Raw genomic sequence first — 72,089 nt, 5'->3', positions numbered from 1 at the left:
GGAATTATAATACATGTTACAATGAAAGCAAAAACTATTGATCAGTTTGAGACTCATACTAAAGTGCATGAAAATGTATTAGTAATGTCTCCCCTATTGCTCAACAGTGAGCACTCTGATTCTGACGATGAAGAGAAACGACAACAACTGGAAATGGATACGGAATATATTCTTTTCCAACGAGATAGGGATATAGAAATGTAAAATTGAAGCAATTTGATTTTATTAATGTCCACAAGTCTAAGGTCATTCCTGCAAGGCTGCTACAGGGTTGCCATATCACTCCTCTCATTTGAGGTTTAGCAAGTCTCTTATTTGACTTTTAATGCATTTGAGCTTGCATTCAAAAATATATTTAGTCAGGTTTACGGAATATCTGTTTAATAGATTTCGATAATTAGATTAGTAGAGATCAGTTTTAGACATTTGAAGAAATATATTTTATTTTATAAATGAAATGACAGCATGGATATTTTAGCAACCCTGCATTCCTATATATATATATATATATATATATATATATATATATATATATATATATATATATATATATATATATATATATATATATATATATATATATATATATATATATATATATATATATATATATATATATATATATATATATATATATATATATATATATATATATATATATATATATATATATATATATATATATATATATATATATATATATATATATATATATATATATATATATATATATATATATATATATATATATATATATATACTATATATTATATATATATATATATATATATATATATATATATATATATATATATATATATATATATATATATATATATATATATATATATATATATATATATATATATATATATATATATATATATATATATATATATTTTTATATATATATATATATATATATATATATATATATATATATATATATATATATATATATATATATATATATATATATATATATATATATATATATATATATATATATATATATATATATATATATATATATATATATATATATATATAGTTACTCCTAATGTTGTCTCAAATGGCAAGAAGGCAAGAATCTTTGACCAGATTCGTGACCTGCCTACAATTTTATCATCGATGGGATCTGATATAGAAGAACTTCGGTTAATTTGTTTTAATGTAAAAGTTTATGAATACACTAGTACACCACTAAAGGTATTATCAGTTGAAACTGGGTATCTTAATATGAACGCTAAGGGTTCTACTGTCCACTTAATTGAGCTATTTTCTCCTCCAAAGGTAGAACCTTGTCAACCTGGCTTGGGTGGCCTAAGTGGAGGAACTGTTTTGACAAGAGTTCATTATTCTGTCAAAGGTGGCGTGATGAAAATCATTGGACATGGAGGTGATGATGGAGACGGCGGAGATAGTGCGCCTGGTTTACAGGGAGAAGATGGGAAGGATGGGTCTATTTCTGCCAGGCTTTATGACAAATCGTATTATGATGCATATTATGATACTAATCATTTAACCCAATAACATTATGCCGAGGAAAAGTGTTCAGAAATGTGTTTTATTTTGGAAAGGTACGGAGTTTGGAGAAAGATATCGTTCTTAACAGGAAAAAGTATTGATGACGTGGTGGACATTTAGGACAAAATGGAGGACAAAACACACGGGGGAATAAATGAAGGAAATTTGCAAAAAAAACTTGGAGCTACGCACAAATTATTGCACAATCATCATATGGTGCTACGCCTGGAGCAACAGGTTTTTCTTGCAATCCAGGTCGACCCGGGGGTGACGGAGGTGAGCCAGGGGAGCTAAAACTTAACAGTGATGTAAGTTTCAGGAAACATTTTACGCTAGTCACCCAAGGCGGAAAAGGAGGAAACGGTGAGATTGGAGGACCCGGAGGTAGAGGTAGACAGAACAAGATTTTGAAAGTAACATACACTCGGATTCGAGAATGGAAGTATTTTTGCAATGAATCATTTCCGTCCTGTGATTGTAATTCCCACGATAAAATCCTGAATAGCACTATAAGGTCCGGTGAAAAACTTAATGGAAGACAAGATGATGGTTGTCTTGGAGAAGATGGACGTTTGATGCAACTGAATCATTAAGTGATTACATGGAAAATTTTATCAAGGATCTAGATGATATTGGAATAAAAAGTCAAATAGAACTTGGCATTGAAGTTTCTGATCTAATGAAAGCCTATACCCCAGCTTCTTTTGCAAGTAGGGACGTCAGTACTAGATTCAAACGCCATGAAGTCCGTCAGCTAGTGTCTCGATTGAAGTTAGTTTTATTTGAAGTTTCAAGCGAATTAGGGGCCCAAAATGTAGCTGACATTGAATCAATGATATCAGCTATTGATATGAAAGTTGAGCTTGGGGAATAGCTGATTAAGGCCAGCTCAGATATTTCTGATATACACTTGAAGATTGATGGGCTCAAAAGGCGTAAAGACAGCTTTTTTCAAACGTCTAAAACTACAGTAACCAATTTGGCCTCTGCCCAGAATGCACTCGATAGCATAGTGGCCAACTCGATACTAAATCTACTCTTAACAGGAAAACAGATTTATTCCAGTTTATCTGACCTTACGAACATTGCTGCACATATTCGACAGAACAATAATTTTTTATCCAAAATGCAGCCATTTTCACCCATGTCATCCCCTATAAAATTTAGAACAGCTTTGAATCTTCTTAAAAATGAACTAAATGGATGGAACAGCATGCAGGAAGGTAAAATAGAGATAGTGCTAGATGAAATCGATTTCCCTTTTGAATTTGTGCTGCTTAGAACAGAACGACGTGCTGTTTTTCCTATTTTCGTCAAAGGAAAAAGTAATATCTGGATTGAAAGCGTTCATGCAACTCTGACTAATATTTCAACTAATGCTGCATACTATACAATATTATTGGAGCATAGTGGCTCACAACTGTTTGATTTTGGCGATGATCTAAGGCTTAAGCCGACGGTATTTGAGAGCACTTATCAAACTCCAGGACCTCGATGGAAAAGTGTACTAATGTCAGCTTATAATAGCGTTAAACTTACAAATCACCCTTTATCATCTAACTACAAAGTTGAATTAACGGAAAACTATAAAACCTTGAACATTATCAGCAATTCTAATATAAATATGTCCTTAGTTCATCAATTAGTGTTGGTTTTTAAAGAATGGTATGAAAAATAAGAAAGTAATGTATTTATTTTTACTCACATTTGCGATACAAAACTGGAGCAGGAATATCAGATAATCTGCACTTCAATTTACTGTCATAGGCACATTGATAAAATCAAACACTGACATATATATTCCAACGCGGGTCTTATTTAGTAAAGGACTCGCATAACATTGTCAAAATTGTCAATGGGCTGATAATAAATTCACTTTAAACTTACTGAAATGTCGTAACTCCTGATGTATATATTTTATGTGTTATTCAATTATTTATAAACTTTTATAAATAATAGAATCTCCTTAATTTAATAAGATTTCAGGTTGGATCAAAACATACTTCTGTCTTTAATTAAAGTTTAAGGTTGAGAAAAAAAAAATTCAAATTAAGATTGTTAACACCACTACCTCAATTGCCACGAGTCTGATACTTTCAGAAATAATAAAATTTTCCATTGATCTAAGTGACCAATAAGCTTTTCCTTTAAGGTTTTCGTTTATATAGGATGAAGGAATATGACTTTTTGTAAAGCTCAATTTGAAATACTGTGAAAGTGCTTTTATTTTATCATTATATTTAATATTATTGTTTCCTGTTGTTTTATTTACGAATGTGATGAAAAAATCATTACAAAAAAGGTGTGTTTTAAATAAGAAATTCTAAATCAAAATCTTCCTTAGAACAAATTCTAACAATTCTAATAACAAATGATATCACAACTCCTCTTTTCAATGAAACTAGGTGGCACGAATGACTGTTTAGATACCGGTTGCTATGTTTAGGTTTTCTATATATTGAGGGAAGCAAAATATTATTTCATTGAGTAAGCAAAATTTCAAGAAATGGTCTAAGCTATTTAAATGGTCAAGAAAAGGATTTAAGGACTCAAACCCTTAGTTTCAAATACAAACAACGTCATCCAGGAATCCACCCCAAAAGCCAAGTGGAAATATCTAAAACTCTGATTAGCAGAAGTCACAGCAAAATACATGAAAAGTTTTGCCAGCAGAGAACTAACAGGAGTTCTCATCGGTAAAACAAACACCTTTTTATAAGACTCTCGTCTAAAGCAGAAGAAAAAAAAGCCTATCTTTAACCAACGCAGCCAATCTGATTAGAACATTAACATCCATGCTAGAAAAGATTATATCCTGTAACAAATCAAAATAAATATTGGGTGTGGAAAAACCTCTTAGATAGAATTTCTTGTAAGTATTTGAGATTGTATGTAACCTTTTTTAATGCGTCCAAATCATTTCTTATTGTCATTAGGAATATGTCAGTAGGGTATAAGCCCAGTTTTTATAAATAGTGCTCTCTGAAAAAGTGGTTTCATTTTCTCTTCAGATTCACAATCTTCCATTTTTGCAATGGTATTATCTTTGTCAGTTCTAGTATTGATGAAGTCTTTAGCCTTTTTTAAATGTGATAGTATTTGTATGTAATTTTTGCGATTTCATTTTCAAATTTTCTCTTATTAAAAGTATTTAGCTTCTTAGAAATCTCTGCTCTAAGTTCTTGTGAAGCTTCAACTTAATCCAGAGAAGCCATAAAACAAGCTTTTAACTTATATATTTTTTTAGAGTATTAAACCTATTAAGAAAACCACAATTTAGACCTTTTCGACAATAGCAATCACTTATGCTTAGCTAGAGGTTTTGATGAAACATATTTAATAGCACTAACTGAAAAAAATCGAGGAGAGAAAATATCTGAATCCTGGAACTTCAAAAATAAAATTATGTTGAGTTTATCTACTAACCAATTCTCTAAAATCTGGACACCATGGTTAGTATACTTAATGTTCATGTCCTTAATTCTGAGAAAAATTACAGATGGAACGTTATTCCTTAATAAAATTCATGATTACTGCTGTGTTTCCTTTGTCCGCTTTTGTGATTACTGTGTTTTTATCTTTTTAAGTTTCGAAAGATTTTAACTTCTTCCTTTGATTGATTTGAAAGCGACGATGATGGCCTATAATCAAGAATACTCTTTAAAATTTCTCCTCTGAGTAGGTCTTGTATTTACGTGTGTTTTAGCTATTGCAAATTTTGGTCTTTTTGAAAGAATACTTAGCTCTTTGGATGTGAGAACCATGAAGGATAGGTTTTCCAACAGAGGGCCAGGACAAAATCTAGGAAGGAAAATCCGTGTTTGTTGAAACTGTTCAAATTCAAATTTTGAGAATTTTTTCGATAAGCAAATTTTTGCTAAATAGAAAACATGTCGGAAAGACCTTTATGAGACATGTAAAATTTTGTGAAAATCTTGAACGGATAAAGTCTGATATAATAAAGATTTGAAATTAAATATTTTGTTACTAAGGACGTATATTTTGAATATCTGGTCTTTCAAAATACGTGTTAAAGATTTGAAACCAACTCTCTGGACAAACGGACCTTCAGATTTTGTGCCTAAATGTAGATAGAAACCTAAAGAAGGTGGAAGAATTCGATGTTTTTTCCAAGTTTCTAAAAAATTGAACTGGTAGATAAGATTTACATGTTTTTTAACACAATTTAAGAAATCTGAACTAATATTGGTCCAATGCTCCCCGTAAGGATGACATAAATACATTCTAGGGCCACACTGGCTATAAATAACGTATGAAACTAAGAGAGGAAGGGGAATAATAAATGAAAAATTAAAATCAAAATGGTGTGAAAACAAGTACTTTGTCAGCCAGTGGAAAAATATGAAGACGAAGAACAAGCAAATATTTCAACAAGGGCCTCTACCAACTCGTCCTCAGTGCTAAAAAAAAATCTAACCTTTTTAAGTGTACTTGACAAAGAGAGAACAGATACTGAATGAAAACCAGCTAGGAATCAATGAAAGAGGATTTACCAAAATGATTGACCAAGAATATTTTGCCTTCCAATAGTTTCAGCTTGTCTGCAATTTCGGTTTTCATTACATATGCGGATAGATTTTCTTATATTAGACTGGGCGAAAATATTGATTGAGTCTTTTAATATTAAATTGTTATAAATTGGGCTTAATGAAATATCTCCCGTGTCTCTAGTTATAGCCAAATTTCTGTTTATATTTTTTTTTATCTCAACTACCTCTGTAAAAGATTGTGGTAGGCCATTTACAGTAGATATTAAAGTTGCCTCCTCAAAATGAAACCAAATGTGTAGATTTTTAAAAGATATACAGGGTCAAAGCAAAATCAGAGGTGTGTATTTGATCAACAATCAAAAACTGCAAATTACTTTGTGAACTTCTTTACCTTTCAATTTAAAAGTGCGTATGTAAAACAGAACCGATTAAAATATTAACCTAAAATCATGAAACCCACAGACGTCAATTAAATAATGCCCGGTGATTCGAATTAAAAGTAGCGAACAAATGTATCTCGATTGAATAAACTTTGTAGAATCTTTTCCCAAAACAAATGTTGGTGGCAATAAATAAATCAGTCTTGAAGCAAAGAAAAACTGTCACAAAGGTATGAGATAAATATCAGTATGAGTAAATGTTGCACGACAGGCGATGAACAATACTGTTTATTTTTAGGAACATTAATCACCAAACTGTCAATCAAAGGTAGAATTTATTAGACAAGAAATAGCGACATGATATACAAAGTTTTTAAATGTATTCAATTTGTACTGTCCAAAACAATGTTTTTATAAGCTATCTTGAAACTTATTGAAAGGTCGTGAGCAATGAATATTAAATTAATACGTTGTTTGACAGGAAAAATTCCGAGATGTCAGAATCATAGTAATTAATTACGCGGAATTTACGGTTGTCGAATTATGTATTTCTCAGTCCAACAGGAATAGGGGTGACATATCTCAAGTGACGCCTTAATGTAACCCTAGGGAAACTCAAAAAGTATAGTAGCTAGGATTTGCAGCAAAGGAGTCCGGTTGGAGTTCATTCTTGGTGTATGGAAAATCTATTGTCAATTTTTATGCAGTTAATTCTATTATGAGACTAGTTTCGGACTTGATTCAATAACAATTGTGCTCTGTAACCATTGTGCCCATACCAGTGTAAAAAGTGCCCTTATTTTTGACCTTCTTGTACACAGTCCTGTTTCTCGCATGTGAGTAAAAATAAATCAATTACTTTTTTATTTGTGTCTCTTCATGTTAGTATTTCTCAGAATATTAGTCTTTTGTGTCTCGAAATCACTCCCTAAGGAATCTGATCCTTATGACCTGACAAACCAGTGTTAGAAGCAAACCTAGAAGCACAACGACCCTAGATGTTATGGCTATGCTTTGTGATAGGGTTCTTTAACAGTAGAATTAAGGGTCAATCGATAAGAATTCATATGATAACAACTGTTGAAATTTCCCCCCATTAAACCCCCCCCCCCGTTAGAATTGGCGCGGCCGGTAGGATACGAACCTAAGCTCCCAAAGGGAATCTGATTTCAAAACAGGAGCTATACCCTGGTAGGCCGAAATTGTATTAAAAATACTACTGGAAATTTTGAACACATTTGTGGAGGAGCCATACTCAACAGAAGATGGATTATAACTGCCAAATATTGTATAGAACAATATGGAGTATTTGATTATAGAATTTGACTTGGTAAATTCAACATAAGGACTCCAAACCGTATACCAAGGGAAGAATTTGAAATTGACAGAATTGTGAATCAGCCAACAGATGTTGACATTGCCCTTGTCTGGTTAACTCAAGAACAATATTTGCACTTTACTGAAAACAATATAAATTTTTTTAATTTTATAACTTTAATAAATCAAATAAGATTAACATTTTGATTACTAAATATCAGTATATGTATATTAAACTGACAATGCAAATTCATTTGTATTTTTTTCAGTAAAGTACAAATTTTGTTCTGGCCTTGGGAAGGCATAAGGGTTTTTAACGCAACTTATGTTAATTTCTGCTCGTTTTGAGTTTGACTCGGTTATTTATTGTAATTTCTCTTCATTTTGGGTTTAATTTATTTATTGATGCTGATTTGTGGTAGTTTCATGTTTGGTCGATTATTTGATTTTAGTTTTGCTCATTTTTTGTTTAATGGAGTTCTTTACGTTTCTTTGAAAAACTTATTTTGTGGAAAAAGTTTTTAAATTAATTTTTTGTTCGTTTTATATTGACATAGTTTTTTGAGGGGAAAAGAAAATTGTGCTTTAAATCTTTTCTTTCTTTAAGACTTTACAGTTTGGCCTGCTATTTGCATGCTGGAGAAAAGTTTTCAGTAATTTTGAAGAACATAAACGCTTTTAAAAATCTGGACACAAATAGTAGTGTTTAATTTAGTTTCATACCTCCTCTAGTTGACCTGAAATAGAAAACTTGATACCTTTCGCGAAAAAATATGTTTACTTTCTTTGATGGCTTGGATACATTTACGCTATTTTAATTTGGTTAATATTTAAGAGCAGAAGTAGCCCCGAAAGTCTAAACATAATACCCTCAGTCGTTCTTGGGATACAGCTGAGATGCCTTATTGGGAATTAGCATTAACGCATTGCATTTTGATTTAATCTTAAGGCAACATTTAGTTTTTAAACATAGTGGGCAAATGGGAGGGTGGGCGTGGGAGGGGAATTAATTGCCCACGAATCACTTTTGACTATTAATAGGGTACTAGCCCTTTAAATTTTCAATTGAATGATCCTTCAATTGAGTGAGCCCTTGCCCTGAGGGTTGTGGGGGGATGGTTTGTCATCCTTAAAGACCTAATTTCCAAAACTTTTAACTACGATGAATAAAATGGCTATCTAAAAATTTTGATTGGATGTGTTTGGGCAAAAGGTGGGCGTGAGAGGGGGGCTTGTTGCCCTCAAATCACTTTCGACTATTAAAAAGGGCACTAGCTATTTGAATTTCCAAGTGAATGAGCCCTTTTTCAAGTTTCTACGATAAAGACTTCAATAAAAACCGTACATGCCCCAAGGGCGTAACTTATAACCCTTGCCCTGAAGACTGTAGGGGAGTTTCCTGCTCAAAGGTATAATTTACTGAACTTTAAAGTGCGTGGAAGAAAATGACTATCTCAAAATTTTGACTGGATATGTTTGGGGAAATGGTGGGCGTGGAAAGGGTCGTTAGTTGCCTTCCAATCACTGTCAACTATTAAAAAGGGCACTAGCCATTTCACTTTCAAATTGAATCAGCCTTTTTTGAAGTTTCAACGACAACGCATTTCTATAAAAAAAAACAACTTATATGCCCCCGGGGCATAACTTATAACCCTTACCCTGAGGGCTGTGGGGGAGTGTCCTCCTCAAAAACATAATTTATATCTGTAAAGCAACAACGCTGAACAAAATTGCTGTCTAGAAATTTTGATTGGACTTGTTTGGGGAAAAGATGGGCAAGAGGGGGGTTAGTTACCCTCAAATCACTTTCGACTATTAACAAGGGCACTAGACCTTTGAATTTCCAATCGAATTTGCCCCTTTTCAAGTTTCTATGATAAAGCTTTCAATAAAAACTTATATGCCCCCAGGGTATAACTTATAACCATTGCCCTGAAGACTGTGGGGGGAGTGTCCTGCTCAAAGGTATATTTTCCTTAACTTTAAACAGCGTGGAATAAAATGGTTACCAAAAATTTATGAGTCGATGTGTTTGGGGAAATGGTGGTCGTGGAAGGGGTGTTAGTTGCCTTCCAATTACTTTCTACTATTAAAAAGGGCACTAGCCATTTCAATTTCTAATCGAATTAGCCCTTTTTGAAGTATCTACGATAACGCGTTCTACAAAAACATTATATGCCCCCAGGGAATAACTTAAAACCCTTGCCCTGAGGGCTGTGAGGGGGGTATCGTCCTCAAAGACCTAAATTACAGAAATTAAAACTAAGTTGAATAAAATGGCTATCTAAAAATTCTGATTCGATGTGTTTGGGGAAAAGGTGGGCCTGAGAGGGGGGTTTGTTGCCCTCCAATTACTTTCGACTGTAAAAAGGGTACTAGCCCTTCGAAATTCCAATCGAATGAGCCTTTTTTGAAGTCTCTACGACAACGCCTTCTTTAAAAACCTTATATGCCCCCAGGGCATAACTTACAACCCTTGGCCTGAAGGCTGTGGGGGAATGTCCTCGTCAAAAACATAATTTCTATCTGGAAATCAACTAAGCTGAACAAAATGGCTATCTTAAAATTTTGATTGGATGTATTTCGGGAAATGGTGGGCGTGGAAGGGGTGTTGGTTGCTTTCCAATCACTTTTGACTATTAAAAAGGGCACAAGCCACTCCAGTTTCTAATTGAATTAGCCCTTTTCGAAGTTTCTACGACAACTTCTTCGATACGAAGTGTCCTGCTCTAAAGGAAAAAAAACAATAAATAATACACTGTTCCAACATCGTTCTTATATGCCCCCAGGGAATAACTTAAAACCCTTGCCGTGAGGGCTGTGAGGGGGGGGTGTCATCCTCAAAGACCTAAATTACAGAAATGAAAACTAAGTTGAATAAAATGTCTATCTCAAAATTTTGATTAGATATGTTTGGGGAAAAGGTGGGCGTGATAGGGGGGTTTGTTGCCCTCCAATCACTTTCGACTGTTAAAAAGGGCACTAGCCCTTCGAAATTCCAATTGAATGAGCCTTTTTTGAAGTCTCTACGACAACGCCTTCTTTAAAAACCTTATATGCCCCCAGGGCACAACTTACAACCCTTGCCCTGAAGGCTGTGGGGGAGTGTCCTCGTCAAAAACATAATTTCTATCTGGAAATCAGCTAAGCTGAACACAATGACTATCTCAAAATTTTGATTGGATGTATTTGGGGAAATGGTGGGCGTGGAAGGGGTGTTAGTCGCCATCCAATCACTTTCGCCTATTAAAAAGGGCACAAGCTACTCCAATTTTCAATTGAATGAGCCATTTTCGAAGTTTCTACGACAACTTCTTCGATACGAAGTGTCCTGCTCTAAAGGAAAAAACAATAAATAATACACTGTTCCAACATCGTTCTTATATGACCTCAGGGCATAACTTAAAGCCCTTGCCCCGAGGGTTGTGGGGGAGTATCCTGCTCTAAAACATATTTTCTATCTGGAAATCAACTACGCTGAACAAAACGGCTAAACCCAAACTTTTGATTGGATGGGTTTGGAGGAATGATGGGCTTGGAGGATTGGGTTAGTTTCCCTCCAATCACTTTCGACTATTAAAAAGGGCACTAGCTACTTCAATTTCCAATCGAATGTGTCCTTTTCGAAGTTTCTACGACAACTCCTTTGATACAAAGTGCCCGGGTATGAAAAAAAATAGATTGTGCCAACATCGTTCTTTACTTAGGCAGCGCCTATTGCGCTGCCTACGATATATTGTAAAGAGAAACCCAACAAGAAGAAATTCCTAATTCTTGTTAAGTTTTAATAGGGAGTACCACACGAAAGATATTCATACATCTTAGAAATGATCTATGGTAACAAGTGACATTTTTTCAGTGCTACTCCCAGTTATTAAGTTAACACCTTTTAATAGTGTGTTAATTCTGTTGTTCCTTTACCTGTAAAGAACTGTCCAACAAAATAAAATTATCACCAGTCCCCGAGAACCACTTTGAGGAATGTACGTACGTAATCGTTGGGCCTCCAGGAAGCATCATACAATTGGAGTTCAATGAGCTCAACTTGAGCCTATGGGGAGCCAGGACCGCATGTGGGACAGAGTTGAAATCTATGATAATGCCAGTCTTTCAGCGGGACCGGGAAGGATTGGAAGGTTCTGCGGAGATACAATACCTCCGGTCATGACAACGTACGACAAGAGGATAATTATTAACGCAACAAAGAAGTCGATGACTATAGGGTGAGGATTTATATTAAACTACAAAATATTTAACCTTACAGAAGAATGTGGCCAAAGCCATCGCAAAACAACTAAATTAATATTCGGGGGACACCAGTCAAAGGGAGCTGTACCCTGGCAGGCCAAAATTTTATTAAAAAATCCTACTGGAAATTTCGAACACTATTGCGGAGGAGCCATACTCAACAGAAAATGGATTGTAACTGCCAAATATTATATGGAATAATATGGAGTATTTGATTATAGAATTCGATTTGGTGATTTCTACATAAGGAATCCAAACCGTATACCAAGGGAAGAATTTGCAATCGTCAGAATTGTGAATCAGCCAACAGGTGTTGACATTGCCCTCGTCTGGTTAACTCAAGTTATTAAATACGGTGACAGGATTGGTCCCGTGTGCCTGCCATTCAAAAATTCTACTCCCATTCTCTACGGTACGATGCTCACAGTGAGTGGTTGGGGAAGAACAGAATCAGGGCATCCGAATATTCTGCAAGAAGTTGAAGTCAAATTGGTGGGAAAAAGTACAAGCAAGGACATATTTCCCGGGAAGAGAAAAAACACCCAATCATAATTAAGATTACATATGTGCTGGACTCGGTTGTAAAAGAAGAAGCCCTTGTTATGGAGATTCAGGAAGTCCCCTGACAGGAAACGTATTTGAAAGAAAATGCTTGTAGGGATAGTGTATTATCGTTATAGACATGCTTTTTATGCTGACGTGTCAATTCAAATTGACTGGATAGGTTCAGTGATTTTCAAGTGACTTTACTATGTATTTACTATACAGCGTTCAAGCTATTCACTTACTTTTACTATTTAGTTGACAAAATAAAACTATTTGTAATATATAGCCTATAGAGAAATCATAGTACTGAAAATCTATTTGCATTTTTTTCTGTGATATTGTTTTAGTTTTCTGGTTAGATTTTAACTTTTTTGTTTATTGCTATTTTAAACCTGCGTTTTTAAGGTTTTTTGGTCTTTAGCAGAGGAAAGGGATGTCTAGTGGAAAAAGTTAGGGATCAGAAAATATTGCTAATTCTTTGAAAACCATTAAAATATTCTTTAAAAAATAGTTACTTCTAAAATACCAAGAAAATCAATGCGCGATAAAAAATATCAAAAATTATTTTCTAGTTTGCAGTTCATTTTTAATGTAGAAGAACGCATGTCTCTTGCCTGTTCTGTACGGCCTTAAACTTATTTAAAACGTAGACGGGGTCCATTTTTAAACTAACATATAGGATTTGGGTATATATCCTGGAATGTTAAACATACATATTGTAAACTTTTTGTATTTTGCTATATTGCATAGATACTTCAGCCAATGTATGTTGTCACATATCTCTAATTAAATTGCCACAATGTATTTCCATAAATACGTTCTTCAAATGAAAAGAGGTTAGGAGGTGGGCAGAGTCAATTCGTAGAATAAACTAAACGAAAACTAATTAAAAAAGGCTAGATGGATTTTTCAAAAGAAAATACATGATGTAGGAAAAAAATAAACCTTTGTCAGATGGAAATTGATTTTACTGCTTTAGGTATTTGAAAATTAAACTTTTTATATGAAATGCTTGGAATTTTTAGTACACCTCTTTTATAGAATATGTAAAAGTATATGCAATTATACTTAGATAAAGACAATATAAAAATTTAGTGATAAGCGAAAGGCTATTGGTTATACGACTTGCACAGTCCCGCGTAGAAACTCTCCAACTAAATACTGGAATTATTTTAAGGAAAATTATTCTATATCAGAAGTTAAGTAGTTTAAACCAGATTTAGATAGTTGCATTATATTGGATTTACAATATTAATCCGTCTTTCATTTTAAAATTGTGCTATGTGTTTTTTTGGTAGCGTTACCTCTTTTCTTTCTTAATATTTGCAGTGACCCCAAAGCTTGTCAGGGAGCTTATCTTACAGCGGAACTGTAGACAAAGAAGAAGGGAGCATATTTCCCCGTCCTTAGAATTTTGAGATGTCTTTATATGAATCTCGGAAAATTTTCTATCTTCCAAAAACTTACCGGTTTCTACCTTTCCAGCTAATATAGGGAAGACTTATTCATTCGTGACTATTGCGCCTGAAGAAGAATACTTGCTAGTTTATCAAGACAGAAGTAAATATGCTTTGGCTAACCCAAAGGACCTAAAAGAGTGCATGTTGTTCAAAAACTTAGTATGTCGGCTAACTTTGCCCATATACGATGTCAAATCCGTATCTTTTATGTTAGAAATGTTCTTCAGAGAAACCTAGCAAGAAAAATTCCTAATTATTGTGAAGACTTAATAGGGAGTACCAAACGAGGGAATTTCGTACACTTTAGAAATGATCTATGGCGATTTTCTGTTCCAAAAGAAACCGTCGGAACCATATCATGTTATAATAACACGGAAAGAATTGATCCGAGTTACAGGACTGCAAATAGCGACGAAGACCACACTGTCTTTCCATCATAAACAAATATGAAGAACAACAGGGAAATTTTTTTTTTTATACAAGACAGTGGAACGCAACTTAAATGAATATTTCGACCCTATATCCAAGGGCCGTCCTCAGCAAAACAGATGAAGAGAATAAAAACACTAAAAAAGACACTTATATTAAAATTTAATCATTAAAACTGTTTAAAAAAGTTTTAAAACAGCCCTAATATGATTAATTCAAGGACGTTCAACCAGGACTGGTACTCGAAACGAAATGGACAGAGAATAACTCATTCAGATGGAATTAAAATGCTTACAGACAAGCTTTTAAAGCTAATATCGCCTTCTTGGCAGCCAGCCTAGAAGGTCTATTCGTAATAGGTTGAGTGGAGTTATTTACTGGTTTTTTAATATAATTAGTTAAATCATTTTTAATTAAGTTTGTGTATAGGGCATTAAGCGAATATTCTCCCAAATCTCTATTTAAAGAAATATTACTATTTATTTTGGTTTTAATTTCAATTGCCTCTCAAACAACCTATTTTATGCTTAAATCAATGCTAATAAGGCAAGTTTCTTCAAAAATCATGTTATTAATAGGGTTATCATATATGTGACTGCTTAAAGCAGAATCAAAGGAAATGTTTGTATTATTAGAATTTAAAGCTTTAGTTTTGTCATCTTTGTGTTGTTGCAGGTGTTTTTCTAAATTTCGATGGGTTCTATCAACATAAAAATGGCCAAAGTCACATGGTATTTTATAAACCCCTCTCTGGCGAGTAACTGGGGTTATATTTTTATCAGAATTTAAGAAATTCATGATATTAAAATTATTTGTAAATACGACATAAAAATTATTTTGTCTGCAAACATTTTTTTAAACTTGTAGTGACTTTTGGAATATATGGAAGGTAAATTATATTTGAGGGCTTAACGGGAACTTCACATTGCAAAAGACCCTTAATTTTACGGGAGTGTCTTGCCAATCTTCGGCTAATTGTATTGTTAATAAAGACAATAGGATAACCGTTTCCAAAAAGTATGTCTCTAATAAAATTTATTTCATTTGTGATGTAAGATTCAGAGCAAATGTTTAGGGTACGATCGACAAGAGATCTAACAACACATCTTTTAACATATGGGGGGTTATTAGATTTCAAATGTAGATATCTGTTATATTATGTGGGCTTCCTGTAAATTGTAAAATTTAGTTTATTAGTTTCAAGAATGATTAATACATCCAAAAATGGTAATTTATTTGCAATTTCAATTTCTAAGGTAAATAGTAGATTTTGGTCATATGTATTAAGGTGATCTAGAAAGCCCCTAAGTTCGTTTTCCCCATAATTCCAGAGCGATATTACATCATCCATATAACGCCCCCAATATACATGTTTTAAAAAATATAAATTTAAGGCCCAATTTTCGAGGTGTTCTAAATAAATATTCGCTAATAACCCGGATAGCGGCGCCCCCATAGGGAGACCATTTTTTTATTGATAAAAAGAATTACGGAACTGAAAATACATTGAATACTTATTACAAATTCTGACTAGGGACATTAAAACCTCACAATCTATTCCTGTTGTTGAATCTTCAATTAAATGATAGTTTTCTTCTATATCTGAGCAGTTATTAAAAAATAAAATAGAAGAAAACTATCATTTAATTGAAGATTCAACAACAGGAATAGATTGTGAGGTTTTAATCTCCCTAGTCAAAATTTGTAATAAGTATTTAATGTATTTTCAGTTCCGTAATTCTTTTTATCAACAAAAAAACGGTCTCCCTATGGGGGCGCCAGTATCCGGGTTATTATTGAACATTTATGTAGAACACCTTGAAAATTGGGTCTTAAATTCATATTTTTTAAAACATGTATATTGGGGGCGTTATATGGATGATGTAATATCGCTCTGGAAATATGGGGAAAATGAACTTAGGGGCTATCTAGATCACCTTAATACATATGACCGAAATTTACAATTTACCTTAGAAATTGAAAATGCAAATAAATTACCGTTTCTGGATTTTTTAATTATTCGTAACATTGATAAACTGGATTTTACAATTTACAGGAAGCCCACACAAAATAAAAAATATCTGCATTTTAAATCCAATCACCCCCCACAAGTTAAAAGAGCTGTTTTTACATCTCTTGTTGACCGTGCCCTAAATATTTGCTCTTAATCTTACATCACAGATGAACTAAATTTTATTAGAGACATACTTTTTGGAAACGGTTATCCTATTGTCTTTATTAACAATACAATTATCCGAAGATTGGCAAGACACTCCCGTAAAATTAAGGGTCTTTTGCAATGTGAAGTTCCCGTCAAGTCCTCGAATATAATTTACCTTCCATATATTCCAAAATTCACTACAAGTTTAAAAAAAGTTTGCACACAAAATAATTTTTATGTCGTATTTACAAATAATTTTAGAATCACGAATTTCTTAAATTCTGGTAAAGATATAACCCCAGTTACTCGCCAGAGAGGGTTTTATCAAATACCATGTGACTGTGGCCATTTTTATGTTGATAGAACCCATCGAAATTTAGAAAAACGCCTGGAACAACACAAAGATGACATAACTATAGCTTTAAATTCTAATAGTACAAACATTTCCTTTGATTCTGCTTTAAGCAGTCACATATATGATAACCCTAGTCATAAAATGCTTTTTGAAGAAACTTGCCTTATTAACAATGATTTAGGCATAAAACAGGTTGTTCGAGAGGCAATTGAAATTAAAATCAAAATAAATAGTAATATTTCTTTAAATAGAGATTTGGGGGAATATTCGCTTAATTCCCTATACACAAATTTAATTAAAAATGATTTGACTAATTATATTAAAAAACCAGTAAATAACTCCACTCAACCTATTACAAATAGACCTTCTAGGCTGGCTGCCAATAAGGCAAGATTAGCTTTAAAATCTTGTCTGTAAGTATGTTAATTCCATCTGAATGAATTGTTCTCTGTCCATTTCGTTTGGAGTACCAGTCCTGGTTGAACTTCCTTGAAGTAATGATATTAGGGCTGTTTTAAAACTTTTTCAAACAGTTTTAATGATTGAATTTTAATGTAAGTTTCTTTTATAGTGTTTTTATTCTCTTCGTCTGTTTTGCTGAGGACGGCCCTTGGATATAGGGTCGAAATATTCATTTAAAGTTGCGTTCCACTGTCTTGTATAAAAAAATTTCCCTGTTGTTCTTCTTATTTGTTTCTTATTTGTTTAGGACTGAATTACTATTACAAGATGTAGGAAGGATAACCATAAAACAAGAGTGTGGCTCATTCGATTGGAAATTGGAGAGGCTAGTGCCCTTTTTAATAGTCGAAAGTGATTGGAGGGCAACTAGCCACACATCCCCCCCCCTAGCCAATCATTCCCCGAAACACATCCAACCAAAATTTTGAGATAGCCATTTTTTTCAGCGTAGTTGATTTCCAGATAGAAAATATGTTTTTGAGGAGGACAATCCCCCAAACCCTCGGGGCAAGGATTTTAAGTTCTGCCCTGAGGGCATATAAGAACGATGTTGGAACAATGTGCTATTTATTATTTTTTTCTTTAGAGCAGGGCACTTCATATGAAAGGGGTCGTCGTAGAAACTTCAAAAGAGGAATAATTCGATTGGAAATTCAGAGTTCTAGTGCCCTTTTTAATAGTCAAAAGTGATTGGAGGGCAACTGGCCCCCCCCCCCCCCCCAAACCCATCATTCCCCCAAACACATCCAATCAAAATTTTGAGATAGCCTTTTTGTTCAACTTAGTTGATTACCATATAGAAAATATGTTTTTGAGGAGGACACTCCCCGACAACCCTCAGGGCAAGCGTTTTAAGTTATGCCCTTGGGGCATAACTTAAAACCCTGCCCTGAGGGTTGTGGGGAGTGTCCTCCTCAAAACATATTTTCTATATGGAAATCAACTACGTTCGTTCAGCGTAGTTGATTTCTAGATGGAAAATACTTTTCTGAGGAGGACACTCCCCCACAACCCTCAGGGCAAGGGTTTTAAGTTATGCCCTGGGGCCATATAAGGTTTTTATAGAACGTGTTGTCTTAGAAACTTCAAAAAATGCTCATTCAATTGAAAATTCAAAAAGCTAGTGCCCTTTTTAATAGTCGAAAAAGATTGGAGGGCAACTAGTTCCCCCCCACACCCATCATTCCCCCAAACACATCCAATCAAAATTTTGAGATAGCCATTTTGTTCAGTGTAGTTGATTGCCACATAGAAAATATGTTTTTGAGGAAGACGCTCTGCCACAGCCCTCAGGGCAAGGGTTTTAAGTTATGCCCTGGGGGCATATAAGGTTTTTAAAAAAGGTGTTTTCTTAAAAACTTCAAAAAAGACTCATTCGGGTGAAAATTCAAAAGGCTAGTGCCATTTTTAATAGTCGAAAGCGATTGGAGGGCAACTAGCCCCCCCCCACGCCCATCATTACCCCAAACATATCCAATAAAAATTTTGAGATAGCCATTTTGTTCAGCGTAGTTGATTTCCGGATAGAAAATATATTTTTGAGGAAGACACTCCCCCACAACCCTCAGGGCAAGGATTATAAGTTATGCCCTGGGAGCATATAAGCTTTTTATTGAAATTCTTCGTCGTACAAACTTGAAAAAGGGCTCATTTGATTTGAAATTCAAAGGGCTAGTACTCTTTAAATAGTCGAAAGTGATTTGAGGGCAGCTAATCCCCCTCTCACGCCCACCTTTTCCCCAAACACATCCAATAAAATTTTTTAGATAGGCATTTTATTCAACGTAGTTGAAAGTTTTGGAACTTAGGTCTTTAAGGATGACAACCCCTCCCATCACAGCCCTCAGGGGAAGGTTTGTTAGTTATTCCCTGGGGGCATTTAAAGTTTTTATTGAAAGCTTTGTCGTAAAAACTTCAAAAGGGCTTATTCAATTCGAAATTGAAAGGGCTATTGCCTTTTTTAATAGTTGAAAGTGATTGAATAGTGACTAACGCCCCACTCACGCCCACCATTTTCCCAAACACATCCAATCAAAATTTTGAGATATCCATTTTGTTCAACGTAGTTGAACATTCTGGAAATTAAGTCTTTTAGATGATACCCCCTCAGAGCCCTAATTGCAAGGGATGTAAGTTATGCCCTGGGGGCATATAAGGCTCATATAGAAAGTTGTTGTATAAATCAGAGGCAGCAAGATCGCGCTGCCTAAGTAAAGAACGGGGACACTCGAGAACGAGACAAGAAACGGGGACTAAGTAAAGAGGTTGACATTCCCCCACAGCCCTCAGGGCAAGGGTTTTAAGTTATGCCCTAGGGGCATATAAGAACTATGTTGGCACAATGTATTATTTATTAATTTTTTCCCTTAGAGCAGGGCACTTTGCATTGAAGAATTTGTTGTAGAAACTTCGAAAAGGGCTCATTCAATTTGAAATTGGAGTGGCTTGTGCCGTTTTTGATAGTCGAAAGTGATTGGAAGGCGACTAATACCCCTTCCACGCCCACCATTCCCCAAAACACATTCAATCAAAATTTTGATACAGCCATTTTGTTCAGCATAGTTGATTCCCAGATAGAAATTATGTTTTTGAGGACAGTTCCCCACAGCCCTTAGGGCAAGGGTCTTAAGTTTTGCCCTTGGGGCATATATGGTTTTTTATAGAAGGAGTTTTTGTAGAAATTCAAAGGGCTAGTGCCTTTTTTAATAGTCGAAAGTGATTAGAGGGCAAATAACCTGCCTCTCACACCCACCTTTTCCCCAAACACATGTAATCAAAACTTTGAGATAGCCATTTTATTCAACATAGTTTTAAGTTCTGGAAATTAGGTCTTTGAGGATGACACCCCCCCCCCCATAACCCTCAGGAAAAGGGTTGTAAATTATGCCCCAGGGGCATATAAGGTTTTTATATAACGTGTAGTTGTAGAAACTTTAAAAAGGGCTCATTCGATTGGAAATTGAAATGGCTAGTGCCCTTTATAATAGTCGAAAGTGATTGGAAAGCAACTAACACCCCTTCCAAGCCCACCATTTCCCCAAACACATCCAATCAGGATTTTGAGATAGCCATTTTGTCCCACGCAGTTCAAAGTTCAGGAAATTGTATCTTTGAGCAGGAGACTCCCCCCACAGTCTTCAGGGCAAGGATTATGCAAGTTATGCCCTGGGGGCATATAAAGTTTTTATTGAAATCTTTGTCGTAGAAACTTGAAAAAGGACTGATTCGATTGGAAATTCAAAGGGCTAGTGCCCTTTTTAAAAGTCGAAAGTGATTATAAGGCAAACAACCCCCCTCTCAGGCCCATCTTTTCTCCAAACACATCCAATCAATATTTTAGATAGCCATTTTATTCAACGTATTTGAAAGCTTTGGAGATTAGGTCTTTAAGGAAGACAACCTCTCCCCCCCCCACAGCCCTCAGGGCAAGGGTTGTAAGTTATGCCCTGAGGGCATATAAAGTTTTTTATTGAAAGCGTAGAAACTTCAAAAGGGCTCATTCAATTGGAAATTAAAAGGGATAGTGTATTTTTTAATAGTTGAAAGTGGTTGGAAAGTGACTAACACCCCTCTCACACCCACCATTTTCCCGAACACATCTGATCAAAATTTTGAGATTTTCATTTTGTTCAACGTAGTTGAAAGTTCTTGAAATTAGGTCTTTTAGGATGATAACCCCCTCAGATCCCTCAGTGCAATGGTTGTAAGTTATGCCCTGGGGGCAAATAAAGTTTATATAGAAATTTGTTATAGAAATTTCAAAAAGGGCTCATTCAATTGGAAATTGAAATTGCCCTTTTTAATAGTAGAAAGTGAGTGGAGAGTAATTAACCCGCCTCTTACGCCCACCATTTCCCCAAAAACATTCAATCAAGTTGATAGATAGCCATTTTGTTCAACGTAGTCGAAAGTTCTGGGAATTGTGTATTTAAGGATGACAACCCCCGTGAGCCCCATGGGCAAAGGTTGTAAGTTCTGCTCTAAGGGCCTTTAAGGTTTTTATAGATACAGTTGTCGTAAAACTTCAAAAGGGGCTTATTCAATTCGAAACTGAGAGGGCTATTGCCCTTTGTAATAGTCGAAAGTAATTGGAAGGTAACTAACCCCCCTCTCACGCCCACCACTCTTCCAAATACATCCAATCAAAATTGTCAGATACTAATTTTGTTCCACGTACTAGCCAGTTCTGGAAATTAGGTCTTTGAAAATGAACCCCCCCCCAAGCAATCAGGGCAAGGGCTGTAATTTATGCCCTGGGGACATATAAGATTTTTATTGAAAGTTTTGTCGTAGACACTTCAAAAGGGCTCATTTGATTGAAAAATTGAAAGGGCTAGGGCCATTTTTAATAGTTGAATATTTAACGAACAGAAATTACAATAAATAACCGAGTCAAACTCAAAACGAGCAGAAATTAACATAATTTGGGTGCAAAACCCCTATGCCTTCCCAAGGCCAGAACAAAATTTGCAGTTTACTGAAAAAATACAACTGAATATGCATTGTCAGTTTAATATGCATATACTTATATTTAGTAATCGAAATGTTAATATTATTTGATGTATTAAGGTTATAAAAGTAAAAAAATTTATATTTTTCAGTAAAGTACAAATTTGTTTTGGCCTTAGGAAGGCATAGGGGTTTAGCGCCCAACTTATGTTAATTTTTGCCCTTTTTTAGTATGACTCGGTTATTTATTGTATATTCTGTTCGTTTTGGGTTTCATTTCTTTATCGATACTGATTTGTGGTATTTTCACGCTTGGTAGATTATTTGATTTTATTTTTGCTCATTTTTTGTTTAATGGAGTTCTTTACTTTTCTTTGAATAACTTATTTTGTGGAAAAAGTTTTTTAATTAATACCAATGAAGACCAAAGATTAATGTATGTAGAAGGTATATACGGACTATTCTCTACCAATTTTTGGTGGAGCATACTTTTAACTATATGTTTTGTATTCATTATTTCCCTGACTATAAGGATGTTGTTAATTCTGAATTATCGAAAAATTCTGAGACCCATTAGACAAAACCCAAAAGAAGATCATATTGAACCAATTAAAATACAGAAGCTAAACCCAGAACATCCAGAAAACGCTTAAGCCAAGAAAAACGGGAGGACGTTTTCAAGCGAGTGGGTAAAGAGGTCCTCACTCGTTCATGCCATGTCCAGTCTAGTCTCTCTAAATATCGTTTACGTACAACCATGCGGCTATGACGATGAAGTATTTTTTTTCTTAAACAGCATGGACTTGCGTTGACAATAAAGGAATGAAAATGTATAGTAAATTAAGACCTCATGTTAAACCACGTAAGCTACCTCATGTTCAACTAGATAGTTTAAACTTCAATGTAGAGTTAGAGAAGCGTTAAAAAACGCATAAAATAAAATATATGCATCAATGCACGCTAAAGTGTATATTAAGACTTTTACCCAAATTTAATATTGTATTAGTTCTTTTTACTTTGTTATTTTTCTAACGATTACTGAACTCTAACAGTAATCCAATATTTTTGCAATATGTACAGACAAAAAATACCAAGATATATGTAAAGATTTCTCTTGAGCTTATATCGTTTAGTTGATCTAATAGTCCCAAAGTCATCAGTTACAACTATTGCATCAAAAATTAATTACCGTTAAGTATATTTAATTATGTCATATACTATCGTTTCATGTAATGTATTATAACCGTTATAGAGAACATGTGATTCTGCCTAGGTATTTGTATTCTAGGAGTTGGAGTAATCTAATAGAAATCAATCATTGCATATATGCAACTCAGCAGAGATACAACCTAGTAGCATCTACTTTTATCATTCTTCAACCAACGAAGAGTACTCACAAAAACCATCCCAGAAGACAATTTTGTGATGGTAATCGTCGTTACCACAACCTACTAGCAAGTGACACTGCCCCAAATGATAACATCAATCAACACATCCGTAACCACCTAATGCCAATTATCTCGAAAACCCCATTGACCAGCATGTCGTAAAACTGCATAATATCCGTCGACTCTCTTTAGACGAGAAGGTCCCAAACATTAAATCCTGAGGACCGAAATTAACCCCGAAGATTAATCCCTCAACAATTTTGTATCTTAATCACGGATCAAAGACAATATATTTAAACAGACCCCAAGATCAAGTTTCCACCCATCCGTAAATATTATTGTATGTTGCAAAACCAGCTCATCGTCCATAACAAGAAGAGCTAAACCTGAACAATTTTTACCGGAAAAATAGACTCTAAGTGTTTTATATTTTTTTCGAGGATGAAGTATCCAGAAGAAAAACCCAAACCAACTATTAACATAATAAGAAACAAGAAAAGAATATTTAAGTCATGTAGAAATGTTAGCATATCAGGTGAAGGTATTTATAGTAATAGGTGGAGGAAAACAATATTTATATATTCAATCATATAATCAATACTATCATAATCAGGATAAAACTCTATTTGGTGAAGGGACTTTAAGTAATGTTTCAAAATATAAACATAATAAAGTAGTCAGGAATATATAAAATTTATAACAGACATAAAATTAAATTGTGGAATCAATAAAATCCATAATAACGAAACTTGGGTCAAAATTTCAAAAAGTAAAAGGAGAACTAGTGGGCAGAACGATGGGGACATGGTTAAACAATGGAAAGGGTAATATGCAACATGATCAAAATTCAAAAAGCGCAAATTACTTTGTAAACTTCTTTTCCTTTCAATTTAAAAGTACGTATGTAAAACAGAACCAATTGAAATAATAACCTAAATTCATGAAACCCTGGGACGTTAATTAAATAATGCCCGGTCATGCAAATTAAAAGTAGTGAACAAATGTCTCTCGATTGAATAAACTTTATAGAATCTTTTCCCACGACAAATGTTGGTGGCAATAAATAAATCAGTCTTGAAGCAAAAAGATAAACTGTCACAAAGGTTTGAGATATATATCAGTGTGACTAAATGTTGCGCGACAGGTGATCAACAATACAGTTTATTTTTAGGAACCTTAATCACTAAATTGTCAAGCAAAGGTAAAATTATTATATAAAATTACTTTTCTACCGCACCTCGTATGTCATCGTACCCAAAACATGTCCGTAAGTTAAGATCAAAGACAAAAGCACATAATTTTATGTACTATACACTAAAATAAAGCTATACCTTGAATCTCTATAAAGTGATGCGGTATTGTAAAGAACGGACGACTTTCCTGATCGTTGTTTTTTTTTTTTTTTGGGAACGACAAGCTCAACCGGAAAATCATGCTGATTATTATTTTTTTTAAAGAAGTTTTTTAAGAGATTATTAGTTTTTAAAGAACCTTTTCTGGGACTTTGTTTCCTTGCAGGATTGTCATGCAGCTAAATCAATATGTCCAGGTGAGAACAAGTTTTTTTGTGCAGATCTATGGACGTGCATACCGCATATAGAAAGGTGCAATGGAAAAACCAATTGTCCTAATTAAGAATAGAAAAAAAACAATAAATAATGTTTATTATTTATAAAACAGTAACTGTTTTACTGTTGTGAGATAGTTTAGGTGTTTCCGCATGTCAATCGCTTTTACTGCCTTATTTTGAATAAATAAATTGACGAGGTGTTTAGGGATAATTTCATTATTTTGATTAATTGGCCGAATTTTGCAAGAACAGCTAGAAGTCTTACTTAAATCATGAATGTTTGAAAGCTTGTGCGATTCAAATCAAGCTCAACCCTTTCATGTTTATCTTTCATATGACACTAGCCTGGTTTGGAAACATATGTTGTGAGGGGTACTGAGTTTGTCTAATATTTTTTCTGGTTTGGTTTCAAATATATATTTAGAATTTGATTTAATTTATTGGATTGTCCTACATCTTTTTTTTCGGGGGGGGGGGTCTCATAAAATCACTTTTTGTTTGGGTTTTTTAATTATTGTTTTTTCTCTTCTTTTTTTGTGTGTGTGTGTGTGTGTGTGTTGCGTCTTTGAATGGTTGAAATGCAATGCATTATATTTAAAATACTTACTTTCTTTTTTTTTGTACTTATGCCATTTTTGTTTTTCTTCTGTTTTTTCCTGGCCATAGAAGCTTATGAGGGCTTCTACATTGATGTTTTTTTGTCGTAATTTTATTGGCTGAATACAATTATTGATTTATTGATCATAGGGTGCTCCACGCTGAACAAATTGATTGCTTGGTATTCCCCTTCTTGGTTTTTTATTCTTGGATTTTTTTTTGCCTCTTTATTTTTATGTGAATCATTGTATTTTATGATTTTCTTTAATTTATTGATTTTTTTTTCTTGTGTTGAGTCTCTTAAACGTGTGAATGTATGATGTTGAAAATGTTTTTTTTTTTTATGTATGAAATGTTTTTGTTTTTTTATGTAGTTTATGTGTTTCCGCTCTGCCATAAACTTCTTCCTCTGCTCCTAATCCTGGAGGGGAAATCCTGGCTGCGTGGCCTCAGAATGAGGCAGGAGTGGACTTATTACGTGTTTGCCTAGCGAAAGCCGTGACTACAAATGGCGCTGCAGGGTGACCTTCAGGAGTGGCACCATTCGAAGAAATTACAGCCTAGTAAACGACACTGCGTTTCATTCAATTATGATTGATGGATAACTCTGCGGGGTTTTGTTTGTTTTGTTGGGCTTTTTGGGGCTGAATCACTTCATCCTAGCTTTTCAATTTATTGTGGGTTATTCTCCCATTTTAGCACTGTTAGCAGGAATGAATGGGTAGAGTTGGAGGCAAGAAGGCTTAAGATTGCTTATGCAGGACGTCAACTCTTGTTGAAAGAAGAGCTTTGTAAAGCGCAGAAATCTTGTACCGACAAAGATAGACCCAGGATTGGACAAAGCTTCCGTTCAACTGGAAGTCCCGGGAACTTATTGCTGTCCGGCTCTGAGCACTTTTTCTAGACTTGCAAAGAAACTATTAGGACCCAGACATGCAGTGGGGGGACCCATTGCTTGACTTGATGCATTAATAATTTCACTGACTTCGATAATAGGGAGACTGTGAGATGGAATGTTATGACATTGAAAGACAGCTATCGTATTGACATAAAGACTGACAAGCTCAGACGTTTTGAACTAAAGTTTTTAGAAGTCTTGAAAACTCATCTTTCACGATAGGCAAACATGAAATTATGTGAAGTGGAATATATTTATGGAGGTGGGAAGGATGGGGTACATAAGCTGGTAGTAGGGCTAATGACAAATAAGAAGTTGCTAAGCCTTGCTTAGGTGGGGAAGGTGTTAATAATATCATTCTAGTTACTCATTTTACAACAGAAAGTGCAAAGTATCAGTCATAGTAGTATATGCCCTTGAAGAACGGACTGACGGAGGCAGTAATAGCCCAGATGGATTTTGAATAGAGTTGCAAGGACAAATAGACAGGATTTCAAGTAGAAATATGGTAATTTTAATAGATGCCCTTGGAAAGTTTAAAAAGGATGCGAATATGAAGGGAATTATCCAAGAACAGCTGGATATGAAACTATATAGCTTAGAAATCGACTATGTTGAAAATGGATGAATAATTCAGGAAAATATTTAATAGAAGAGAGAATGGGATCTGTACAAGAGGTTTTGAATGATTTATCTAATGAGAATGAGAGGAAATTAAGGAAAGTAGAGAGGCCATTAACCTGTGAATTAAGGAGATGTGAAATAGAAACCAAGGATAAAAATACCGAGGATCTGAGAGGTTCGGCCAGGTAGCGTAATCGTAAGATCCTTAGTATGTTAAATTTTTGATAAAAAGTAGTCAGTATGAACTTGTCCCAGTTAAAAATAGAAAGGGGCTGTAATTGATGACAATGTTGAACTGTTGAAGAGGGATTTTGCAAAATTTGGAAACAAACGAGTGCCCCTCCGGCAATATTCCTGAAAGATTCCTAATTTTACAACAATGATAAAATGATTTGGACCTAAATTTCCAAAAATAACTCAGATGAGAATCAATTCTAACACTGATGAGTAAAAATAGGTTGATGAAATTCATAGCTTATAAACTGTTAAAATGTTTGGCTTGCGTTGACTATTAGAATGGTCTCTCCTGAATTCAGTTTCCACAAGAAATTCAAGTAGGTTCTGCTGACTATTTAATCTTCTGTGCAGAACCTTTTGGTTTTGAAAATAAAGTTTGAAAATAAATTTTAAAAGTATAGTCGACATTGAAATCAATCATCACGAGAATCCCACTTTGTTTGTAGAACATTTTGAGAGAGTGTTAAAATGTTAATGTTAAAATGTTAGAAAGTTGTAGGAAATGATTTAGAGAAGAATAAAAAAAGTTGTATAGTTGTAATTGAAGTAGGATTTATTTTGCGATGAGTTAAAGACACTACTTAAAGAATTAAGAAGTAACAAGGCCTCATGTGCTGATATTATTATAAATGCCTTCTGGAAATGTGGCAAATTAGAGATATTTTACTGAAGATTGTGGTTATGATTTAAAAAAAAGACAAAAAAAATAGACACAAAAAAAAATTAGTTGGGTTGACGCCTCCTCTCTCTTTCCTAAAATCACACTGTTTTCTTTTAAATACTTTATCTACACTATCTCTTAATCTAATAAATATCATCATGCTAATTACCTTGCTTCCTACAGAAATCAAACTAATAAATCTATAATTATCAAACTCCCTCTTACAGTCTTTCCCAGAAAGGAGTTTAATTAAAGTTTTCCTAAAACACTATATACTTTGAAGCACTAGACAAAATTTTTGGGGATTAAAAAATCATTTACCAGACCTATTCCACGTAACTAAAATTAATCTCTGCCAAACTTCTAGCTGAATAATATTCAAAATATTTTTTATTTGATATTTCTTATGAAATATTTTTTTCTTTTTGTATGTGATTTTTTCTTCTTTTGTTCAGGCATTATTATTACACTAGCAGCAATTGTCATTAAAGAGGTGCTTGGTATCGACGTACTGAGGAAAAGTTTTGGGATTATTTCCATTTCCCGTGGTCTTGGGTTTTCAAATACATAAATAAATATGAAAAAATTAACATCGTAAAATTTCTATTTTCGGCTTTTACGGAGCTGCCATTAGCTTTCAACTTTCAAGAGCATTTTGCCGTAAACTTGAAAAGAGTATAAAACTTTTTATAATTAGATGGAAAGAATTTGCTTAGACTCTGGCTGATCTAACTGTTGAGTTGGAAATAAAAGCTTTCATATTAGAGCTATGTCATGCTCTGCTCTTCTGCATCAGAACCCTGCCCACAGAATGTAAATTTGCCAAAGGAATTCAATAGTTCTCTTAATGCTTGTTCCAATACCTTTTACTACTTTTTATCCACTTTTAATAGCTTTCGTTTTGTTGCTGATTTCTATAAAAATTGAAAATACACCTCACAAAAACATTTTTTTTAAACTGTTTTTTAAACCTGAAAAAAAAACAGTTTTTCCTATCTTAAGAATACTGAAAATACACCTTAGATATTTGTGGGAGAGATTCAGGTGAAATAACTCACAAATAGAAATATGTTCAGTGAAATTTCTAGTGATTATTTGCCCTGTTGAGCATGGTTGCCAAGCCTTGGTCCCAAACTATTTCTATTTAAATTTGGCTAAATTTGGCATAATCAAAGCTTGGCACTTCCCCTCTGTTGAGAATTTCTATGTGACCTTTAAAATATAAAGAAGGAGAAATAGTGAATCCGCTTTGCTATTTCAGCTTGTTTCTCAGTTTAATCTGAATCTTTTTTCAGATAGTTGGATTTGTCCTCGCATATAAATTGAAACTGACGCAAGGTGATTCTAGGTCACCTACTACAAACGTGGAACTGACACCTATGTTTGCTTAACAAGTTTTTATTAGTTTATGTTTTATTATTTCTTTATTTTTGTTTTTATGATAATTATTATACTATACATAATTGTGTATTGCATGTATATGAATTATTATTATTTTTAAGTTTTTATAACTTTATTACTTTGTTTTTTCATAAATTAAAGTCTGCATTTATTTTTCATTTTTGAGTTGCTCTAAAAACAACTTAGCAGCGTACTTGTTTCGCATAGAAAACATAGTTAATTACCGTTTTCATGCAATTTAGTTCAATAAATTCTGAAATACAGGCTTGTCTTGAATACCAAGTAAAAATTAATAATTCGTAAAAATCGAAAACCCCAAATTTTTTGGCCTCTTTTAAAAGTTTATAATGTTGAACATATATCTTCTTGAATCATCGGAGGCTAGAAGATACCTGACTGTTGAGCAATATTGTTAATGTATTGATCTACTTTTAGACTGTTCTTTGGGTTTCTATTAGTATATACACTTTTTAAAATGGGTAGACCTGTAAGTTTTCTAACTTTTCGGGTTGGAGGCCTTTACATACCTGCGACCAGTTGATGTAGTTCTAGTTATATAGTTGTTTATTCTTTATTTTTAATTCTAACTGGCCTTACTTACTGGCTATTTTATGCATTCCACCTGATTTGGAGCTTATTTCATGTTTTGTGGTAACAAATCGAGGTAAACTTCTAGCTAATGTGCTTTCCATGTCTTAGTTTTGATTAATTACCTACCCTTCTTCTTTTCCCAGGGCGGAGCTCTGAATAGTGTAGGTCTATAAGCAATTTTATTCATTTATTATACTAGCTGTAAGCACGTCCTTAGAAAGGTATCAAGTTTTTCTGCTAGATGAGGGCGTGTGTTGGTCACAGAAACACAAAAAAGGTACTGTCAGAGCACCCTTGATCCTGCACTAATGACGTTAGTGTGATGAACCATAAGGTTTTAGAGACATAGTTGCGAATTTAAAGGTTAATTTGTTAATCAATTCAAATTTGGTAAATTAAAAGATATTGTCGACAGTTCAGAAAGATAAGTTCAGAGACAAACTTTTAGCAGATGCACAAAGTGGTTTAGATGATGGTATTCAAAAAGTAGAGGAGGCAAAACAACAAATAATTAGAGCTTTTTTTCCAAAGTATTCGCTTTGGTGAATATAATTTTAGGCTTTTATGATAAACCCGGGGCCATTACTGGGATCTTGGCCTGTTCGATTCAACAAAGGATTTATTTTCATTAGTCAAGAAGAGTGACCTTGAGGGGTGAAAAAACTTTGTTCCCCCCCCCCCCCTCCAAGGATTTTGACCTTACGCCACTAGTGCCAATGGGCTCAAAATCCAGTTTTTCTTAAGTGGTGCTGTCCTAAATAATGGTTTTCATTTTTTTGTTCACATTTTCTGTTCTTTATTACAATTGTTTTACTTTTATCAGTTTTATTCATAATGAAGTCTTTGTCCTTTTTAAATTGTGATAGTACTCTTATATTGTATTTTATGTTTTGGCTTTCAAGTTTGTTCTTATTAAAAGTGTTTAACTGCTTTACAATATCGGCATCGATTTCTTATTCAACTTCAACTTGATCAAAAGAAGTAATTAGCTTAGAAATTATTTTCGAGAATGAAGTCGATGAAGAAAACAGACTTTAGACCCTTCTTGAAATAATTAATTCCTGTTGATTAGTCTGTGGTTTTCATGAAACAGTTTTAATAGCAGGACCTTGAAAAACAAGGATATAAATTATCTAAATCCCGGAACCTCTCAAGAAAACATCTAGTTTATTTATTAACAACACATCTCTTTGAAAAATGGAAAGGATGATTCATAGACTTAAGAGCCAAGTCGTTAATTGAGCGAAAAACATAACATAAAATGCTGTTCCTTCATATACTTTATAAATGATTCTATGCTTTCGTTAACTTGACACGTCTCTGTTTCTTTTGTAAAACTAAACAATTGAAAGCCGTGACACCACTATATCAACTGCCAGGAGTCTGATCGGATTCAAAGTATGGACTCAAAGTATGAATCAATGCAATATATGTGTAAAATTCGTTTAAATTTTTTATCTAGGCTAGATACATAAGATAGAAATATATAACTTTTGGTCAAAATTCAATTCCGAAGACTATGACACGGAAGACTATGACCGTTACAAAAAACATTTATTAACCAAAATTAACAAATCTCACTATAACATTAACATCCTAGTTAGCTATGAGTACATCCTCTAAAGAAAACCAAAGGTTTTGTATTTTATTTCTCATATATATTAGCAAATCTTACCATCACAGCTGAAAAATCTGGAAATAATAGCAATACTTTAGCAAATCTAATTATTCTACGATGCAGAGTTATTTATTTTTACTGAGGTCAGTGGAATTTAACAAATAAGATTTTTAGTTCCCAATTATTAAAAGAACGTCGCTGACAACCATTTTTCTAATTTTGAAACCTCTTACAACGGAAAAAATCTCTTTGTTCGTCTCTTCTTATGGAAGGCTAGGCTACTAAGAAAACAAAAGCTCTTTTGTCGGTTCACTTTTAATTGGGATGGCATTACTCAGGTCTCCAATAGCAGGAATACTCATTGATCTCGTTGGTGCTAAAATCACAGCCATTATGGGAGGGATGATGCCTGTCATCGGAATAGCAACATCTGCGTATACACTGAATAAGATCGAAATGTAATATCAAATATAATATCGAAATGTAATCGAAATAGTAGTGAGCCTTGTTTATAGCCTACTCTGGTTGTGCTGGGCTATTAGTTGACCACTACCACGGATTGGTTAATGAGTAAAGGTGACCATGTTTTGTTTAGCCTGAGATGCCCAGTTCTCAAAGCAACCCTGTCCAAGAACCAAAAATGAGCAGCCAATTATTGAAGTTAGCATCATTAAATATAAATGCTATCGAAGACAAAGATAAGCAAATAAATGACTTACTTGAAAATTATGTGGTTCTTACGCAAGAAGATTTTCTAGCAAAAGCAAATTTACTTAGTCTCAAACGCTCTTCGTCTCACCATCTCTTCACTATAGAGGCGACTAAAACCAGTTGACGACCATCAGGCGGCCTACGTGTATTTATACGGTCTAGCTCAATTGTGCCAACCCAGTTTGTGTCAAGCCAAAGTATCTTAGCGGTTAAACTTGGAAACGCTTTCCTTATAAATCTGTATTTGCCGTGCGATAGAAAAACGGCAAAATCGCTGTCCTCATTCGCAAAGGCCTGTTTACACTTTGAAAATACTTCTAAGAGACATGAGTTCCAAGTCTCTTCTTTGGTTATTAGCGGGTGATTTCAATACCAACCCTCTTGTGTACTCTGAAAGAGCATCGCTGCTTTTAGATACTCTACCAGATGGATATTACATAGCTACCTTGGATCTCTCTTAAACTTGTGTCCATAACAAAGGTTCTGGAGTTTCTAACTTAAACCATGTGATAGTATCTTGCGATTCAGTTGTACGTTCAGATATTCATGTTGACGTAGACAAAGTCGGTGGATGACAATATTCATGTATCCAGTAGCTGGAATATTCATCGATCTCGTTGGTGCCAAATTTCACAGCCAAGCTGGGTGGAGTGGTGGCTGTCAGCGGAATAGCTTGTCTGCAATTTTGGTTTTCATTACATATGCTGATAGATACTCTTAAATTAAACTCGGCAAAAATATTGATTGGGTCTTTTAATTTTAAATTGTTATAAGTTGGGCTTAACGAAATATCACGGGTGTCTCTATTTCTAGCAGAATCTCTGTTTATATATTTTTTATAATCTCAATTACCTATTTAAAAAACTGCAGTAGGCCATTTACAGTAGATATTAAAATTGCCTCCTCAAAAAGAACCAAATATTTAGGATCTTCAAAGATATGCAGGGCCAAGGCAGAATCGAAGTTGTCATTTTTATTTTCAAATGTCAGGGACTCATCTATTGAATTTTTGTGTTCATTCAAACGTTCACCAAGTTGTTGATGGGTCCTACCAATGTAAAATTTCCCGAATGAACACAGGACTCTGTAGACACTACTACCCAGTATAGGGTCAGTTTCATCTTTTTCTGAGTTGAAAAAATGTTCGACTTTGTATTTACTTTTGAAAGATACAGAGAGATTATGTTTTTTTTTTAAATTTTTCCAAGTTTATTGCGAAGTTTCGAGATGTATGGTAAAGTGGTGAAAGTTTTGTTCTCAATTGCCGGAATAACTGAATCAAGGGAGACGGGCTCCCTATTTTGTTGTTTTTTCTTTTTTAACTATCAATCCATAATATTTTCAATAAGGTTTATTGGGTAGCCCTTGGAGAATAGAATATCTTTGACATACTTTAATTCAGAATTTACATGATTACGTGAACAGAATATTAGAACTCTATCGACTAGAGATTATTTCCCCTCTTTTCAGAGAAGGGAGGGGGTTGATTTGAGGAGAATTGTAGATACCGGTGATTATGGGTTGGCTTTCTGTATATAGGAAATTCAAGGCTAGGAGTATTTTTTGTAATTAAAACATCCAAGAAACTCAGTTTTCCCGAATCTTACAGTTCCATTGTGAATTGAAGATTCAAATTAAAAGAGTTCAAATGTCCTAAAAAATCTCTTAGAGAGTCCTGTCCGTGCTCCCAAACAGAAAGAATATCATCAAAGAAACGAAACCAGAGAGAGTGTTTTAAGTGGAAACTATTCAAAGTAGATTGTTCTATGAGACCCATGTAGAGATTTGTCAAATAAGGAAACAAAACAGTGCCCATGGATAGGCCCATGATTTGAAGGAAAAAATTTTCTCGGAACTTAAGATATGAAAAGAATTTGTTGCAATGACGTTTTTGCTGATGACGTCAGACTTGGCACTTCGGGGAACTGCGAATCAGAGCTTCAATAAAATTTGGAAAGTTTGTCTGAGAGAGTAATTTTGTGGTATGATGGTAATTATCTTACCCTATATTTTTCTAAGTACAGTTTTTTTTATTTTTTCGTGTGTTTCTCGGGCTTATCCCCAGTTATCAGGAATTCACCAGCCAAATGGCATAATTCACAGATCTGAAGACCGATATGTTCGTTTCGGTTGTTGATGTTGATGAAAACCTATCTTTGAAACATCACATTGATTTTATTACAATGAAGATATGCAAGAGTCTCGGTATTTTAAGGAAACTTAAATATACTTTTCCTGAATCAATTTTGAAAATCTTTTTTCACTGCTTGATCCAATCTTACGTCTCTTACTGTCCAATAGTGTGGATTTCAACCTTTCCTTCACTGTTAAAACCACTTTTTAAGGTTTACAATAAAGCTAGAAACCTCATTCAGGAAACTAATCGTTCATTTGTTATCCCATTATTTGATCTTGAGTCACTATACATTCTTTGATGTGCATGTTTTACTTTTTCTCAGCTTCATTGTGACCTTCCCCCGCCCCCAAGTGTTCTGCTATCTATTACCTCTGATAAAAATAATTATAATCTTTGCAATATGACAACTCATGTTCAAGTTCCATTTACTCCTTGTATAAGGTCAGATTTTAATCCTCTCAATCAGTCAGTTCAATCAGTTCGTTTAAAAAAATTGTTACAAATTCTTTAGCTTCTTAGAAGTTATTTTTATCTATGTATTTTATTATTATTATTATTATTTTGGAGTATATTTAATCTATTTAATTAGTTTAGTCTATTTATTCTATGTATTTATACTTTTTCTATAGTTTTATTTATATTTTCTTTTCTTCACCTTTTTGCTCTTCTGTCTGTGAGTAGGTTAAAATTTAGTTGTTTAGGTTCTTTGTCACAAATAACTTTTATTTCCTCATACTTTTTTTTGGATTTGTACTGTACAAGTGATTTATTTTGTTTTTGTAGAAATTTGATGCAGCCTTAAGAAGTTGGATCTTTAACTTTTTCCTTAATTTGTTGGCCTCTAGAATTTTTCCTTCTTTAAGGCATTTAATTTTTTCCAGAATTATTTTTTTAAGGTTATGATTGAAGAACAGTGTGTCGGTGGAACATTTTTTGGTCTTTTTTTTACCGGGAATGATCCAATGTAGTGTTTAGTTAGGAGTCCATGGGGTCGTAAGACTTTGTCATTAACATCTTCTGCATTAATAATTTCGCTCCAAGTTTTGCTTGTTATCCAATTTCTGAATTCCAATAAGCCTTTATCTGCTACTGGTCTGGAGCAAATTTCGGTAACCTTATATTTGTGTTTGGCCTCAAAATCTGGGATAATTTTAATTGAATAATGGTTGTAGGTGATCATTTAAAATTTCGTTTTGTTTTTCATCACTGAGTAAATAACTCATTTTTATTTCCCCCTTTTTACATGCCAATTAGCCTTTGTGGGAATAGTTACATGTCATATTGTATGTGTATTTAATGAAGAATAAATCTTATCTATCTATATATCTATTGATAGTCAAAAGCGATCGGAGGGTGAATGTCTCCCCCTGCCCATCATTTTATCCAACACTTCTTATCAACATTTTAATATAGTCATTTTGTTGAACGTAGTTGAAGAGTCAGGAAATTTTGTCTTAGTATGACAACCCCTCACAGCCCTCAGGCCTAAGGTTGTAAGTTATGCCCTGGGGGTATATAAGGTTTTTTTTTATAGAAAGCGTGGTCATATAAACTTCCGAGGGGGCTCTTTGGGTTGGTAATCAGACGCTCTAGTGCTCTTTTTTAAGAATCAAAGTGATCGGAGGGCTCCCCCCCCCCTCCTCCCCCCCAAACACACACGTCGTATTGTCCCGAAATTTATATAATAGAAACTTTGAGATAGTCATTGCGCCCTGGGGAAAGGGTCGTAAGTTATTTTATGAGGGTATATAAGGTTTTGATTGAATGGGCGGTCGTATAAACATCAGGTGGGGCTTATTTGATTGGAAATTGGAATATATAGTGCCCTTTTTAAGAGTCAAAGTTATTTGAGAGCAAACAGCCCCCCCCCCTCCACGCTCAGCATTTGCCTTAAATTTGGAGATAACGATTTTATTCATGGTAGTTGAAGGTTTCGGAAATTACGTCTTTGAGGACCAACCCTCCCCCTACAGCTCTCAGGAAAAGGGTAGTAAGTTATACCCTTGGGGAATATAAGGTTTATATAAAAAGAGTTGTCGTATATTCTTTGTAGGGGACTTATTGGATTGGTAATCATAAGTTCTATTGCCCTTTTTAAGAGTCAAAGTAATCAGACTGCAGCTACGGTTCTTATCGCATTTAAGGTTCTTATCGAAGGGATGGTTGTATAAGCTTCAGATGTGGTTCATTTGATTGAAATTGGAAGTTCTAGTTTCTTTTTAAGGGTCAATAATAATGGAGGTCAAGTATAACCCCCCCCCCTTACCCAACTACCCATTTTTTCACCAAACGCATTTATTGGAACTGTGCGATTGCAATTTTGTTTAATATAGTCCAAAGAATATATTACAATGCTTCCAGGGTTGACACAAACCCCCAGAGCCCTGAGGCAAGGGTTTTAAGTCATGCCCTGGGGGCATATATGGTTTTTATGGAATGGGTGGTCGTATTAAATTCAGATGGGTCTCAAATTAAATTGGAAGTTATAGTGCCCTTTTTAATAGTCAAAGTGATTTGAGAGAAACCTCCCTCACCCCCCACGCCCATCATTTACCATACAAAAAATATTTAAACAAAGTAAAGAGACATCAATTTTTTCAACATTGTGGAAAGGTTCAGTAATTATGCCGAGCAATAGGTGTAGTAGCAGTAGTAGCATTAGTAGTAGTATGCAAATAGCACTTTTTTTTTCAACATCCCCTTCAACACACGATGAAATTTTTAACTGAATACCTTCAACCAGTCCAGAAGCATAGCTGATACATCCTCTTGACGACCTATTTGGACATAGTGTGTTTCGATTTATTTCAATACCGTTACGATATTGCCCAAAATTTTCGCCTTAATACCGTTATGTTTATTAGTTGTAGTAGTAGCACCAGTGAATATAGTAGTAGCAGTAGGACTACAGTTAATAGTAGTAGTCTTTGCTTTAGTAGCAGAAGTAGTAGTAGCAATAATAGTAGTTGTAGGAGTAGAAACATTAGTATTACGATGCAGATATTGTCTTTTGGTTAGTTCAACATCCCCCACAATAAGCGTTGTAAGTTTGAATTTCACACACAAAACTGTTCCTAAGATATTGCTGATAGGCCCTTTTGACAACCTGCATACGGATGGCAGGTTGTCATCCGTACAACAGAAATATTCTCTGAAAATTTCACCTTCATACCTTCATAGGTTGTGCATTTTGAGCCAGAAGACACTGTGTGTATTCATTTAATGTTGCTTCTACGGATACTGTAACTAACGATACTAATGGTATTAAGTTGAAACTTTTAGGGAACGTTTGGGAGGAGTTTCAGTAAAACGAAAAACCTATATCCATGCAGATATTAAAAGGGCATAGAAGGACACAGGCAGCAATGCTCCATCATAGCATGTAATATCATTGACTTTTTGAAGGAGCTAATTTTATTGAAAATTAAATGTTATAGGGCCCTCTTAAGAGTCAAAAATGATTGGAGAGCAATCAGCCCTCCTCTTTAGCTCATAATTTTCCAGATACTTCCAATCAAAATTTTAAGACATCCATTGTGTCCAGCATAGCTGAATGGTGTAGTAACTATATATCTAGGAATATTGGGTAGGTCAACCCCCACAGTTATGTAATTTGTCCATTATGCTTAAAAGCTAGATGTTACTTTAAAACTAAATCAAAACACAGTGTTTGTGTATTGGTTGCCAATAAGACATCCCAGCAATATACCAAAAACGATTGAGGGTTGTCCAAATTTTCGGGGCTACTTCTATCACCACTTCTGCTTTTAAAAGTTTACTAAATCAAGATAGCGTAATTGTATCCAGGCTGTGAATGAGCATAGATATAATTTTTGCGAATGTTATTAACTTTCGTTTATCAGGTCAACTAGAGGATGTATGTGACTAAATTAAACACTATTACTTGTGTCATGATTTTCAAAAGAGTTTTGTTGTTAAAAATTGATGAAAAAGTTTCTCTAGCATTTAAATAGCAGGCAAAACTATAAATTCTTAAAGGAAAACCGGAAAGATTCGAACTATCATTTTTTTTCCCCCTTATAAAGACTATGTCAATATAAAACGAAAAGAAATTAATTAAAAAAAAACTTTTTCCACAAAATAAGCTTTTCAAAAAAAGTAAAGAACTCGATTAAACCAAAAATGAACAAAAATAGAATCAAATTATCTACCAAGCAAACAAAAATAGAATAAAATACTCTACCAAGCATACAACTAATACAAATCAGAACCAATAAATAAATGAAACCCAAAACAAACAGAAATTAAAGTAAATAAGAGTCAAACCTAAAACGAGCAGAAATTAATATGAGTAGGGATCAAAACCCCTATGTTTTCTAAAAGCCAGAATATAATTTGTACTTACTGAAAAAATTCTTATAAATGTTTTCCCTTTTATAACCTTAGGAAATCAAAAATTAATTGAGATTTTAATGAATAAATATTAGCATATGCGTATTAAACTTAGGTTTTGAACCCTACTCATATTAATTTCTGCTCATTTTGAGTTTGAGTCGGTTATTTATTTTCATTTCCGTTCGTTTTGGGTTTCATTTTTTTATTGATAGTGATTTGTGGTACTTTTATGATTGGTAGATTATTTGATTCTATTTTTGTTCATTTTTGATTTAATGGAGTTCTTTACTTTTTTTTTAAAACTTATTTTGTGGAAAAAGTTTTTTTAATTAATTAAAATCAACGCCAGAAATACATATGTGCAGTAAGAAGGAAGCTCACCTTGCAGCATCTTTGTGGACATTAACCACATTTTTTTCAAAGGAAAACCTTGACAGACAATTTGATCCCTGCTGAAAATTTCCCCTGGACAATTCCAAGGTAAAGTTCTCTCCATATTTAAAAGAGGAAGATACAAAGAGGAAGATACCTCTTTGTCCATACAAAGAGGAAGAAAGACAAATAAAAAGAATTATGCAAAAGATTTCAGGGTAAATATTCCAAAATATTTTTTCCCCACTGAAAATACCCCAGCGATAAATGCCCGTATTCTCAATTCCCAATAACAAATTCTATCTGCAAGCAATGAACAAATTTTAAATGCTAAAAAGGCAATTAAACTTCTACAATCTGATGGTTTATCGGATGAAATATCTGATGAAATATCTTTTGAAATATCAAAAGATGAATATCTTTTGTACTTAGTGAGGGAGGGAGATACCTCAAAGGGTTTTTTTAACGCCAAAATATCCCAGTTCTCACAGATCTTTCACGTAAATACTTTATTAGTTCTAAGGGAGAGACGTGGAGAGGTTGTATAGGGAAGAATCAGGAACAGCCTTATAAACCAAAGTTATGAAAAATTGAAGACTTACAATTGTTACTTCTCTTATACGTATTATTTGTTTACAAATAATTATAAGTTTTATTTATGAAGCGCGCTAACATTTATTTTAGCATTTATTTTAACATTTTATTTTATTTATCTAACATTTTATTCTATTTATCTTTTTTAAAGTAAATTTTTTGAAAAACGGCACTTTTGGCAGATTTCTGCTCGAAAATAACTCTTTGATAAATTTTCACTTGCATGGATGGCCTATGTCATACCAGGTATCTGGTAACACTGCTGCAAAGTATAGACACAGTTTCCTGGCCTTTTATTCTAGCTAGACATTCATTTGAACAACGTTTCCAGGAATACAATGAAAAACAGCTCGACGGAGCTAAATTGCATTCGTGGATAATATAAAAAACAAATTGAAAAAGTTCCCAAGTGGTACAAAAAAAAATCCTGTAACTTCTAAAGTATATTAGTCACACAGGGATATTTTCTAGCTTTTGTTACTTCGTGTTCAACTGGTATTTCGTTAATTATCCTCCAAATGGCTCGAATGCTCACAGACAACAGAGGTCCAAAATTAACAGCCATGCTGGGAAGTTTGATGGCCTGATGTGGCATTGCAACATCGGCTTATTTGGCATCTGAGTATAAGGTAACATAAGCCTATTCTAAAACTATTACTACTGTCTGAGGCAGGGACACTGATAACCACTCCTCCTTCATCACATTCTGGTTTAAGCTTCTGCTTTGGCCATCTCCCAAGAAATCCTTAAATAATTAAGCCCTATACCAGAAAAACAAAAAAAGTTGCAGGTGAAAATAAAAAAAGGCCCATTAAGACCAACTCAACTAAAGAAGGTGGAAAAAGGGTGAATTCTCTCCCCATAATTACCCGCAAAACCCCCCAAAAAGTTATGGAAAACCTGATACAAAAGGTATTTAAAAACAAGCAAAATTTATATCAACAAGATAATTGTAACCGTTATCTGGAACCCTGAAGAGGTTGTACTGTTAACTTGTTAGAAGGTTGATAAACTGTCCCAGAAGGCGTTTGTGTAGAAATTTAGAGGAAATTGAAGGCATAATTATCTAAAAAGTGTACAGAAGAGCGCCATCGTTGACCCTCTTCGTTCTTGACATCGGAATGGTGCGTTTTTCACGCGTTATAAAAGAAGGTTTGAGAGAATCATGGTGTGAATTACTGCGTCATCTATCTTTAAGTCCGAATATAGCCCCATCTGACCTTTTTTTGTATTCCCAAAACTTAAAGAAGGGTTGAAAGTTAAAGGGTATCTATTTTAATAGCAATGATGAAGGAAAATACGTAGACAAAACATGGCTCATAAGAAGGTATGCAGATTCAAAAATAATGAAAAGGGTGAAAGCATTGCATGTGAAAGTGCATAAGTCTTGATGTAGGTTATGTTGAAATATTATTATAAAAAAAATTAATTGTAACTGAAAAAAAAAATACATCTCCAATTAGCACAAACAACAGGTAGATCCATTGGGGATTTTTTTGTAAGACAATAGAACTCTAACCTCAAATGAAAATTTAGATCCTATATCCAAGTGCCGTCCTCAGCAAAACAAAAATAAATATATAATAAAATATACATTAAAGTACGACCTTTAAAACTAAAAATGTTTTTAAATCAGTCCTCAGTTCAACCAAGTTCAGCCAACACTTATATATACAATGAGATAAAACGAGGCAATTCATTCAAGTGAAATAGAATAGTTTCTATCTGTTGTTTAGATTTTTGATGGAAAGGCAGTATAGTCTCCGTCGATATTTAAATAAATCTAAGTTTCGCATACCCCTTGTAAAAATATCAGTCCTACTGATGCTTGATTATACACACTTTTTTAAAAGATCCCCCCTTCCCAAAACCTGAAAATTGTATCTCTTTCTTAATTTCTCTCTCCCTCTACTCTTTCTCTCTTTCAATTTTATTTCTTTAAGCTTTTTTCCTGCTTCCTAAGTAGTATACAAAGTTTGTATTTAACGGGAATGAGTACAATTTTTGTTCGCGTTTGATGATGTGTTTGGGTCATATTTGGGTCACTTGTGAATAAAATCAAAATTATACACGATAACAATACCACTTATGTATCTCATTCTTAATTTATCGAGTTGAACACTGTTCATCTTTGAAGCGTAAAAATTTATGATTGACCAATAGGTGTGAAGATCTAAGGTTTTTTTTAATTAGAAAAGATACAATCTTGGGCGAACACAAGACCATATTCAGGATTTTTGTTTTTTTAGGGGGGGAGGGGGTTGTTAAGAAAATAACTTGATAGACATGACCAAAAATTTGTTAGTATACCTTTTTGTTACTTCATTACAAATCGAAGAAATGTATTGAGGGAGAAGTTGAGCACACTACATGAGCACACTTTTTAATGTTGCTGTAACGAAGATAGTTTGTATAATTTATAAAACACTACATCTTTTTAGTTTGGAATGTTTCATCTCAAGCACGGGCTATTTTTTGGAGGAGGTTTTGGCCTTTTGTATGATTCTATCACGGTTTTGTTGATTTACAATTTTCACAAAAATAGATTGATCAGCGATATATTATCAACTGCTGCCCCAATGGCTACAGTGGCTCTTTCTTTCATCCTAAAGCCATTGTTAAGATCTGTTGGGCTTGAACTATCACGACAGGTATTTAATCTCTTTCAAACTAAATCAGCAAACTGCTAGTAATAAGAATAAGTACCACGTTCAGCAGTTCTTTAACGATGGACTTTGAACTGAGCGGATAATTTGTTGTGAGATACATTGGGAATTCTGTAGATCTCCGACAAATGGGTTGAAGTGGAGGCACTGCTTTTATGCAATGCATGTCATCTAGAGTCTATGTGTGTTGAATGGGGTCATAGTACTTAAGTAATGTAATCCATTCCTAATTTTAGTTTTAACCATTGTACGGGAAACTGGTGGTAAAGCATTTGTCAGTTATTTGACAGATATTTTTGAAACATTATGTCTGTTTAATAAAAAGCTTCAAGGATCAAGCAAAACTCTTTTGGATGCAAAGACGAACTAATTTGGCTTTGTTACATTTATTGAGGTATGTCAAAAAAACATTTTTGAAAAATTTTGACCAGTTTTGTTGGCCAAGAAGATGTGAGATGATTGATGCTGCTGTATTTGTCATTATGAGTTGTTTGAAAATAATGGCCGCTGATATCAATGAGCGATTATCTGATTAAATAAAAAAAAAAGATTTTCTATCATGGGTGATGCAGTCAAAGGTAGTGGATATATCTGATGTTTTGATATAAAGCCAAGAAGAGCTCTAGGATATGCAAAACTGTTTTTTTTTTATATATAAAACTTTGTTCAATATAAAAGGAGTGACGGCGTGGCTTTGTGATGAGACAGAAACTTAATAACCAAAATCAACCAAGTCTGCAAGAAAATTTTTGTTTTATTTTGTACCATTTTCTATTTTTTTGTTTTGTTTTGGAAGTCATATTCTTTTTAAGCTAAAATTGGCAGGCCTACCATTTTCTATGAGTCCAATGACTTATATGTACTATGATTTTGATAACATAACCTAAGAAGCTACTCTGAAAACCAATAGGTAGGAATTTTCTTAATGTAAATGAATTCAAATTTTGTTAGAATAGTTTTTAGTTTAGGGCATATAACTTGCATTAACACTCATTTTGTATTTATGATAAACACAGTTTGATTTACTTAGGATCAAAGGCAGGGGTTTATTTGGGCCAGTCCCCTGAAAATATATAAATTCTTCGTTAAAGTTATTAATTTTTTAGATTTTTAAAATCCCCAAAAACGCCAATATGTCAGTAAGGAAAAAAATTACGTAGCCGATTTTGAAGCCAGGCCAAATCAGTTGGCAAGTGGTAAGCTTGTATATATTGATTTGAGTCGTAATTAGCGACCTCCAAATGAATAAGCTTTGCTTGCTTCTATATCCTCGAGAAATATCCAACTAATTAGCCCGCCTGCGAGAATATATCGCACCCAACGGGAAAAACGAAGACTACGAAGTAAAAAGGAGTGGGTGAACCAGAAAGTTCCTTAGTGTGAATAATTCAATATAGCAAAAGAAACAAAAAGGGATATTTATCTGGTAATCAGGGCCAACGGCCATAACAAAGCGCGAAAACTTTGTGCAGACCCCTAGTACAAGCTAATCATCTCTGCTTTATTTTATGTTTTGTTTCAAGGTAAATCTTAAGTCTCACTCCTAAGACTTTTGATTTGTCAGATTATTTTCTTCTTTTGACCATTCAGAAATCAATAGTAAGAAGTTCCATACCCTGGACAAAGGCTTAGAAAATTGGACTTTTTAAGGCAAAAGGTACTGATGTTTTGTCAACCTTCAAGGTGAAATTCTATCGTATATTCTCTCCATCAAACAAATTCCTTCACTCTATTTTGAAACAGATTGTAACATTACAGCTTGAGGGTACAAAACGGGTATTTTTTTATTTTACTTTTTTTTACTTACTTTATATGCAACTGTGTTTGTTTTTGCCATGGCCCAAAGAGGCTTTTGTTTTGCAATAAATATATATCTATCTATCTTACATTTTCTTTGTAGATATGAGACTTAGTCTAAAGTTAGCTGAATAAGATGGGAGAGGTTTTGGAAAAGTCAGAACCCATTAAAACGTTTTTTCAACAAAAATCAACGCATTTGATAAATTTAAGATCAATCAGGCCACATGAAGTGGGGGAAATACTTATTACATAAACAATTTAAAAAAAAATATTTAAATTAGCCTAGAACAGTAGCTTTCCTTGAAAAAAAATTAAGATATTAGGTAAAAAATTTAAGGAAATAAAATGAATAACCATTTATTATACATAAACATGATGAAAATAAAATAAATTGTTAGAATAGTGTTATAAAAATATGGTCAAATACAGGATAAAAAGAGCTAATAATAACAAAAGGACGAAATAAAAGCTGAAAATCAAGAGAGAAAGATGGAAAAAGATCATTAAACAGGCCTAAGTTATAACAAAGGAAAGGCATTTCAATGTATCCCACCTTATTAGGGTAATTAGTTATTGCGGATTATTATTTTAAATTTGTAAAATTTTTGATGTGCCTCCCTAGGTGCACCCGAATTCGGTACCTCATCAATAATTTGTCAGTTAATGATGGCCCGTCTGCCCTACCCGTCCTTTTTGGGAGAATGTACAAGCGAATATCTTGCTGCATTGGTCTTTATGATCAATTAGTTTATTTTTTTAGTTTAAGTGATCTTCCACCTAATTTTATACCGGTTAATGTGATGTCAATATACTTTTATATATATTTTGAATTTTTCAGTGTATTTCCTTTTGTTTTCTTTTTGTTTTTTACTCCACTCTTTTTTCTCTTGAGTAGGTAATAATTGTTGGATTGATTGATTGAAAGGGATAGAGTTGGGCACCTTTGATTATGACTTTTGGTTAAACAATAAATTTTTGGTACTGATCAACCTTTTTGTTTAAAACTATTATAAACTGATTTGGTTATATGTAATTTCTTTTTCAATTCCTCTTATTCAGTTCTTGTTGCCTTTTTGCAATTATCATTGGGTTCAAAATCTAGTACTTAATTAGTGCTATCATAAATAATGATTTTCATTTTCTGTTAAACAGTAAACAGCAAGTAGTCAAATAAAAGAAAACAGAAAATCAACACTTAAAATATACACAATAGATTCGATAAATAAAAATGATAAATGAAATAAAACAATAAAGCCTGAATAAGTGGATCTATTATGTTGCCATCATACAAGATTTTGTCCTGAGGTTCTCCTGGGCAATTTCTATATCCCTCAGTGAGAACAATTTGGTTCAAAAAGAAGTCATTACCACTGTAATTGGCACTTTGGAGGTTTTTAGGTGGTTTGTGTGGAATTTTTTCCGGCTTGAAAAGGAACATTTGAACAAGTGTGTTGAGTTTCAAGCAGTGAGAGATTTGTCTATAGTAGTTTTGTCTGAGAATGAGCAACAAGAAATATATAAAAAAATATAAGAATAAAAAAAATATGAATATAGGTTTTCAAAGAGGATTATTGTTTGGATATTTATTTCAATACTTAACAAGTGAAATCGTGTACAATACTGTATAGAGCAGTGAACAAATTGGTTTGGATAATCGGATAATTGGATAATATTATAACTGTTGCTGTGGATACCAGAGTACAATGGAATAAACGTTTGCAAGTCTCCACGGTCCATCGGGCCACTAGCCACGAAGGTGATCGCCAAAACCATCCGTGGGCCTGCTCAGTAAAAGATAAGTGATTTTGGATTTTTTCTCGTTTCTGTCTTCACGATGCCGGTTAAACAGATTGATTTAATCCTAACTTGTTTTCAAGAATTCCTGTTATGTTCAGTCAGAGTCCTATAGATCGTTAAAGATAGCAAAGGCTGAGAAAACTTCATTGTTTCTGCTACAGAGATCACAAGGAAATTAGGTTCACTGAAAAAAGTTTAGTATCGTATGAAGATAATATAAAGGAAGAGTCGCAAAAAACGGGAAAAGGAGCAAAGCTTGCGTTTGACGAAACTAAAAAATTTCCCGAAATCTGCAAACAAAGCAAATCATACGCTGCGCTTGAAATCAGCGATCCAGCGAGCTCGTCATCTCAGCTGTTGGGGAGAATTGTTGCTAGCGAGGATGAGATTGCAAGAACGCAAAAATCAATGATGGAATTAATTATGGAGAAGGTTTTAGCACGAAAAGTGCGGGGATAAACAACAGAAAAATGGGGATTCCGTAAAGCAATCGTGCGAGATGATAATTAGTGAAATCTATGCCTCAGTGTCCCTTGAGTTTACACCAAAGTTTCAGAGCATATTACAGTGTCATACAAAAGTTTGAAAGCAGAAGTTCAAGGGTTGGAAAATCGCATGGAACAGATCGAAAATAGAATAGATGATTTTGAACAAGAAAACCTTCTAGATAGCATAGTTTTCAATGGTGTGAAGCAGTTACCGGGTGAATATTTGAAAGCAACAACAATGAATATCATAACACAGAAAATGGGAGTCACCGGTTTTTCGCAAAATGACATTCAGAGTATTACCGCTACCATTTAAATAATTCTACTGCACAAGGCCAAATAGATGTTGCACTGGTTTTTGTGAAATTGAGAAGCAGTGAAATGGCAAAGAAAGTTTTCAAGAGCAAAACTAAACTTGCTAAGTCTGGCATTTTAGTCTCTGAGGCCCTAACGAAACGCCATTAGGACATTCTGAATACGGCTAGGGATTGTTTTTGAGTGCGAAATGTTTGGTCTGATCATGGGTTAATTCTTGCAAAACTCCCAACAGATACCATTGCTTGCAGGACTCGATCACTGGCGGGGTGCTTTTAGTTGCTTGTGGTAATTTTGTAGTTTTGGTTTATTGTTTGTCAATGTTTTGTTCTCTTTTCATTTATTATTATTTATCTGTTCCGAGAGCTCAGCTGCCCTTTTTTTTATTTTTATTTATTCATTTATTATTATTTTTTTACTTTTTTTTCACAATGAAAGTTATGAAAGTGTTTATTAGATATAAATATGTGTGATGTACCAATCGGTACCACAACAAGGCTGAGCCATTTGGAAAGTTGCCCGTTTGATATTGATAGTTGTTTCCTTTCGGATTTGGTGAATGAAGAGTCTGCAGTGAGTTATAGACCTTTGCAGTTTAGTAAATATTCTGATTCTTCTTATCTTGGAATTATGCAAAATGCTGGTTTTAATGCGTGTTCGTGGAACTGCCACCTTACTTCTTCGTATGATGAGATATTTGATTTTCTTTTGAAATGTCGGAATTTCCATGTTATGGCTCTTTTTGAAACATTTTTGAGTAAGGATAGTCCTCTCTCGTCTTTTAATTTTCCGGGCTATCAGCTTAACACGAGGAGTAGAGCTTCAATGAACCACGGCGGATTCGGTTTGATAGTAAGTGATTCACTTAAATGGAAGCCCAGGGAGGATTTTGATGTCTGGAAAGAAGATAAGATAGAAACATTTTCTATTGAAATTGAGTTTGGTATGAGGCTTGGTGTGAGAAAAATTATCCTATCAGTAGTTTATAAACCTCCAAGTGCGTCGTATGGGGAATTCACAGAAGGTTTCCATAGTCTTCTAATGATAGTTCAGAAGTCGCAGCAAGAATTAATATGTATGGGTGATTTTAATTTTGATCTTTTATCTACAGGTAGTTTTAACTTAGATTTTTAAAATTTTATGGTTTCTAATGATCTTTTTCCCACTCTGACAATTCCTTCTAGGATCACTGACCACTGTGCTACCCTGATTGACAATGTGTTTGTCTCTTCAAAGTATATCCGAAAGGCGTTTTCTAATATTGCTGTGAATTCAGCATCTGATAATTTTCCAGTGGTATTTAGTTTAGATTTACAAGTGTCACGCTAGAAAAGCAAAAAAAATTGTTCGAGAGATTAAGCCTGAAAACATTCGGAAGTTTAAAGAAGAAATAAGTGCAACATGTTTTGAATCTGTATTGAACCAGATTGACCCCTGTGATGCTTTTGAGCAATTTAGTAGCATCATAACTACTATATTTGACAAAACTTGTCCGCTGAAGACACTCAGACAGAGACCAAATATGCCGAGAAAACCATGGGCCGATGAAGAGCTAGTTAACTTATTTGAACAGCGTGACAGTGCGTTTTAGGATTATCTGAGATCTTCAAAGGAGGAAGATAATGCTCATTTTAAACAGCTTCGGAATATGGCGAACTCACTGAAAAGGAAAAAAAAGAAACAATATTACTCGGCACTTTTTTGAGGGAAATAAAGCAGATCTGAAAAGAACTTGGAAAGTTATTTATTAATGAACTGGTTAGCGGGCGTCGGAGAACTCTAGACCCTCGAATTGAAATCGAAGTAGTGGTTGTAGAGGATAGACAAGAGCTGTGTGACAAGTTTGCTGATTATTTTAGTAACATTCGAACGAAGATACAAGCGGAAACTAGAAATTCTCAAGCTCTTGTTGGTAGCAACTCGTGTGCTGATGGGAGGGACGAGGGAACGGAAATGGAATTTCGTCCCTGTGACTCATGAATTAACAAAGATCATCAGCTCGATTGGATCCAACAGTGCCGGGTTAAGCGGGGCTCCCACGGCGTCAATAAAGTTAATAAAGTATTCCGCAAAGTTACATACCGTAAAGTTCGTCGCGCTTGCACATGAATTTTATATTCCTGACTTTATGGAAATTTTTTGAAGCAATTAATTTGAATTCTTCACACGTTCATTCGTGAATATATCTGCCATTAGTTTTTGATAAATTTTTCAATTTAATAAGTTAGTCTCAAGATAGATGTTGTTTTTACTTTAAAATTTACTAAAGACGGCTCACAGATAAAAATCAGGACCTAATTCCTGACACATTATTTCACTTATTTACTTGAATGCGTTTTCAACACAAATTTTGTCACAAGGGGAACATAAGTTCCCCTTGTGAGGAACTGTACATTAAAGGTTTATTTCTCACTAGTGAAATAAGTAAGTCTTCTCCTTCAATGTTCCACATATCAATGTTCCACAGGCTAGAGAAAAAAGTTCAAGACTGGCTATCTAATTAGCTTCTTTTAGCTGAATTGAAATTTTCCACAAGTCTTCTCCTATTGGCTAAACTTTCCGGACTTTATTGAAAATGTTAAATAAAGTTTAACTTCTTTCCGACAACCATAAAGTCAATAAAGTTATGAGAGGAAAACTGTTTATTAACTTTATGGACAGCTTTATTAACTTTATTGACGCCGTAGGAGCCCCGCTTTAGATGGTGGTAACCTGAAGACTATTCGAACAATTCTGGTGTATATTCTTCCTGTGCTCGTGCACCTATTAAATTTGTCAATGGAGAAGGGATTATTTCCAAAATTATTGAAAACAGCGAAGATTCTCCCTCTCCACAAAGGGGGCACTCAAATGGATATATCAAACTGGAGGCCTATTTCTATTTTGCCAGTGTTTCGAAAGTGTATGAAAAAGTTATCCATGGAAGACTTTATAATCACACCACGAGCCTGCATGCATTGTATGATGGGCAGTTTGGATTCCGGAAGGGCCATTCGACTTCGCGTGCTGTACAACATCTTTTAGAAAAAATTAATTTAGCTTTTGAAAAGGGGCGTTTGATACCGTTGATTTTAGTATTTTATTGGATAGATTAAGGGATTTGAGTGTAAAAGGGAGATGTTTGGATTGGTTTAGTTCGTATTTAAATGGTAGGTTAGTTAGGGTAAATCTAGGGGAGATGTTTTATAAGTTTTCCCCTGTTTCTTGTGGAGTTCCCCAGGGTTTCGTCTTAGGACCCCTGTTGTATTTAGTGTATGTTGACAGTATGCGGTTCTATATTCCTAGTGCGTCTATGACATCTTTTGCCGACGATACAGCATTTGTTGTGGCAGCGAAGACTCTTGAAGAATGGGTCCAGAAAGCAATCAGAGCTCTGCAAGGGTTGAGTGACTTTGTAGGCATTAGCTTACTTAGCATTAACACGGCAAAGAGTAATTATATTCTGTTTTGTTGGACCGGTGTATCCCCAAATCTTCCCAGTGAAATAGCAATAAATGGTGATGTACTGAAGTGGGTTAAGGAAGTGCGTTACCTAGGATTCATTCTCGATCAGAACCTCAGCTGGAGAAGACATGGTGATGTGGTTGCATGTAAGGTAGCCTGTGGCCTTGGGATTTTAAGACGTTTTCAACATTTTCTACCTTCTGATATTTTAGTTCTTTTATACCATTCTTTGATTGCGCCCTATATAAATTATGGATGTATGATTTGGGCTTGTAATTTTAAGTGCAATTTTAGACGAATGCAAATTTAATAAAATAAATCTGCGAGGCCAACTGTTAGGCATGCTATGGTATTTTTGATACAGTTTCAATATTTTGGAGACATGTGCTTTTTTCTGTTGCTGCAATCGTAGGTTTTCAATTAGAGAATTCTTTGTTTATGATTTTTAAAGGTTTAGCGCCTGATGTTTTTAGTAATTTTTTTCGTTTTAACTTATTTTATCATGGATATGCTACGAGAAATGCTGGAGACCTAGTAAGTGAGCCAAGAAGTAAGGTTCGTTCTAGCCATGTGGCAAGGCACTCGGGTACGGTGGTCTGGATTACTTTTCCAGACTCAATTCGGGAAGCGGAAAGTGTCCCGAAATTTAAAAACCGGTTAAAGAAGCATCTCCTTGCGGGCAGTTGGTGAGTGTGGGGCTGGAAGACGAGAAAGGACAAATTAAGTAATTTTTTTTTGTTCTTTTATTAATATATTCGTTTTATTACGAATATACGTATATGTTGTTTTAACGTTGTTCCTTACTTTCAGTTAAAAAAATTTTTTTTTTTTTAATTAAATACGAAGCATTTGCGAAGTAAATGTGAAGTAGTTTTATCATGTTTTTTTCGTTCTTTATCATTTTTTCATTCTTTAAAGGTTGCTGGTTGCTGGCATTCTTTAAAGGTTGCTCACTCTTTAAAGGTTGCTGGCTGGATAAGAAGAACTGGTTGCTGTCAAGAGGATTTTGTGATTTTGTCTGCATTAAAGAACTCAACGTATTGAACTGCAAGCCAACACCTGTTACAACACCTGTTAGCTGTTTACCATGCTTTTGTTGCATAGTTTAAGGCCCAAAACTACATTCCCCAACCCTACATTGTACGTGCCTGGAAAGCCTAACGTGAATTTGTCTCCTAACCATTGTGCATAAAAAAAACTGGTTTTTTTAATTAAATACGAAGAATTTGCGAAGTAAATGTGAAGTAGTTTTATCATGTTTTTTTTCGTTCTTTATCATCTTTTGATTCTTTAAAGGTTGCTGGCTGGATAAGGAGAGCTGGTTGCTGTCAAGAGGATTTTGTCTGCATTAAATAACTCAACGTATTGAACTGCAAGCCAACACCTGTTACAACACCTGTTAGCTGTTTACCATGCTTTTGTTGCATAGTTTAAGGCCCAAAACTACATTGCCCAACCCTACATTGTACATGCCTGGAAAGAAAGCCTAACGTGAATTTGTCTCCTAACCATTGTGCATAAAAAAAACTTGTTTTTTTATTTAATTAAATACGAAGCATTTGCGAAGTAAATTTGAAGTAGTTTTATCATGTTTTTTTCGTTCTTTATCATTTTTTCATTCTTTATAGGTTGCTGGCTGGATAAGGAGAGCTGGTTGCTGTCAAGAGGATTTTGTCTGCATTAAAGAACTCAACTTATTGAACTGCAAGCCAACACCTGTTACAACACCTGTTAGCTGTTTACCATGCTTTTGTTGCATAGTTTAAGGCCCAAAACTACATTGCCCAACCCTACATTGTACATGCCTGGAAAGCCTAACGTGAATTTGTCTCCTAACCATTGGGCATAATGTACCATGAGCAAAATGCGATATATTTAAAATACCAAAATAAAGTTCCTTCTGTCTAAAGATAATTCCGACTTCCTCTAATTAAGTCAAACCTAGTTTCAAAAATAAAAAGTCCTTAATCAGCAAAGAAAAAAACTGCAGTCTTTGGATTTCGCTAAGACAGTGAGCAATAAAAAGATGCTACGCAAAATATTTCTAAGGACGTTTAAACGATAGGAACCGTGTGAACGCCTAAATCATCAAAAATAGTTAAGAAACATTATTGGACGCATCCTTGGACCACTTGGGCCAATTATGAGCCAGTTGTTACAGCGCAAGACTAAAGAGCTACGTTTGATAGTGGGGTAGAAGTGCTTTTTGAAAAGATTCGTAAAGGAGAATCAGGACCATTCAGATAGAATTCTTAAATTCTTTCATGTTGTATCTCGGTCACCGTTATTGTCATTTGGAGTGACCCACTGCTGTTCACCTAAATATGTAGGTTCAATAAATCTATTGCTTTTTTACCTGTGTTTATTTCATTTTATATTTCTGCATCTAGCCTAAAAACAGGTAATTAGTTCGCAAAATCTCCAAGGACGCTCCCAGGGAATCGGATATCCAGATAGCTCAAGAAAAAAAAGGCCACATTAATATGTCTACATACTCTCTTTTCCCCCACTAATTGAGGGTGGCGCTAGCCTAGTTGACAAAATCTTTAGCGCTATAAGCGGCGCTATCGGAGAACCTATAAAGTGCAAGTTCTCAGCTTGAAGGTACGATATTACATTTGAAGCGGTCAATATTTATAACCACGACCCTAAAGCTTTCATCGCTACAAATGGCGCAGCTGGAAATTGGAAGAAAAATTGGAACTAATTACGCTATAAACTTTGTAATTTGAATTAAATTATTAGAGAGATACAAACATATAAGTAAAGTGAGTAGGCCTATAACCGCTAAGCTACGACAGGGAAACCCCTTAAAATATCTCTTAGGAGATACTAGCCTCCCCCAAAATAGATTAAGTAAAAAAATAAAAATTTATTTTATGTTGATTAAAACACAAAAAAATATGCCGGACGACCTTAACGAGTTATTAACAGTGCAGAAATTGATCGCGAAAAATATAGAAATAGCGAAATCTATACCAGAGTACAAGGGTCAATCAGATATTGACGAATTCAATATCCAATTCTCCCAGTTTGTACAACTAACAAAAACAGACCTAGGAGAGTTAGTCGACATCCTCCTACTACGATTAAAAGGCCAGGCCTTAACCTTTCTAAAACAGATTGAAAATACCATAGGCAATAACGCCAACTTGCCAATAACTACGGTTGATAACTTGTTAAAAGTACTTAAAGATAGATTTATAAAACCGAGTTCCATAAATAAATTGAAACACAGAGCAGTGAACCCTGACTTTTCACAAAATATAAGAGAATGCATTGATAATAAACACATTTCTGTAGAGGCAAAATACGGAAGTGGTTCGGGGTAACTTTATCAAAAAGTCATACTAAATACCTTTTTGCAAGGGCTTCCCCCAAAACTATATAGAGTGGTAATATCCAAAAATATTCAGACGTTGAATCTCGCAGTTCATGAGGTAGAGCGATTGATCGAAGTCGATACGACGGTCACAAATCACAGTAAGGCAAAAATAAATAGCCTAGGTGATTCAAATGCAAACATAAATTTCAAGAGCGATCAGGCGTTCCCATTTTTTTTTCAAGGGATAACTCCCCAATACCACAAAGAAATAAAACGCAAGAACTCGCTAGGCAGAAAACAGTTCGTTTTCAGCCTATCAAACAATCCAATTATGAAAATAACCCTAGAATAATAAGGTGCTATAATTGTAATTGTGTTGGGCACATCGCGAGAGAGTGCCGTTATGTCCACAATCGCACACCAAGAATTGCTGTTGGTAATACGGAAAATTACGGCAACCATTTGTTCGGAAGAACAAACTTTAGCACCAGTCGTGCACTAGCGCTAAAGCCAGGGCGGATTGCGCCAATCAGTACCTTACAACACGTACCAACAAAATTTGTATAACCCTCCCCCCAACAGACAAATTAATTACCGATTTGAAAACCCAAATACTCGCCAAAGCCAATATAATGCGAGAATGCAATATAGAAATCACGAAAATTTGCCGATGGGAAATGAAAATTTTGCAAGCCAACGGCATTGGCAGTCAGCGCCAGCAAGTGGCACTGACATGAAACATCCAGTTTACCGTAATAATAAATGGCGAAGACATACTGACGTAAATCAATTAGATATGCCTACGGAAACTCATACGTCTGAATACCTATTACAGGCACCGACACATGAAATAAATGCTCAGGGAAACATTTCAGGCCACTCAGAAATATGAATTGGACCCCGAGGGTGCCCAGAATATTTAATAGGTCCAAAACAACGGTGGTGCCGTCTTGTAGTGATATTAATAACAAGTTACCTATATTTAATGATTTTTGTGTAGAAAACGTTTATTTTAAGGCTTTGATTGACTCCGGAGCAACGATTAGTATCATATACTTTTGTGTATTTAATATGTTGCCTCTCCATATTAGGCGACAGCAGAACCATAATGAACCCAATTTAACGAGTGTGATAGGCCTTAAATTAGACGCAAAAGGTTCAATTTTCATAAACGTAAAAAGAGACGATAGGATCTTTACGACAAATTTTATAATATGCGATAACTTTCCATATGAAGCAATCATAGGCGTAAATTTTTTAAGGTCTAACAGCGTACTATTAGACGTAGCAAATGAGAGGCTTGTCTACCCGGCTAAGGTGGGGGAAGAAATTTCTACCTTAAGAAATCGTAACAGAGGATACGAAAACAACATAACAGTAAACAAAATTTCTGACGATGAAGTAAATTTAAATAATAAATGTATTGAATTTGCAAAAATAAAAATAGGAGATATGCGACAGTACAGGTCAAACGAAATCAAGAAAATAGTGGAATTATGGAAAAGCATAGTAAAACCTAACGTGACGCCACAGGAGGCCGCAATGGCGCAGCATAGCGGCAGTATGAATCTAATAAATAATGAAAATAAAGAGAAACATTACGGATTCGCGATAAGGAAAAAAGTCCCTCCCAAAACGATGCAAAAAATTCAAATATCACAGATGATTGAGCCAGTGGTTAGCAAATGCGAAATATTGTTTGCGACCCCTCAGAAATACCCGAAAATCTGCTATGCGAGGAACAGATTATATCTTATGACAAAGGAGAAGGTTTTATTTGGGTAACCAATAACCACGAAACTTATACAATTACTATTAAAAAGGGGACGTGTTTAGTTCAAATCCAGGTTTTAACGGAGAATGATTAAAATACATGGGAAAATTCTAAAAGAATTCTAGTTAACGGTATTAAAACTTCAAATAACAAATATCCTTTAACTAAATCACAATTTTTAAACAAATTTAATATGGATCATATTACAGACTTGGAACTTAAGAAAAAATTATGCGAATTATCATGGAATTTTAAAGATGTGTTTTCGGCATCTGAAGATGACATCGGGCTGATACCATTTTATAAACATTCAATTTGAACGACTGTTAATCCCGTAGCAAAACAGCCATATCGTGTGCCATATAAGCACAAAGAATGGTTAAAAAATAAAATTCAGGAATTAGAAAAAAATTAAATTATACGTCCAAGTATAAGTCCGTATAGTACGCCAGTGATATTAGTACCAAAGAAGAATGGTGATCTTAGACTTGTAGTAGACTATAGAGCCCTTAATAAACAAGTAGTTAGCGATAAATTTCCTCTACCAAGAATAGATGAAATTCTTGACTCAATTTCAAGCAAAAACAAAATTTTTACTTCTTTGGACCATACCCAAGGCTACCACCAAGTGAAAATAGCCGAAAAAGATGTCCATAAAACTGCATTTTCAGCAACTGAATGTGGTTCATATGAATACTTAAGGGTACCATTTGGATTGAAAACAAGTTCAAGCGCGCTTTGTAGACCCCTACTGCACCTGTTAAGAGGATTAAAGAATATCATTCATTTTGTCGACGATGTCATATGCGTGGGGGAAAACACTGAACAACACTTAGTGACATTAGCTAAGGTGTTCGAGAAGTTCAGACAAGGCAATTTAAAAGGCCAGCCTGAGAAAGTAAATTTTTTTCAGCACAAAATTAAATTTTTAGGAGTAGTAGTGACACAAAGAGAGATATCCCCAGACTTTGATAGAATAAAATGTGTTGAAAACCTCAAACCCCCCAGAACTATGAAAGAATTAAGAGGAATTTTAGGTCTTACTGGCTACTTTAGAAAATTCGTACGCAATTACGCCAAATTGCAAAACCCCTCACGGAATTAACTGAAGGGAACTCCCAAAATATTACCTGGCCGCAGGAAGCTCAAACTTCCATAAACCGTCTCAAAAAGGCGCTCACATCTGAACCAATTTTATCACTTCCTAATTTCGAAAACGAAAGTTTTGTGGTCACAACCGATGCTAGTTGAAAAGGCATTGGGGCTATTCTATCGCAAATAATGCCCATGGGAAACCCTGATCCTTTACAAGGACCTTCTAATAAAAACAAATAGAAAAATTTATATGCTATTTGAGTAGAACCTTATCAAAAGGCGAAAGTAGTTGTTCCGCCACAAACTTAGAATTATTATCTATAATACACCACTTAGACAAATTTAAACATTATTTAATTTGTAGAAAATTGATACTACGATCAGACCATAAAAGCTTGCAGTACCTGCGCACATTTAAAAACCCCACGGGCATTCTAGCTAGATGGATTATGAAAATTCAAGACCTAGATTACGAATTTAAACATATAAAAGGTAAACAACACAGAGTTTGTGGCTTTTCGAGTGGATACCCTGAAAATATTCTGTCAAAAGCCGAAGAAGATGAACTTTAAGCCATAAACACTAAAAGCAATCACGGACGTAAGAAAAACACAATCAAAAACGCAGTAAGGAAAAATAGGAATAGCTATTGTCCCTTGTCGTTAGAAAATATAAAAAGAAAGCAAAAAAAGGACGAAATATGTTCGGCGCTTATTAATTATTTTGTGAATGACAATGCGTTACCGGATAAATTCAAAACTCTTAGAAAAGAGATAGATGATTTCTACTATGATCCTGATGAAGAAATACTGTGTAGAATCGTGACTGCTGAGACAAAAAGAAACCAAACTTCTATAATACCTGTATTACCACAAAACTTAATAGTGCTTGCATTTGAATATTTTCATTCAGAGACAGGTGGGCATTTAGGAGTAATGAAAACGTTCCAAAAATTAAAACAATATTTTTACGTGCCGTCGGCAATGACAAAACTTAAAGAATTTGTAAGTACATGCGAAGCATGCAACTTAAGAAAAATCCCCCCAGCTTATCCTAATCCTCCAATGGGAAGGATCCCGGTAGCAAAGTACCCCTTCGATATTATCTCATTTGAACTATACGGAACAAGGGGAGGCTTGCCTGTCTCTAGCAGAGGCCATACTTGTATTCTTTCGGTTATAGACGACTTTTCAGGATTTACATTTGCAAAAGCATTAAAAAATCAAGGTGCTTATGTCACCAGTAAGGCTTTAGCAAAAATTTTTTTACAATATGGCGTTCCAAATAAAATTTTGAGTGACAACGGGAGCAATTTTGTTTCAAAGGTAACAAAAGACTTAATGAGTTTTCTTAATGTAGAGAAAATGGCGACAGCTCCGTACCACCCACAAGCTAATGGTAAAATAGAAAATAGGCATAAAATATTCTCGAACGTATTAAGTATTTATACAAAAGGCAATAGGAACGACTGGGATCAATTCTTACCTTATTTAACTACCGTAATCAACACTGTTTATTCAGAAACAACCAAAGACAATCCATTTTATTTACTTTTTGGTCGTGACTTTAGAATCCCGTATAATGAGATTATTGAATCTCGGTAGTATTATAATAGCTCGGAAGATTACAAACAAGAATTCATAAATAGGATGAGGAAAACTTATAAAATAGTTAGGCAAGAGTTGGAAAATTTTAAAATAAACCAAGAGCTAAGAAACCAACCCAAAGTCAAGGGGAGTATAGATTTCAAAGTAGGAGACTGCGTCTACCTAAAGAACCAAGCAAAAAAGGAAGGCAAAAAAACTTTCCAACAAATATTCTGGACCGTACAGAATAGTCAAAAGGTACGATAACGATTATACTTTTAAAATGGAGAACCCCGATAGCGGAAGAACTTACAAGGCACATGTTAGCAGAATAAAAAGAGCCAAATTTCCGGAAAGATGGGTATCACATCCCTCTTCTACTGATTCGGAAAATGAGCCACCTAAATCAAGATTAGCAGAGCTAAAACCTTTGAATTTTAAACAAGATTATTTTGAAGATGACAGTGATGAGGAAAACTTTGAAGAATTTTTAGCAATGAAAAATCTAGTTATTCCTAAGAAAAAATCCCTAATACCAGGATTTTTTCCTGAAATAAAAACACCAAAAGATCAAAAGAGTTATTCAACGGCGAGCGCAGGAGAGGCACAACGGCGAGCACAATATCTCCAAAAGCCCAATTTTTCCCCGATAGAATTTCGACCCCATGTATCCCCAAAAGATTTCCAGACGATATGGTTTCCCCTACAACACCGATAGAAAGGCCCCTGTCCTTACAGGAGGAATTAAACAGAGCTGTGGAAACCCCCGGCATCACCGTAAAGAAAACTCCCCCCAAAGATTCAACTAAAACAAACCTGCGAGAAACTATGGATTTAATAAATTTTCACATAAAAACGAGTCAAAGTACATTGCCCGAGAATAAAACTCCTAAGGATGACCAGCAAGGTCAATATCATGATATAACTGTGTCCAAGGTCAAACCTAAACAGTGGACTTCATGGAGGGAAAGCTTAGTGCAAAAAATGCCCCATCCCCCTGAGGACATGGCCTTCAAACAGTTGAGGAACCCCACAAAAACTATTGATTCCTCCCAAAGCTCTCAAGAATCGTTCAAATCCCCTGAGTTGAGAACTCAAGGCGGGGACTTAGAGAATAAACCTACTTCCAGGGGAGTAGAAATTTACAAAGGAAGGGCAGGTGATACCCCAAAAAGTGCCACCTCTAAAAGTTCTAATCCGGATTCGTCGGAAATCAGTTCTGAACAGTCCGACGGTGAATCAGACAATATAGTACTTAAAGAAATAGGGAAATCAAAACCGAGTTCAGCAGATGCACACGCCAAGAAAACAAGATTAAAAGGGCAATAATTTTTGTAAAAACAATTCAAAAAGTTATTTTGTTAGAAAAACCGAAAAAGAAAAAACCGAAAGAAACAGCAGAGAAAATAAAAGCAAAATCAGGCAGAACAGTTAAAAAACCTGACTGATGGAGATATTCGTAATTAATGCAAAGAAAAATTCTAAATCTCTTATGAAAATCAAATTATGATCCACTATAATACATCTAACAGTGTACAAGTAGAGTTAAGAAAGTCAATATAGATGAAAAAAAAATAATAATTCGATTGATGTCAAAACACTGGTAATGAGAGAGCAAAGTGGGAACAGAAAATAGCCAATGATAGGAAGATCGTGGTCTACCGATGATGACAAATAGTGTTTTTAGGTCCTGTGTGGCACATTCTGCCTACTCGGTAGCTACCTTACGAAAATCAACAATACCCCTATAAATGTGAATTAATCAGTCGGATAACCTATAAAGTACCCAGTTAATTATCTTTATATTGGAAGTCATTTTTGGTAAACCAGGATATTATCTATTTTTTTTAGGTTTCAACGCGATCTTCGCGCCCCCACCCTCTAATGCGCAAATATATAGCCCAAATTTGTTTCTAAACTAGTATATATTTATCCTATTTTATTTTGTTTCATTTGCATTAACCAAACTTGACTTCTTTATCAGTATATAAAAGAGTACGTTTAATACATAAGTACCAATTAAAATATACAATTACTAACAATTGAAAAGAATTCGGCCATTTTCGTTGGGCAATATTTTTAGTAACTGATTGTTCATGCTTAAGTGGGAACTTAAGATACTAAGTTGGGCCATTCGATAAATTTGCACCAAAATCAGAGTTGTCATCTCTGCTGTTTAATTAACTGCGTTTATAAAGCGTCGTCTTAATCGGTGTAGTGAGGCTTAGAAAGCTTATACGCGAACTGGGGAGAGCAGATTTTGCCATTGACATGACGAATAGAAGAGACCACACCTTTCTTTCCTTTTTTAGTTAGCTTATTGGTAGATATAATATGAAGATCATAAGAGGCCACGCCCTACTCATCTTTGTGACCAATAGCAATTCTGAATCAGTAACAGAGTACTGCTTCAATACTAAAATGAATAGAAAAATAAAACGGGGGCCTGCTCTAGCATTTTACAGGCTGTTAATCTTATTCATGGCTTGATCCAAAAATAAGATTCTGTGACGGCTATTTGCCAATTAGGAGAAGTCACTACACTGAATAAGAGGACAACACGTTATGGGGATAATTCTATGCTCTACAGATATTTGTTTTTTTTTTGATTTTTTTTTGTTTGTTACTTTATGGCAGACAATATTTTTAACTTTGAAAAATTTTTCCGTTTTGGATAAAAAACTATAAATGAATTTTATGTCAGACTTTTTCATTTTATTAAACCAGTGTTTGTGACATTTCTATGAAAAATCGACCAAGGTCCTAACAAAGATTGATGTCGTCAAAAAAAAAAAAACTACCAGTACAGAAGCGTCTAATTATGAGCTGATCCTGTTCATATTTATGAACACTATCATGATTTTCTGTTCCAAGAGAAACTGTTGGAACTTTGTCTTGTTACAATAATAAAGAAAGAATAGACCCAAGTTACAAAACAGAATTACTATTACAAAATGTGGGTACGATAACCATAAAGCAAGGGTGTCAACTCGTAACTAAAGAGTCAACCATCCAAACGCCGTTAATTACCACGAGAACAAAGATAATAAGTCCCAAAATAACTAATTTCAAGGCGATCAATCTGTCGTACACTATTCCCAATATAAAAAACAAGGAAATAAGAACCTTGAAATGGTCAAAAATAGAAAAGAATAAAGGGACAATAAGGCTTACAAAAATAAGAGAAGCATTAGATTCGCAGATTCACCTATTTACAAATGAAGACCAAAGATTAACGTATGTGGATAATAGATACGGATGTACCATGAGTAAGATGCGATGTATTTAAAATACCAAAATAAAGTTCCTTCTTTCTAAAGATAATTCCGATTTCCTATAATTAAGTTAAAAGTAGTTTCAAAAATGAAGTCCTTAATCAGCAAAGAGAAAAAGTGCAGTAACCCCAGACAAAGAACAGCACTATCCAGGCTTAAGATTTCGCTAAGAGAGTGAGAAATAAAAAATATGCTACGTACGATATTTATAAGGAAGTTTAAATGGCAAAAAACCGTGCGAACGCTTGAATCATCAAAAATATTTAAAAGAATTCATTGGACGAAAGATTTACATCCTTGGTCTTCTTGGGCCAATGGTGAGCCAGTCCTCATGGCGCAGGACTGAAAAGCTATGTTCTGATAGTGGGGCAGATGTGCTTTTTGAGATTATTCGTAAAGTTGAAGCAGGTTCATTGAGATAGAAGTCTTAAACTCTTTCATCTCGGTCACCATTATTGTCATTTGAAGTGACCTATTGCTGTGCATCTAAATATGTAAGTCAATAAATCTATTGCCTTTTTTATCGGTGTTTGTTTCATTTTCTATGTCTGTATCTCTCGCTACAAAATTTATAACGCTACAAATGGCGCGAGTCGGAAATTGGAGGAAAACTACAAACTAATTAAGCTATAGAAACTTTGTAATTTAAATTTAATTATTGGAGAGATACAGACATATAAGTAAAGTAATTAGGCCTATTGCCGCTAAGCTACTACAAGGAAACCCTTTAGATATCTCATAGGAGATAATAGCCTCCCCCAATACATATATACTATATTTTTATTTTCTTTAAGTTTCAACTGGTGGAAGTTGGGAAAACTGGGTCGAGTTGACTAAATAAAAATTGTATATTGAAACAGAAATGGCTTTGTCAAAGGAGGAAGGTAAATGGACTTCGCTTTTAGCGGTGCTAGAATTAGCAAAACTTCGAGCAGCTTTGCTTGAACTTTGGCTATTAGAAATAAATTTGTATCCTCTCAAAGAGTTGGGTACAATAGAAAAATGGAGAAAAGGCTCAATGAAGAATTGTAAAATGAGAAAAAAAATAGTATCCAGTTTTTAACAAGTAGAAGCAAGTGTATAATTAGTAGTTTTTTTAGTGTTAGTAATAAATGCAATGTAGAAGTGCCGTATATTACTAAATAATAAAGTATTTGTACCGTGAATTGAAAGAATAAAATAAAAGATAATACGTAAAAAAAAAAAAATCTAGCTGGACCGATGAAACGTTGGTAGAAACAGAAGAATTTGAGGCATAATAGTAGCAAATGGGGTCCTAATTCAGCCTTACTACAGGTATAGGCTATAAACTTATTGTTCAAGGATAAAAAACTGCTACTGTTGGGGTTCCACCCCTGTTTCTTTTCCTTTCAGATAAATGACCTATTTTCGTTTCTTTAATTATATTTGTGACCCTTTTGGAAGAATACAAGTAAGGTATTTTCTACAAACTGTGTAGTATTTTCTGCAATCCAGGCAGGGTAGGAATAGAGCTACAAGGCACCGTCATTATTATATTGACAGGGAGGATCATTACCTCCAAGGTGAGAGTAGAAATTTTCTAGCCGTAACCCAAGGCGGGTACATTTGGTTTTAGAAAGTGGCTATTTGACCACTCGTTCGCGTTATCATACCCTGGGACAGGGTATACTGTAAATAAGGGAGTACCGAACCCGATATTTGCAGAAACGTTGGGGTAAGAGCGGAAATCTCACTAACATTAGGGCCGACAAGGGGTTTCCCCTTCGAGTAAGTGGCATAGCAACCTTTTTGCGCCATTCGAGTAAGTGGCATAGCAATCTTTTTGCGTCATTCGAGTAAGTGGCATAGCAACCTTTTTTGCGCCATTTTTGCCTTTAAAAGTGGTGACCCCGCACATACACCCCAATAAGTGGTGCCAGCGGTAGCTAGCACTACGAACACTGCCATTTCCGAGTGTTTTAGGAGTAGAGATGCTTCGAAAATATGGCATTTTACGACGTAATAAGCAATATAATTACCTTTGTTGAAGCTAACAAATACTAGGTTAGTTATGTAGTTTCACAAGCAAAGGGAAGGAAAAGATATATAAATATAAAATTAAATTACTTGAGGAAAAGGATGAAAAAAAACGAGAAAAGTAACAATAAGTAAGAAAACAAAAGTGGAAGCTGAGAAATCGGTGAAAGAAAACGTTAATCACAGAAAATTAAGGCATCGGGGAAGGTCTTAAAAGGGTCTCCTTTACCTACACAGAGGACCTTCATCTGGATAATGGTGATAGAGAAAATTCAAATTCTGAATTAGCTCCGCAAAACGAGTGAACAAGAAAATTTGATTTTTAAACCATGGCTGCTTTAGAGCCATCCAGATGTAAAACAAGCCAGTGTTCATGCTTGTTTACAAAGAATGTAAGCCCACAGATGACCCACACAGATGATATTCACGTGAATAATGGTGTTAAAAAAATTCAAATTCTGAAGTAGTTCCGCAAAATGAGTGAACAAGAAAATTTGAATTTTAAACCATGGCTGCTTTAGAGCCATGTAGATGTAAAACAAGCCAGTGTTCATGCTTGTTTACAAAGAACATAAGCACACACTAAGACAAACAGAGAGATATTGATAGTTCTGGTCCGTTCTTATGGTTACTCAATGACGAATCATCCTCAAGCTTAGTCTGATTATAAATCAGTAGAGTTTAGTCGAATATCAGATAGATTTTATATCAGATAAATGCGATCTGATAGTAGAAATCAAATAGAGTGAAGCCAATAGTCCCTTATCCAATTAGTCGACAAATAGATTGTGCCTAGAAAGCTTATCACGCTAGAACAGAAACCTTATCACAGAAACAAAATGATTTTTTTTGCGCACCTTAGACTAAATTAGTCTATGTTACTAAGGATTTGATTAAGTTTTAGATGTGTTATTTTTGTTAGTGTTATTTATATGCCCTCTCAAAGGATAATAGAAAGGTTGGAGCAGAAAATAACCAAAGGTAGGAAGCTCGTGGTCTACTGAGGACGACAAGTGGTGTTGAACCCCGTTTTTTGGTAAGCCTAGGTAGTAACTCAAGGCCATGTTTTGTTTTTTGTAGTTTTTTTTTGTGTAAACGACCGAGGAAGGGATATTTCTCAGTCCTTTAAGTATAAGAAATTAGTATTCTTACGACAATCAGGGCCAGTCAAAACAATACTTAAAGGTTGAATAGAAACTTCTGTGAGCTAGTTAAGTTTTCGTTTTTTGGATCAGAATTCTTTGAAAGAGAAACAGAGAATTTACTTTCTTAACGCTCCGAGGCAAAAAAAAAGAGAAAAGCTTTTTAATTTCATTATATTATACCTATGACGTATGCTGTCCTACAGCTCTGTGTTAAATATTACTTCCAAAGAGAAACAAAGACATTAATGTCTTTAGCTCTTTGGCGAAAAATCTAATTTCATTAGTTTATATCTATGACATATAAAATAACAGAAATCACTGTTCTATAGTTATGTGACAAAAATGTTCTTTAATTTCATTGGTTTATCTATGACCTATCCTGTGCTCTAATTTTTGTGACATATTTTCGCAAGTCAGTCACGTTATATCTTACCTATACTGACTCAGGTCCCGCGGAATTTTCTATAAAAAAAAAATCGACCCATGCCCTAACTAAGATTGATAGTATCCAAAACAAGATATTATCAGTACAGAAGTGTCTAATTATATGAAATATTTTGTCCTAGTGCAGATTATAATTGTTTTAGGCCTACACATAATATTGGATACCAGTGTAATTATGTGCTGCAAGCTTGCTTATTCATGTCTTTCTTACTCGAGAAATATATGTACCTAAAGTTGGCTATTGGTACATTTATATGGAGAGTTTCACAGATGATGTGGAACTATATCTCAATAATAATATGTAAAATTTTAAAACCATTTGATCAGTTAAGATACATGGATTGAAACCCTGTGTATGTCCAATGGCGACTAAGTAAAACCCAAAAGGAATTCCCCATTAATGTGAAGGTTTTTCTCGCTTAACAGATTCTAATAAGACTCTAATATCATATTTATTTATTTAGTGCTGAAGGGTTTGCTCAAACAATAGCCTTCTAAAATGATATTGATGTCAGTTCTTCATTACACTTATATTCTTTGCCAAGCATCAACTGGAATCTACGCGGGCAAGCTTGGAATCCTGCATCTAATGACCTTATTCGAAAGGCGAATACGAGGCACCAATGTTGACTTGTAATTACGGGAAATCCAAGAGAAAAACACGGGGAAACAAAGAAGAACACCTCTGGATTTCAGCTGAGGTTAAACCCGGAGCCCCATGAGAACGTCTATGCCAAGAAATAGGGAAGACATTAGAAAACGAGTGGGTATAGAGGTCACCACTCGTCCTTGTTATGTCTTATTACCCCATTGTAGTATCGTTTACGTAAAACCGTGTGGTTACGACGCTGCAACATGCGTTTCTTAAACAGCACGGACGTGCTTGAACAATGCAGGAATGAAATATGTTGTAAAATTAGACCTCAAAAAAATTAACCATGTAGCATAAACTCTGTTTAAATGATTATTTTAAATCTAATGTAAAATTAACTAAGTGTTGAAAGAAGTTAAAATAAAGTGTATGTAGTAGTGTATATTACAAAGTATAATAAGAGACCATACTTATAGTTAAAGAATTAATATTTTATAAGAAACTTCCATGTATTGAATTTCCCAATGAGAACACTGTTGTTTTAACCCAATTAATGCGTGAATTATTGTATGAGTATTTACTTTAAAGAACGTGTGATTCTGCCTCGTTATTTTTATTACAGGAAGTAAATGGACACATTGGTTATTGAGCATTACAATGAGTTGCCCAGTACAGATACGACCCAGTAGCATCTATTTTCATCATATCTCAACCAACGAAGAGTACTCACCATAGACCCCAGGCAATTTTCATCCCAGCTTCGTCTACGAAAACAACAGTTACCTTCGATCGTCGTTTCTTCGACCATGAACCATATTACGTATCAGGTAACACTATATTTGAACCTCAGTATCAAGTGCTTTAACGAACTATATAATCACATAAATGCTGAGAACCCCATTGATCAATACAAGATAAACGATATTTAACGATATTTGAAGTTAAATGATACTTAACGACATTTGAAGATATTTGAAGCTGAAGTTAGGGACAATTTGAAGTTTAATTCTGAGAACCCCATCGATCAATACAAGATAAACGATATTTAACGATATTTAAAGTTAAATGATACTTAAAGATATTTGAAGATATTTGAAGCTGAAGTTAGAGACAATTTGAAGTTTAATTCTGAGAACCCCATCGATTAATACAAGATAAACGATATTTAACGACATTTGAAGTTAAACGATATTTGAAAATGTTTGAAGTTCAAGTTAAAGACAATATGTTAAAAGAGTCACTATAGTATGAGGACAATCCGTTTCAAATCCAAACTTCAATTACCCCGTGATTAACCGAGGAATCACCGCAAAGACTAATTGGCGCAAGCCATGAGCTAACAATTTTATAAAAGGCAGAAATGAACAATTTTAACGAGAGAAAACATTCCCTATATGCCTTAAGATATCCTAAACAATCATATGCTGAGAAGAAATACGCCAACACCTATAGTTCGAAGCATTATTTCCCAATTGAATATTAGAGAAAACTTCGTGTAAAGACAACCAGGCTCGAACTGTTCCATGAAGAAAGCATTACGTAAATGCTTCAAAATTTTTGCCAAGACAAAAAGAGTGAAGGACAATAATTTACAACAGAAGGGTGAAGTACACTAAGGACTTGAAGGTGATGAATAGATGTGAATCTACATATGTTACTTCCTAATAATATGGACAATTTAAAAATCCCAATAGTGAAAGTGTTTTAATGTTATCAGTGATTATGATGAACCCAATATTGTATGTTATAAATCATTCAAGTATGTACCACAAGTAGAATTAGTTGTAATATTATCATGTTATTCATTTAACGTAGTGTAGGTAGAATGTAGTATGTCATATGAACAGCAAAATCAAAAAAAAACTAATGTAAAAGTAGAATAGCCCCAACCTTGTTGGAAATGTAAAAGTAATCAGAGCTAGGTATAGAAACAAAAATTCTTAGTTCAGTAATTAACCTAGAACTATAAATTATCTTAGTCCATGAGATAAATTTTAGAAAGGGATGTAGAATAAAATAAGAAAAACAATGCAAAAACTGTGTATTGTCACTAATGAGCAATTACTTATGACAGGGCGTCATTAACTAATGGGAAGTGGTGATATGTACCATGAGCAAAATGCGATGTATTTAAAATACCAAAATAAAGTTTCTTCTTTCTAAAGATAATTCCGATTTCCTATAAATAAGTTAAACGTAGTTTCAAAAATGAAGTCCTTAATCAGCAAAGAGAAAAAGTGCAATCACCCCAGACAAAGAACAGCACTATCCAGGCTTAAGATTTCGCTAAGAGAGTGAGAAATAAAAAATATGCTACGTACGATATTTCTAAGGAAGTTTAAATGGCAGAAAAACCGTGTCAACGCTTGAATTATCAAAAATATTTAAAAGAATTGATTGGACGAAAGATTTACATCCTTGGTCCACTTGGGCCAATGGTGAGCCAGTCCTCATGGCGCAGGATTGAAAAGCTATGTTTTGATAGTGGGGTAGATGTGTTTTTTGATATGATTGGTAAATTTAAAGCGGGTTCTTTGAGACATAGGTCTTAAACTCTTACATCTCCGTCACGATTTTTGTTATTTGAAGTTACCTAATGCTGTACACCTAAATATTTATGTCAATAAATCTATTGCCTTTTTACCTGTGCTTGTTTCATTTATATGTCTGCGTCTAGTCTAATAATAGGTAATTAGTTCGTATGTCTCCAAGGTAAACACTCCCCAAGGAATCTGATCTCCAGATAGCTCGAGAAAAAAAGAGGCCACATTTATATGTCTACATGTTCAATTTTCTCTCATTAATTGAGAGCGGCACTAGCCTAGTTGACACAATCTCCAGCGCTATAAACGGCGCTATCGGAGAAATTTCTATCGCTACAAATATCAATTTTTTTTTATCGCTACACGGATGGTTCTCGACCAATTTCTGGTGGAACATGCTATTGGCCGTATGTGTCGTATCCGCAACCTCCCTGACCATAAGTACCCTTTCGACTTGTAATTATAGGATAATCCTAGGGATAATAAGACGAAAACCTAAAGAAGAACACAGGGTAACGGCTGAAATACAAAAGTTAAGCCCAGAACCCAAAGAAAACGTGTAAGCCAAGAAGTAGGGAAGGCATTAGAAAACGAGTGGGTATAGAGGTCTCCACTCGTCCTTGTTATGTCTTGTTCCCTCATTGTAGTATCGTTTACGTAAAACCGTGTGGTTATGACGCTGCAACATGCGTTTCTTAAACAGCACGGACGTGCGCGAACAATGCAGGCATGAAATATGTTGTAAAATTATACCTCAATTTTAACCATGTAGCATAAACTCTGTTTAAATGATTATCTTAAAATTAACGTAAAATTAACTAAGTGTTGAAAGAAGTTAAAATAAAGTGTATTTAGTAGTGTATATTAGAAAGTATAATAAGAAACCACACTTAAAGTTGAAGAATTAATATTTTATAACGTCGGTAGGCTATAACAACTTAGAAGAAACTTCTATGTATTGAATTTCCCAATGGGAATTATGTCGTTTCATTATGACCAAAACGATAAAAATTTAGTTTTCTATACTAATATTAGTGTATTTATTTAACTCTGTCTCATAGCGTAAAATTCATGTACCCGATTAATACGTGACTTATTTGTACTATGAGTATTTACTTCAAAGAACGTGTGATTCTGCCTCGTTATTTTTATTACAGGAAGTGTATTGACACTTGGAATATCGAGCATTACAATGAGTTGCCCTTAAAACATAGTAACATCTATTTTCATCATATCTCAACCAACGAAGAGTACTCACCATACACTCCAGGCAATTTTCATCCCAGCTTCGTCTACGAAAACAACAGTTACCTTTGATCGTTGTTTCTTCGACCATGAACCATATTACGTATCAGGTAAAACTATATAATTTCTTAGACCACACTGCTTTTCCATTAAAAACAAAAAAAATTTTTTAAACACTAAAAACGGGTTTTAATTTTCTAACAAGCAGTTAACTAAAAAAAAATTAATTTTGAAAAAAAGCACCTAATTTTTCGGCCCCAAACCGGGTAGCATTTATAAAATGTAAAAAAAAAAATAAATAAAGCAAAAAAAAAAAAAAAAAAACATAAAATACAATACAAAAAAACATACTAAAAAAATAAAGAGAAAAAAAAGCAAAAACGAAAGAAAAAAAAAAAAAAATAAGAACAAAAATCACAAATTAAATAAAAACATACATGCACTGAATGTCTTTCAACTGGCCTCCTCTCAGTATATAAATGGAGATATATTAAATAAACATTTCCATGTACTGAATGTCTATATTGATTCTACTCGCCTCCTCCCAGTATATAAATTGAAATCTATCAAAATGAAGAATATATTTATACTTAGACCAAAACAATAAAAGGTCAACTAACCCCCGGTCCATAACCCTTAATTAAATTTCACAAGTTCATCAACCATTTTATGAATTATAAATTGAATGGATTCGTTTTGTTGCAAGCTTAGCTGCAGTTCGTTTACTTTTCTCATCATTTAACCCATTCTGACCTTTGTTCGCAAGGTCATTTTTCGTTTCAGAAATATTATTAAAATCAGTATTGGTTGAATATCTTGCCTGCATTTTAATTAAATTATTATAAATTGAATTGATCCCAACTTCCCCTTCATCTCTATTGATACTAGTACCCCCATATATTATCTTTTTTATTTCTATAATTTCCCTGGAGCTTTGTAAAAGTCCTACAGACGTATCTACTATTTTTGTTTGATCAAATAAAATACTGTGATGAGGAAAATTATAAAGATGTTCTGCAACCGCTGACTCAAACGTTTCTGGTGTTTTGTTTTGTTTTAGAGCGTAATCTATTGCATTCTTGTGTTGTTCTAGCCTATTTTCTAAAGTTTGTTGAGTTCTACCCACATATAATTTTCCACAAGAACATGGAATTTTGTATACTCCCTTTTTCAAATTTCTCGGTATCTTGTCTTTCCCTTTATTTAACAACGAGCTTATATTATGTCCTGATTTAAATGCTTTATTTATATTATGTTTTTTTAATTCTCTTCTTAATTTTTGTGATAAAATTGGTACAAAAGGCAAAGTTATGTAATTTGTTTCTTGATTTGACCCATCTTCTTCTAATATTTTTGGCTCCGTCAACTTTTTTTTCCTCTTTTCAATTATTTGAGAAATCATTTTTTCCTGATAGCCATTACCTATTAGAATATCCTTAATAAAAATTAGTTCATTTCTTATGTATCCTGGTGATGCTAATTTTAATACCCTATCCACTAAAGAAATAACCACATCCCTTTTTACTTGGATCGGGTGATTTGATGTGAAAGACAAATAACGGTTGTTACTAGTCGGTTTACGGTAAATTGAAAATGCTAGTTCATTATTATTTCTATGGATCAAAATATCTAGAAACGGTAACTTATTTTCTGTTTCCTTTTCAATTGTAAAAATTAACTCTCCTCCCAAATTATTTAAATGTTCCAAGAAACCTTCAATTTCTGATTCCCCGTAATTCCAAATAATTAAAATATCATCCATATATCTGCCCCAAAATTTAGTTTTTAAAAAATATGTTTCTATAGCTAAATTTTCAACATACTCTAAATAAATGTTTGCTAACAACGGACTTAAAGACCCTCCCATTGCTAAACCCCTAATTTGATGGTAAAAATTATCTCTAAACTTGAAATAGTTAGTATATCTGCTAGTTATTTTGACTAAATTTAATATAGTTTCCAGTTCAATTCCCGAAGGTAATTCTTCTATCTCATTTTTTCGTTCCTCAAGTTTTTTGGATAAAATACTAAACGATTTATCAAAAGGAATATACGTATACATGGATTTTATATCGAAACTGAACAATCTAGATTCTTCTGATATTTCTACACTTATAAGTTTGTCTTTTAAAAATTTTGAGTTTTTTATATACGAATTTTGGAGATATAATAATGGTTTAAGTGTCATTGCTGCCCATTTCTCGATTTTTACCGTTGGTGAATTGGTTGTTGAAACAATAGGTCTTAAGGGGATGCCTGTTTTATGTATTTTTGGCAAACCATATATTCTAGGGCTAACTGATCCCCTTGGAAAGAACTTGTGATACATCTGGGGTGTGATACTTCCATTTGTTTTAAGATCTTCTAAATCTTTTCTTAATCTTTTAGCATACAAATTAGTTGGGTCCGAGATAAGTTTTTTATATGTTGAAGTATCACTTAGAATTGTTTCTATTTTACTGTCATAATCATATTTTTCTAGTATTACAACTGTATTTCTCTTATCCGCTTTCGTTATTATTAGAGAATCATCTTTTTTTTAAATCTTTTAAAATTTTAATATATTTGTTCTTAACTTTTTCTTGATAACTACCAAAATCTGTTAAAATATTTACTACCCTTAGTCTTAATTCATCTACATTATTTATATCTTTTGGAAACTTATGAATCCCTGTTTCAATCTTTGAAATAATTTCCTCTATCGGTAAATTTTTAGTATTTAGTCCAAATTTTATACCTCTTTCAAGGATTTCCTTTTGTTCTTTGGTTAACTCCTTTTTGCTTAAATTAATCACCACAGGACCTGGGAAATAATTAGGATTATACATTGATAGTTTTTGTTTTTCCTTGTCCCTTTTTAACTGCAAAATTTTTTGGTTTAGTCTTTCCTTAGATAATCTTAGAATATGTTGAAAAGAATTTTTAAAGATTGATATAATTTGTTGGAAATCATTTGT

The sequence above is a fragment of the Artemia sp. Qi Xiang Cuo genome, unplaced genomic scaffold, assembly GCF_049724085.1.
Source record: "Artemia sp. Qi Xiang Cuo unplaced genomic scaffold, ASM4972408v1 HiC_scaffold_23, whole genome shotgun sequence".
NCBI lineage: Eukaryota > Metazoa > Arthropoda > Branchiopoda > Anostraca > Artemiidae > Artemia > Artemia sp. Qi Xiang Cuo.
This window is presented reverse-complemented; position numbering follows the sequence as displayed.